Raw genomic sequence first — 72,089 nt, 5'->3', positions numbered from 1 at the left:
TATTTTAAAGCTAAGATTGCATTTTAATCAAACGGACAATGATTCAGCCCACATTGAAGGCAAGGCACACAGTCTTGATTAATACGCTTCCAGACAAAAGCAGTAAATTTCTTCTGTTAAGCTAACTTTGAAGAATAACACTCTGATAAGAAACTTAGTATCTCTTCAAAAATAAACATTTTGGGACCATCTGGCAGGTCTGAATCCCTAGCCCTGTCTCTCAACTGCCTATAAATCCCCTAGACAACACACCACCCCAGGCTGTCTTGTCCCCTCCTGACATGAGCCAGGAGCTCTGTCTTCTCACTTTATGTCTAAATAAAACCCTCTCCCTGGCTCTCCTACCTTGAGTGTTTGTTAAGTTCATTCTTCAACTTTGCAAACAAGAACCCCGGCATCAGTATGTTTATGTATATGTGTGTGTGCGTGTGTGTGTGTGTGTGTGTGTGTGTGTGTGTGTGTGTGTGTGTGTACAGTGTATTTGTATATACAGTGAAGGGGAAAAAAATGCTGGAATACAATCACTAAGTTAGAGCCCAAGCTTATTAATGTTCTACAGGACAATAAGATTGTTGCCTTTGTGATTAATTCTAGCTGAGAGAAATCATTTTCACCTCTATCATTTGTAGATTTTTGGAGACAAAAATCATTTGTAGTTTATCAATCTTCCATAATTAATACCTAACTTTACAGACTCTGGGCCCCACTCAATAATAAATAGTAAATCACATAAAATTACCTTTCCCCAGACTATCAAGGATTCTTAGGGGTTTGGTATATGATGCTCTAGACCAGGGATTGGCAAACTTTTTCTGTAAAGGGCCAGATAATAAATCTTTTAGGCTGTGATGGCCACACAGCCTGTATCACAACTACTCAATTCTGTTGTTATAGAGTGAAAGCAGCCATAATTGAAAAACAAATCGATGCCAAAATGCATTGTATTCCTGTAAAACTTGATAAAAACAGGCATGCGGCTAGATTTGGACTACAGGCCATAGTTTGCCACTCACTACTCTAGTTCAGTTGTTCCCAAACCTGAATGATCATCAGAAGTACCTGGGGGGCCGCTTCAACCACAGATTTCCGGCTCCAGCCTTCCCCTACCCCTTCCCCCGTTTTGACTTAGTAGGTCTTGAGTAGAAGTAGGGATTTGGCATTTCTAAGTCCCCAGGTGATGCTCATGCTGTTGGTCCAGGACCACATTTTGAGAACCAGCGCTCTAGTATGATGAGACAGGGCACTGAAAGAGCACTCAGAAATCCTCTTGCCTTATTTCCAGGTCTTGGATCGTTTTGTCTTAACAAAGGGAAGATGAAGAACTCTAATTAGGATACACTGAAATTTTGGGAAGTTAAGTGGAGTTCTTGGCAAATAGTTTCAAATATGAACCCGGAGCACTGGAGGAGATAAAGTGTTTGGGAGATACTCAAAGAACTGATAAAACCATAGACATGTTAAAAAGAGAACCTAGGATAGGTCTAAGAACCTATAGAAAGAAGAAGATTTAGGTTAGAATTTTGGGGGGAGTGAGAAGGTGGAGAGGAGCCAGAGGAATAAAGGAGTGTTTGGAGAACAGCAAGAAACACAGAAGTGGTGTCATAGAGGCAGAGGCAAAGTCTTAAGGTTTCCTCGCATTTCCAAACACCTCAGAGTGAACAAGAGTGCCAGAAAAGCAAAGTTTGAATCTGCTAAAGATGATAGTTTATCAGAGCTCCTCTTCCATCCAAACCATACCAGAGAAGCAAATAACATCGCCAACCTCCACATTTCATTTATACCAGCAGAGGGCTGCAATGGCAAAGGCTAATACTGCCTTTAGCTCTAGAGTTCCCGCCCTCTGGGCCGGCAGATAATTTCTAAGTGGTTATTTAGGGGAAAAAGACAATGAATCGCTTGGCCTCCTTGCTCCCATATTCAGTTGGGTGTTCTAGCACAGGGCACTTTGAGTACTTGGGTGAGAGATGCAATGAAGAAAGGTGGGAGCTTCTGCGTTCTTGTGGAAGAGGAAGCATGGCATCAGTTTGGGATTTAGATTACAAGGAGTCCAGGTCATCACGAGGTAACTATAACCCAAAGACTTGCCTCAGACTGAGTCTCATTAAAGATAATTTTTTTTAAATCTTAGTTTTTTTCCCTCACTGTTAATTATTTTTGGAAAGTGTGAAATGTTCTCTCGGCAGCTAACAATGTTTGTTTCTGGTGATCTTTCCTGTATTTCTTTAGTGGAAAGAGGCAGATATCTGGGAAGTTGCTTCAGAGAAATCAGCTTCATTAAAAAATAATAATAATTGCATAGTACTCCATTGTATGGCTGTACAGTTTATTCATCCAGTTACCCATGTACATGCATTTAGGTTGTTTCCATTATCTTGCAATTACAAATAATGCCACAATGAATAACTGTGAATATTTTTGTACTGTCAGATGTCAATCTTTGGGATAAGTTCCTAGGTATGTGATTATTGAGTTTGAGTATGTAGTTTTGTTAAATACTACAAATTTCCCTTGCTAGAGGATATATTGTTTTGCATTCCCAGGAGCAGTGAATGAATACACCTATTTTCCCATCACCTCTCCCAAAAAGTGGGTTGTCAAGATTTTTTAAGTTTTTCATTCAAAATATCTCAGGAGCAGCTTTAATTTGCATTTGTCTCTGAGAAAAATTGTACATATTTACATGTTTTCATGGGTTTTTATATTATTTTTTTACTTGCCTGTTCGTGTCTTTGACTATTTGTTTACATTCATTCTATAGGGGTTTTGGTTCCCCCACCTCTAGTTTGAGTTCTTCATACATTAGGAATAGAAGCGCTTTATCTGATGTTATATTTTCTCTCAACTTTTTGCCTTTTGTTTTTGCCTTTGGTGCTTTTTGCCATTAGGGTTTTTCCAATTATTTTTATGTTGTTGAATTAAAATTTTTTCTTTCATTGCATGTAGACTGAATTAACATTAGAAAGCCTTTTCCCACTCAGACACAAAATAATTTTGCTTTCTTTTAGTACTTGTTTTATATTTTACATTTAGGTCTGATACATTTGAGGTTGATTCCTGTGACTGATGACAAGTATGGATCTAATTTTATCATTACAAATACCTAGCAGTTGGTCTAGTAGTGGTATAGATATATAACTTTTCAGAAGTGGTCCAATTACAGAAATACATATAGATAGCTAATATATACTTGCTTGAATATTTCCTCATGGGACTAGTATTTAAGAAATTTATGTAAAGTTCTTTCCCTGGAGGCTATAAAAACTTTTGTGTGTAACACTTTAGAAAGCCCCACGTCCTCGATCTCATTTATTCTAACTCTACACCTGCGCAGATTCTCCTCACCACTATACAGATGAAAACCACGGCTACAGAACAATAAATAACTCTTCCACAGTCATGGGATGAGTAAATGGAGCAGCCCAGCTCTTCTGGTTCTTCCCACTGTCCTCTGCAGCATCTTGGCACTGCAAATCTTGCACATGAAGATTCTCATGGCGTTACAGAACCCAGGTAAGGGAGGAGGTGGTGGCTAAGACACCCAGACATCCTGCAGGGCAGGGCTGGGGTAGAACTATTTTACTGGAAGATTAACAAGTGACCCAAATATTGAGAATCTGCAGTGGTTGGGAAAGCAGCAAAAGATGTGGGCATCACCTACGATCTAATGGTATTTCTTATCTGAGCAGAAAGCAGGGAGACCAGAGTGCGTACACACACCCCAGAACAACAGGAGACCAACTCAATTAACTACAGCAATGTTGCAGCATTATAGACAGACAAAACATTTTAATAGTAAAGGCTCAGAAAGATTATCTTCTATAGTACATCAACCAACATTTCTGAATCAAAGCCTTGGTTTCAATTCTAAGGCAACGTGGGGCAAAGTCAAATGACTCATTTGGCTATTGGCTTGTAATAGCAATTCTGTGTGATCAAAGGATCCCAGGGGTCTTGAGATGGTTGCAGGGGTTCTGTGAAGCAAACTGTTCTCCTACTACTACCATGAAGTCATTTGCCTTTTTCTGGGTGTGGATGTTTGTTTGCACTGCTGGTGGAGCACACTGCTGGCACTCTGGCAGGATCAAGGGTATGGCACCCAATGGGATTTGGGGTCACTGTATTCTTCACCACCCAGTGGGAAAAAATAAAGCCAATTTCACCAAAGAATTTCCTTGATAAAGAAGTAAAAATTATTAATCTTGTTAAATGGCAACTCTCAGTCCTTTAAAAATTCTGTGAGGAAATGGGAAGTGCCCATATACCACTTCAAACCCCGAAGTTACAATGGTGTCTCGAGGAAGAGCGTTTGTGCTATTGTGTTATAAACTGAACTGGTCACTTTTTCCCACCATGTTCACTTGAAAAAACTAGTTATAGAGCAACTGGTTTTTCAGACTTCAGTATTTAGCAAACATTTTCTCAAAAATGAACAAAGTGAGCCTGTCAGTACAAGAAATACAACCGATAGTATTTGTATTGAACTTTCCAGAAAAATGAGATTTTTGGAAATCTTGTATCTGTCACTGAGCCTGACAGTTCCCCATCACTTAAATTTTTCAAATGGGATCAATAATGATATTAGAATTTTGATTTTGGGGGATATTTAATGATGGGAGACCCATCAATATTTTTAAGAGCCCTTAACTCAGTGAACTGATAGTTTTTTAAAAGACCAATGAATAATGTTACAAAACCCCACAGAGGTAAAATCCATTCAAAGTGCAAGACAGACCAATGGATTCCACACTGCAATTAGTTTTAAAAAAACTAACACTTGCCAAGTTTTAGTAACAAAAATGATAATCTACAATTATTTGGAAAAGTTATTCAAATACTACCTTTTCCACACATGTATTTGTGAGGCTGGGTTTTCTTTATAGTATGTTGTTCGATCAAACAACATCCACATCAGATGGACTACAACAGGTATGAAAATCCAGCTGTCTTCTATTAAGCCAGACATTAATTTTTGAAAATATAGAACAATGACATTCATCCCAAATACATTTGTTTTGTTAATTTCTATTTTAAAAATTGTATGTTAGCATGTAGTGGATTCACTAGTTATAAATGAATTACTACTTTAACATTTTCAGCTTTTATTTAGTATATGGCAAATATAAATAAGCATGACTCACTTAATAATTCTTTGGGGTCCTCAATACAGGTGTATAGGAGTCCTGTGACCAAAAAATTTCAGAATCACTGTATTCCAACTTTAGAAAAAATCTTAACCCAAGATGAGACAGAAACCAATTGTCACCAATTCTAAAAAGATTCTGGTGATCCAGTGGGATCAAGGTGCTACTCTGCCCCAAATGTGTGTGTGTGAATATGTGTATTCCTCTCTCCCGTTGAGAAATTGGACAACTGCTACTGTTATTTCTCAAAGTATGAGTATCTCTCCTAATCACCATTACCTGATTTGAGAAATCTTTAAAAATAACCTTGAATCCCATGTACCTCTTCACATTACTTCATGTATTTATTGTATGTATGAATTACAGTTTTCCTCTAATTCCCTAAAATGATCATGATCACAGGCTAAATCTTACACTTTCAGCAAGAATTCCAGCATCATCTACAATCCCATTTCAGCATGGGACCTATCTGGTAAGGACGTTAACAAGGGGTTTACACAAAGGAGGAACTCTCATTCTGGCATTTTGCCAGCTTAAAAAGCAAGTGAATTAAAAATGAAAGCCCAAATAAGAAACTTTGACTGATATTATCACTTGGGTCACCGTTAAGTTCCACACAGGGCATTATAAACTGATATCTGATAGCTTTAAAGAAACAAAATTGACAAGCAGTACACCGATCTTAGACAAACACTTTACAAAGAATACAAAGAGGGAATACTTCCCAACTTGACTTATGAAGTCAACATAATCTTGCTATCAAATACTGATAAAAACATTAGGAAATGAAAATTACAGGCAATCTTTTTCAGGAGTATAATGTGAAATCCTAGTGAAATGTTAGCAAACCAAATCCAGCAATATAATAAAACTAACACATCAAGATCAAGTTAGATTTATTTCAGGAATACAAAGTTGGCTTAATATTTTTACAGGTAATGTAACATACCATTAATAGGAAAAAAATGGTTATTTCAGAAGAAGAAGAAGCATTTTATAAAATTCAACACCCATTCATGATAAAACTCATGATATAAAGTAACTAGGAAAGAATAGAACTTTCTTTGATAGAGGGTTATCTACAAAAAGCATGCAGAAAATACTTAACAGTGGAATATTAAAACCTTTCTGAAATGGGGAACGAGATAAAGATGCTCCTCTCATTAGTTCTATAGTATTCTATACTGGCGTACCGGTGTCATAAAGCAAGACAACATTATAGTAGAAGAAATGAAATTCATTATTTGCAGATGACATAACTTTATGTAAAAAAAATCCAAAATAAACTACCAATGAACAATTACATTAATAAATGGATTTGAGTAAGTTTGCTGGATAAGATCAATAGGAAAAAGATATTTCTATATACAAACAACAAATAAATGGAAATATCAAAAGGACACCATTTACAACAGCACCAAAGAAAAAAATCTGCCAAAAGGAGATGCAAGACGATACATTGAAAAACCACAAATACTGCTACAAGAAATTGAAAACGACCTATATAAATGGAAGGATATTCCTGTTCATAGTTTGGAAGATGTTGTAAAGATGATAACTGTCCCCAAATTGATCTATGAATTCAATGTCATCTCAATTTAAATACCAGTTTTTTTGTGGCAACTGACCAGTTGATTCTGAAGTTTACGTGGAAATGCATGCAAAGGGTCAAGAATAGCAAAAACAATCTGAAGGAAAAATAATAATGAAGGGCTTAGGCTACCAGAGAAGAGGTATTTTTTAAAGCCAGAGACACTTTGGCAAAATAGAATAAACTGGCAAACTGGCAAAGAGAATAGGAAGCTCAGAAACAGGCACATGCATAAGCAGACAGTTGAATTATGACCACAGTGGCCCTACAGTGCAGTGAAAGACAACACCCTCTCCCAAATCATAGTACAGGATTAACTGAACACCCACATATAAAAAAAAATCTTGTCCCCCTACTTCTCACCACGCATTGTAGAAAAGTAAAATAAAGCTTCTAGAAAAAAGAAATCATAGAATATCTTTATGACCTTAAGGACAGGTAACAGCTTCTTTAGAACAGGTCATAAAAGCAATAACCACAAATAAAAGCTGGCAAATGGAATATTAAAATCAATAAATTCTGTTCATCAAAAGATACCAGTAAGAGAGTAAAAAGCTAAGCTACTCATTAGGAGAAGATTTTGCGATATATATCCGACAAGGGCTACTATCTTCAGTAGGTTGAGAATGAGTCAGTAAGAAAAAGATAGTTCCCCGGAAAGGGGGGCGGGGAAGACAACACTCTAAAACAGGTACTCTACAAAGAGGTTTCTAAATGGCAAAAAAACGTGAAAGTCTTAACTTCATCAGTTATCAAGGAAATACAATTAAAACCACAATGAAATCGTACTGTATGTCTAAAATTCAGACAGCAAGTATAAACAAAGATGTGGAGCAACTGAAACTATCATATATTATTGGTAGTAACAAGAATTCTTTGTAAAACATTGATATATAATTCACATATCATAATCCACTCTTTTTAGGTGTACAAGTCAGTTTTTGGTGTATTCATAAGATTGTAACCACCATTACTATATAATTCCAGAACATTCTTATCACTCTTAAAAGAAACCTTGTACTGATTAGCTATCACTCATTTTCCCTTCTCCTCTTCCTGGCAACTACTAATTTACTGCCTCAATGGATTTGCCTGTTTTAGACATTTCATATAATTAAATCATTCATTGTGACTTTTTGTGTCTGATTCACTTAACACAATGTTTTCAAGGTTCATCCATGTTGTAGCATGTATCCATATTCCATTCCTTTTATAACTGAAAAACATTCCATTGTACAGATAGCTGTTTTGATCATTCATCTGTTGGTGGGTTGTCGGGAGCCAGTCCGAACCGCCCGTCTGATGGCACCGCCCAGACGCCTGGAAAGAAGGAACTGCAAAGTGGACTTCTGAGAGGAACAACCCCGCTATCTCTTATTATTATTATGGTGTTTGGAAATGTTATTGGTCACTTATACACCTAAATTAGAAAACCAAATTTAAAATACTTAGGGAGAAATGTTAGAGGCAAGACCCCCCTAATTCTTCCAGGTGGTAAAGATAACTCAAGATGACTGCTGGGCATAGAAGCCACGGGGCATAAATCTGCAAAGAAGTAAAAAGCTAACCTTTTCAAAGAGCATTGCTTCTCTCTCACTTACCAATTTTACATCTCCCTGTATGGCCCCGGGAAGATGACTGGTTAGCCAGAGACTAATTCCTCAAGGGAGGAACAACCTAAGACAGGCACAGTCGCAGGGGGGCCATCAGGTGAACAACAGGGGGTCAACAGAGGTGAGGCTCAGAACCTCATCCCCCCAGTTTTGAGAGAAATCTTCTGCGCCCATGGCTGTTGTTGCCGTTGTCTCGCTCGGATCAATACCCAGTTTATAGGCATGGATCTGACAGTCTACACTTGCTTTCCTACTGCACTAAACTCTACTTTCCATCTTTATTTTACATCAAGATTTAAAAATCTTTTATGAAAAAGTAAACTATGTCAAACAGCTTTCTATGAGAAACTGTAATCTTTATTACTTTTATCTACTATTTCAACGTTTTATTAAAAACCAATAGGAGGGGGATGCGGAGAAGATATTGGAAACAAGCATCACGTTATAATAAATAAGAGTTGTTTGAGTAGGTTCCAGTTCCCTCTCCCCACCCAACTCGGCCCCGTGAGGAATTTCTAAATGACTCCTAGACCTGTTGGGTCTCGGGGAATAATAGAATAAAGGAAAGTCAGCATGAATGATGGCATGTCAAAGGGCCTGGCATGATTACAGAGACTCTCCCAATAGAAAAGATCACTACTACAGACATTATTGTAAATGGTTCAAGGAAACTCTAAGACAGACATGCCCCTGCTTCCCCCCACCTAGGAAGAGAAGTGGCCCGACTGGGTCCCTCTGCCTTCTGATTCAGTGGTCATTATCCCCTCAGATCATCCCCCCCAGATGCAACGCTTTCGTCTCTACAAAACTGGGCACCTACCCTAGAGTAGAGTTTTCAGTTCCCGCTATTATAATCAACTTAGTCTTGCTACACTGCTTTAATGATACACTGTTTGATGTTTTTCTTTAGCTTTAATGATACACTGTTTGATGTTTTTCTTTAAATCTGCACATAATGCTCTAGATCTAGAGAAATAGACTTAGCTATATTTGTTAATCAGATGAATAGTAACCATGGCTATTTTAGAATCAGTAATAAGGAAACTGCAAGTAGGGCCCAGGCCAGCCAGGCTGAGGGAACAAGTCATCTTTGTTCCAAGACCGCCAGGGAAGCCAAGCAAGCAGAAGTGCAAAAACTTAATGATTGCTAAGGCACCAGTAATCTAATTTCTAAAGATTGACCTTTATGTGAACATTTTTCCTGAAAGAATCAAATGATCTAATCTTTGTGAAACTGCATACTCAAAACATATATAACCTTGCTAAACTTCAATAAAACAGGCCAGGCTCAGCTTTTGCCAGTGTCTGTGTCCTCATTCGTTCCATCAGTCGCCGACACTGTCCATCCTTCAGGGACTCCTGGACTCCGGCAGTGGGTGTTTGGGTTGTTTCCATCTTTTGGTTATTATGAACGATGCTGCTGTAAACTTTTATATACAACTTTCTGTGAGGACATATGCTCTTATTCTGTGGTGTATCTATCCTGGAATGGAATTGCTGGGTCATATGGTAACTATTATGTTTAACCTTACAAGGAACCATCACACTGTTTTCCAAACTGATTGCACCATTTTAAATTCCCACCAAAAATCATGTATGGGGGCTCAATATTTTTGTTAAAGTATCATTGATATACAATGTTATGTTGGTTTCAAATATACAACACAGTGGTTCAACAGTTACCCATATTATTAAATCCTCACCCTTTCCAGTGAGGTCACTATCAATGTAGTAAGATGTTCCAGAATCATTAACTGTATTCTGTGCTGTACTACCATCCCTGTAACCACCGTATATTGTGATTGCCAATTATTGTAACTCTTTACCCCCTTGCCCCCCCAACCCCCCTCTCTTGGTAACCACTAGTCCCTTCTTGGTCTGAGTCTACTGCTATTTTGTTCCTTCTGGTTTGCTTTGTTTTCATACTCCACAAATAAGTGAGATCATGTGGTATTTGACTTTCTCTGCCTGGCTTATTTCACTGAGCATAATACCCTCTAGCTCCATCCATGTTGTTACCAATGGGAGGGTTTTTCTTTTTATGGCTGAATAGTATTCCATTGTGTGTATGTATGGGGGTTCCAATTTCTTCACATCCTCACCAATTATTTTTTATTTTGGCTGTAAAGTGGCATCTCATTATGGTTTTGACTTGCAGTTCCCTAATGGTAACAAGCATTTTTTCACATACTTGTCATTTGTATTATCTTTGGAGAAATGTCTACTCAAATCCTTTGCCCATTTTAACACTGGGTCATCTTATTTTAAGAGTTCTTTATATATTCTGGATACTAAGCCCTTATCTGACATATAATAAGCAAATATTTTCTTCCAGGAACAGTAACTCTTATAACTACTTTGGAAACACTGTTTGGCATTATCTACTAAAGCTGAATATACACACCTGGCCTATGAACCCAGCAATTCACATTACATATTTACCCAACAGAAATAAGAACATATTTTCCACAAGGCACATTCAAGTGTGTTCATAACAGCACCACTCATAATAGTAACTGAGAAACTAAAAACCACCCAAACATCCTGTGGTAGGCTTAACAACGGCCCTCCAAAAGATGCCCTCCACGTCCTACTACCTGGAACATGTGAATGTCACCTTAGTTAGCAAAGGGAGTTTGCAGATGTGATTAGGATTTTGTCAGGAGGAAATCACAGACTTCCAGTTTTCAGTCCATCAATCAAGTACAGAGATTGGAAGTCATCTCTTCATCTTAACAAGGAAAAAGCTGAGCAAACTGAGAAATCAACTCCTAGAGCTGTCAAAGGGCGGTCACAGGGTCACCCCTGTCTCAGAAACTGGAGAGACAGCCAGGCAGACACAGAGAACCACAACTTAACACTGAAGCAGAAACTACCACACAGAAATTTGGGTAGGGTAGTCTGAGCTGTACTGTAGGACAAACTGCTAGAGGCTCACAGTGGACAAGTCTGGGAGTTACACCCCCCTGGTCATAGCTGTGGATGTGGGGAGGTCCCCATACTTCTGTGAATTTTACCTTCAGGAGCTCTACCAGAATCTCAAAGGGAAAATCAGAGAAAAATCCCCAAGTGCTGCCACAGGAGGAGGAAGAAAGTAACCATTTTGAAATATGCCAGAATATTCTGTTCTTAATGAAGCCTGCCCTCAGGAGAAACCATTTACCAGAGACTAATCTATTGGGATTTTATCAGACAGCCTAAACAACCATCCTGCCCCACCTAAGGGGTGGGGAAGGGGAACTGACAAGCCCACGTGAAGCTCACAACCCAGCGGCACAGGCTGAGGCCTAACCACAGGATTACAGAAAGCTTCCCCTTCCCTCACACCTTACCACCACATAACTAAAGGCCTCTTCTGTGGAGTTACCTAGTACATGCCCAGCCATCAACAAGAAATTATAAGGCATAGTGAAGGCAACAAACACAGTTTGAAGAGAGAGCAAGCATCAGAATCAGATTCAGCTATGGCAGAGATGTTGAACAATCAAACCATGAATTTAAAACAGCTATGATTAATATGCTAAGACCTCTAATACAAAAAGCATATAACATGCAAGAATAGATGGGTAATAAAAGCAGAGATAGAAATTCTAAGAATCAAACAAAATGCTAGACATTAAAAACATAAGAAACCAAAACTGTAACAGAAAGGAAGAATGGTTTCCATGGGATAATTAGTGGAGGTGGCTAAGGAAAGATCTCTGAGCTGGAGGAAATGCCAATAGAAACTTCCAAAACTAAAAAGCAAAGAGAAAAAAGATTTGGGGCAGTGTGGAGTGTGGGGGAGAACAGGACATGTAAAAACTGTTGGACAACTACAGAAGATATAACATATACTTAATATAAAAACCAGAAGAGAGAAAGCAAAAGAAGAAATATTTGAAGCAATAATACTGAGAATTTCCTCCTAGTTAATGTCAGACACTAAATCACAGATCCAGGAAGTTCAGAAAACACTTATGGAGGATAACCCTCCTCCCCCTAAAACTGCACCTAGGCATATCATATTCAAACTGTGAGAAATTAAAGATAAAAATCTTGAAAGAAGCCAAATACCTATGGAGGAGCAAAATAAGAATTATATCCAATTCCTCTTCAGAAACTGCCAACAAGGAGGGAGGGAAGGTGCATACATTGGATCAGTGGGGTGGGTCCAATTTATTTATTTATTTTTTATTTTTTGGGGGGGTGGGTCCAATTTAATCACACAGAGGCAGCAGGGTCAGAGTGAGGTGATGTGTTGGAAGCAGAGAATCCAAGATGCTGCATTGTTGGCTTCCCTGATGGAGAGGGGTCACGAACCAAGGAATGCAGGCAGCAGCATCTAGACGCTGAAAAGGGAGGAACAGATGCTTCTTGGAGCCTCCAAAAGAAACCAGCCCTGCCAACACCTTAACTTTAGGTGAATTTGGGACTTCTGACTTCCAGTGTAAGGTAATAATTTTGTATTGTTTTAAGCCACTAAGTTTTGGTAATTTCTTACAGTAGCAATAGGAAACTAATATACATCCATCAATAGCATAATGGATAAATCATAGTATATTTCCACAATGGAATGTTAAGGTACAATAATAACAGATAACATGCTTCATGTACCAAAATGGATGAGCCATAGAACTAATACTGAAAGAAATCTGGGACAAACAGAATATGAACCCTAAGATTCTATATATATAAAGTTTAAAAATAAATAAAAATTCTTCTATGGCTTTGGAAGTTAGGATAGTGGTTACGTGATGAGGGGTCAGACAGGAAGCATCTTGGGTATGAGTAATTGTTCTGTCTTGATCTTGGTGTTGGTTATATGTGGTTACTTTGTGGTAATTTAAACCATACACCTGTAACTTGTACACTTTTCTATGTTGTATATGTCAATAAAAGTGCTTAAAAATTTTTAAGTAGTTTAAAAGCAAATTGCCTTGCAAAAATTGGACAAAAATAGGGTTAAGGTTTAAACACGGTAAAAGCAAGGTTTTAGATTAGTTAACATTGAATCCCATATAAAGTGAACAATTACAGTCACTTCAAGTAACAACTCAATTCCAAGCATTTTCTCCAATGTCACACACACAAAAATATGAGTTGGTCTAGACATGTAAACACAGCAGACATATCAAAGTATACCATGATGCACAGACTTCTTTCCTTTCATTAATTTCACTTACTTCAAGTAATGGAATATGATCATATGGCTGTAATTCAGATCCATAAATTTTGAGTTTTTCAAAATCCAAAATAACTTCCCTATGCAAAGTGACAATGCAAACAAAAAATTTCTTTACAACACGATTGAAGAAACTTTTCTGGATTAAAGATTTTATCAGTGGCATTTTTCATCTTGTATTTCTACAAGTAAAATTTTTACAAATTAACTTTCCCATGCCTATTTTCCATCTTAGTTTTTCCCACATTAAAACAAATTATTCCCCTCATATATTTTTAGCATTTACATTAAATCATTAGGAGCCAAATAAAACCATAAAATTAAACAGATTTTAAAGTTCTAATGAAAGGATCATGAGAGTAGAGAGCTATTGCCCTCAAACACTTTGTAGAAAAAAAATCTTTGGAATATACAGCATATTTTAAAGGAAAAACAAAGACCAGTTTAAAGGATAGTAACCATTTTTCCCCAATTATCTGAAATGACTCAATAGGGCAAATGTACATGTTTTCTTCAGTAGAACTTCAATAAGAAGACTGAATTGTTCTTATGAAGGTTCTAAAACAAGCATTGAAAACTTGAGTATTGAAAAGGTGGGACTACTTACAGGTGTGCATACCTCTAAGAGGAGCTGTGTCAGTGCATTTGCCAAGCCTTTAAAACAGCTTTTGACCATTAAGTAATGGAAAAGGCTATGTTATTATCTACTAGAAATGCTGACATAAGATTCTACAGTTCCAGACATGCTTGTGGGGAAAATGTGTTGATCAAGGTAAACTCCCAATTTAAGGACATTTACAGAATAGTGAATCTCATGTACTCACTTGTCTCTTAGAAAGATGAGAAAGCTCAATAATCCTTGAGTCAAACACTTCAAAATGCTAACAACTTAGTCATTATGTGATATATACGAATTTAAATATAAGAGAACACAACAAGTTATCTGAACCCGAATGCAGAGAATAAATACTTTATTAACTGATTACAGTTGAAAGTCACAAACAAAAAAGGGGTATATTACTAAGGCAGAGCCGTGTGTGTGTGTGTGTGTGTGTGTGTGTGTGTGTGTGTGTGTGTGTGTACAATTCCAAAGACTGTTACCTCTTTACATTTTAATTACCTCTGCATTTTCCTTTTACACATTTAGGCAGTGTGCTTTTTCTTCTCATTTAAAGAAACAAACCTTGGCCAACAAGATGACAACTTACAGGATCATGGATTGAGACAGTGACTAGTGTACCAAATACTTTCTGATAGTTTTCTCAGCATATTCTGTGTGTGGTGGTGTATTTATGTTTGTGTGGAAAATCTGACAATTGATCATTTTCTCTTTTGCAGCAAAACTAACACACAATTTTAAAAAATTATTTTAACAGTCTTAACTAAAATAAGCTTGGACTTCCAAGTCAGTCAAATGCTCAAAGCATATTATTTTCTGCCCTTCCCTGAACCTGCCAGTATGTTTTAAATAGCCTTTGGAATATGATCACATGGCTATAATTCAGATCCATAAATTTTGAGTTTTTCAAAAATCCAAAATAACTTCCTTATGCAAAGTGACAATGCAAACAGCAATCCTACCTAGTGTAGAATAATTCTTCTTCTGTATAGCTCCCTTTTGTAAAAATGAACAACCACAAAAAAAAAAAAAAAAAAAAGAAATTTAGTCCATCTGAAGCAGCACTCCAGCTCCATAATTCCACTTTTGAAGGAGAAGGCAGGGGCAAGTTTACATTATCCTGAAGACTGAATAAATGGCTTTATTTGGTATCTTCAAGAAGCTTCTCCTTCTGTAGGAGATGTAGGTGTTGTAGAAGAAACTGTAACTGGTTTTCGTGCAATTCTGTCTAGTTCTGCATGAACATCTGATAGGACAGGCTTCTGGCCTACATTGAAGGAAAAGAAACAAGATTAAGATATAAGTCAAAGTATCTTTTATACCAATGTCTCTTCATTTAAAAATTGCCAGCAGTTTCATTAACTTTACTTAGAATACTAAGTTATATAAATATCCTTCACTTAAAAATAAATTCTCTCATTTTAAATTGTGGGTCTGTTACCAAATGAAAGTCATAGTAGCATCCATCAGTTAATATCAGAAGGATTTATTTTTAGAAGGCACAGGACAGTAAGAACAGTAGAACACAAAATACTAACAAAATTTTGGAATCTGGAAAGATGATGAATGAGTGGTAACTAAATTAGCAGTCTTGAGCAAGTTTCTTCACCTTTCTACACTGGCAGTGGGAAAAACCAAGAAGCAATTCAATTTATAGCCAGAAACCTGTAAAAGCTTCAAAAAATAACAGTTGCAGATATTTGTGAGAAGGATGGCAAGATGGTGGGATTCAGAAAAGAGAATGGGTTAAAAAGTATTTAAAGAGTAGTTACACAAGCAACAAAAGAAAAAGCAAACTGTCAAAATTCAAAACTTTTGTGCTTCAAAGAAGCACAAGGACAAGCCAACCATCAAGAAAGTAAAGGACAAGCGACACAATGGGAGAAAACACTTGCAAATCCTACAACTGATAAAAGCCAAGTGAACAAAATATATAAAGAACACTAAAACTCACCAATAGAAAGACAAATAACCTAATTTAAAAATGGGCAAAGGATATGAATAGACATTTCTCTAAAGAAGATACATAAATGGTCAATGAACACATGAAAGATGCTCAACATCATTAGCCATCAGGGAAAGGCAAATCAAACCACACTGAGATATGACCTCTCAGCCACTAGGATGGCTTCAGTCACAAAGATGGACATTAACAAATGCTGGAGAGGACGTAGAGCAACTGGCATCTCATACCCCGCTGCTGGGAATGTAAATGGTACAGCATTTTAGGAAACACTTTGGCAGTTTCTCAAAAACTTAGTCACCACATGACCCACCAAATTCTACCCCTGGGCATATACCCAAGAGAAACGAAAACATATGTGCACAAAATAAATTTTCAAAGCAGTGTTACTAAAAGCCAAAAAAATAGAAACAATCTAAATGTCCATCAGCAGATGAATGGATAAATAAAATGTGGTAAATCCATACAATGGACTTTAGCAGTAAAAATAAATGAATCATTTATACATGCTACAATATGGATGTACCTTGAAAACATTGTTAAAGAAGGCATATACTGTTTGATTCCATTTATATGAAATCTCCAGAAAGGCAAATCCATGGAGAGAGAGAGAGAGAGACAGAGCAGAGCAGCAGTTACCTAGGAGTGTGGGATTTGGGGAGGGAAGGAATAACTGCTCAGAGCAGAGGTTTCTTTCTGGGGAGATGAAAGTATTCTAAAATTAGATTACGGTGATAGTTTGCATAACTCTGTAAGTCTATTAAAATTATTGAATTGCATGTGTTAAATGAGTGAACTTCATGGTATGTAAATTATATATCCGTAAAAGTTTTTTTTTTTTTTTAAAAGCTCCAGGTAACTGTACCTGACTTTTTGGCAGATGGTGGTAAACCACCGCTTCCACCTCCAGCCCCACCTCCAGGGCTACCACCACCAACACCCGGGCCTCCTGGAGAACCAGTCTTTTTACTCAGCAGACTATTGAAGAAATTTGCCAGGACACCTTCACTTGTAGCTCCAACTATTGAAAAACAAAACAAAAAACTTTTACTCAAAATATTAGTTATTATTTTATTAAAACATTATTATTATAGTAATCACACACAGAAAACAAATAATAGACTTAAAATCTAAGAGCTGTATGTCCCAACTTCAAGTCTACTTAGATCTTTTGAGGCTGGGTATAACTTCTCTAATCTACTTATGCATAAAATATAGCTAACCTTTAAGAGGGTAAGACAATTATTAAAAAATTAAGATGGTATTTTTAAAAGGCCAAAAGCATTTAAAACAGACCTTAGACACTAACATATCTCCCTTTTGAAAGGGGTTCTTCAAAAATATAATTGTTAAGAAATACTTGTCTCAAGTATTACAAATGCCACCTACCCTGTATGAAAACCAGTAGAAGTTTCAGGAGATAAATGGACAAAGGATAGCAATAAACAATTCACAGAAAAGAAATACCAACAGAAAGGAAATGGTAGGGAAAACTCTTACCAGTTAGTGTTTAAAGAACGCCAACTGGGTTACGTATGGCAAAAAGGCACCCTCAATGCTGATGACATGTCAACTGAATAAGTCATACGAAAAACACTATCAAAAGGCATAAAAATGTACCAACTCTGACCTATTAATCCCACTTGAGGCAATTATTCCTACCAAAATAACTATTATGTATATAGTTTTCCTTTATATTAATTGCCAATAACCTATTATAGTAAAAATACGAATTTCTTCAATAACCTAGCATAGGAGAATGATTAAATACAACACAGAGCTTTCATGAAGCTTACACATCATAGAAATATTAAAACTAGACTGGAAAACGATTCAGTCAGATTAGAAGCTATTGCACAAAAAATGAAAATAGCTATAGTAAAAGGTAGTAGATATCTTTCTATTGTATAACGTATTGTGTTTTTTCCTCCAAAAGAGAAATGCACCTTTCATATTTGGATCCATTTTTTTTGACCCAGCAGGGATGGGTGACACGCTGGCAACATTGGATGACACAGATCTATTTGGTGTTCGCGGAGAACCTCCTGGGACTCTTGGTGAGGCATCCTACGTTGCAATAGGAAAGCCGTAATTATAAAAACCCAAAACTTTCAATAACAAAAGTTATTATAAAAAGAAATTACTTTGCAACTGTCCCTCATCTATTCCACTGGTATTTTTACACTGGGAGCCGTTGGCACAAATGGTTAGCAATTTGTGTCATTATTAGAAAATACTTGAGACCCATCACATTTTAGAACACTGATTTTCCTTCCCTTCAATGGAAAAGAAGAACATGCTGAATTGAAGACTGCAGTGTGATTACTACTGTAAGCTCCAATCTAGACCTGCATCCTCCTAGCTGTTACAACGTCCTTCAGAGTCTCCATTTTCTCATCTGCTAAATGGAGCTACAAACAGTATCCATCTCATAGGGCTTTTGTGAGGATTTACAAAGAACACGTGTAAAAGGTTCAGCAAAGTAACTGACACACAACAAATACTAAAAAATAGATCTTTAAAGTTTAAATATTCTAAAAGGGAGTGAAGTTTCTCTCTTAAAATCTCACAAATCCCAGAAGAATTCTTGTCAAGTTTATATCAAAGCACATCCATAGGACATGTATATGATTAAGGAAAAGAACTAAAATAATATGCACTGCTTTTTAATAATTGTGTCAAAATCTGTAATACTGACCACAGGCCTTCCAGCGGCAGTTGGTGGCTGCTTTGCTAAAAGGGACTGAAAAACACAAGATAATTTCAGGTTAGACATTCACAGTATATATTACTGTGTTTTTAAAGAAAATATATACAAGTATACCCATTAACCATACTAAGTCTGCTTCTGATGTAATTTCATACCTGCAGCTTCATAAGAAACACTTGGTCATCTTCTGCCATAATTTCCTTCTCATGCACAAACTGAAATGAGCAATGCATAAATAAGCAAATATATTATGCTAAAACCATTAATAACTTACTCTCTAGATTAGGCTAATTAAAAAAAAAATTCCAAGAATAGGAACATTACTTAGGCTATATTTACATGCACTGACTGTTCTATGGGAAGTCCCTACAGCAGACTTACCCAACAACTATCTGCAATAATATAAATGTTCTGCAATACGGTAGCCATCAACCACCTGTCATTACTGAGCCCGTGAAATTCAGCTAGTGTGACTAAGCAATTGAAATTTTAATTTAACTTAGTTGTATTTAATTTATATTTAAAAGCTGTATGTGGATAGTAGTTACTGTATTGGACAGCACAACCTCTGAACTACAGGCATATTAATCATGCTTATAAAATCTGCTAACAACAGTGAGGTGTTTTGAATAGGCCAACATCCCACTGGAGGGAAAAGCAACCTGCCCCTGGTTTCCTGAAATAAAAATCTAATGGCCCTCCTACCTGCTAAAAGAGTTGGAAAAAGGAGCTGCAAATGTCTCCTGCTTCTACTATTTCTGTACAATGCTCACCATGGTCTATTTTCCACCCAGTAGCTAAAGGATCCTTTTCAAAGGTTAAATCAGATTACATCACTCCTCTTCTCAAAGTCCCCTTCCAATCAATCACCTTCCATCCCACTCAGAATGAAATCCAAAGTCCTGCCTGCAGCCTAATGATGAGGCCCCACCAGGTCTTAACTCTGCATTTCATCTCCTCCCACTCTGGCTGGCTGTCCTCATGGCTCTTTTCCAGCCTCTCACGTCCCCTCCATCACTCCTGCCCCAGAGCACGTGCACTTTCTTTTCTGCCCTCAACATTCTCTCCTCTTATCAGAGGCATTCCCGAACCTTTCCTAAAACAGCCTCCCTCCCCGCCCAGTCCTCTCACTCAGCTCCCCTCACTGGCTTTATTTCCACAGCACTTAGCACCACTTGAAGATGGCCTATGTAATGAAATACTATCGCATCACCTCCTATTTAGCACCTAGTGTCTTAACTGTGGATCAGTAAATCTTTGTGGAATGAATAAAAAACTTACAGAACAAAGAGAGAATGAGAAAAACTGCTACTTTTGGGGGAGATGTGTGCATTTCTTGTAACAGACATCCAAACCAAACACCACACCAACTGATTTTTCATTTGACATTACTTTTCTTATTTCTAATTACCCACAAACAGAAGACAGATGCTCAATGTAAATGTTTGGATTCTTAAGTAAGAATCTTCTTACATGTTCAGTCAAAATTATTTTTTCCTGAAAGATGTCCACTTAAAAGCCATTGAGAAGCACTTTACATAAACACTCACTTTTATACAACTTGTCAGAAACATGTATAATAACATCTAATCATAGAACCTCATATGCCACTTAACATGAAATCAAGACTTTGTAAGAGTATCTTCTGGAACCTGATTTTAGTAGTCATAAGAATGACATATAACTGTCAAGACAAGAGTTGTATATACGAAACAGGAAGTTCCCGGAGAGCTGTGGGCTAGCATGGGTAACTAATGACTGGGAGAAGAGCCAACAGATTGACTCAACAGATGGAGGCTGACAAAATTAGATTTTCTTGGCTTTTGGCTGAGCTCCAGGTTGGAAGTTCACAGCTTCTACCTATTCAAACTGTTCAAGTCCACATATTCATTCATGTTAATCCATGACTTCCACTAGAATACAGCATCTGCACTAGTATATTTCTTCACCAACATTTGCTAATATAAACATGCCAAAGGTTAAGTAAAGATTGAGTAACCGAATACCTGATTTATATTTTGATAAAACAGATTTTAAATTGAACATCAGAAATACATAAATTACAATTAGAATCACAGAACCCAAGAAGGGACTAACAGTTATCAAAGGGACTGGGGAGAATGGGAGGGTAGGGAAGGTATAAGGGCGGGGAAGAAGAAAGGGGTTATTATGATTAGCATGTATAAGGTGGGGGGTGGGGGAAAGGGGAGGGCTTTGCAACACAGAGAAGACAAGTAGTGATTCTACAACATCTTACTATGCTGATGGACAGTGACTGTAATGGGGTTTGTGGGGGGGACTTGGGGTAGGGGAGAGCCTAGTAAACATAATGTTCCTCATGTAATTGTAGATTAATGATAACAACAACAAAAAATTACAATTAGAAACCCCCTAAATACAAAAGGACCCCCTTACCTTGCTAACTACAATCTTAAAATTATGGACTTCCCTTTCAGTTTAAAAGCCTAAATATTTAAGACTATATACTGGAACTGTTACCTTTCGGACGGGCGGCTTAGTTATAGTGTCTTCAAAATTATCTTCCGCTTTTAATGTTTGAAAATTTTCATGCAATATTCCTATTTTCTTATCATTATCCCACCCTGCTGGACTGGAAAGAAACATATAGGATAAATTCTCAAGGATTTACATACTTGTTCTTTCATCCAATCCAAGACCATATTAAGAGATCCTTATGAAGTTAAATTTGACAATTAGGGAAAACCAATCAGCTTTTTTACTATAATGCTCAAGTTATGGTTTACTAACTTCTACATAAAATTATTATCAGTCATCCTGATCTTTAAAACATCATTAAAGTTTTTTTGGGGAGAGGATGGTTATCACTATTACCTCCCAGTTTAATCACATAACTTTTTCAAAGTATTTCTAGATTATACACTGAGTCCTTCATGTATCATAACCAATTAAGGAGTAAGCAGATACAATGACATATGTACCCAATAGTTTAGCTATAATAGTGAGGCCTTTCAAAAAGAGCTCAGGTCAGCAGTGAATCTAAAAGTCAGTGATAAATAAATCAAGGCAGGTTATAAATAAAACAATCCAGGAACACATTCTCACTTTCTCATCACAGAAAGGTCTATTATTGGTCTAACTTCAAAAACCAAAAATGATGACTCATCATCAAACCGTAGCAATAAAACACAATAAAATATTGTGGAGTATACTTACATAAATACTGCATCTTTTTCCACAACAACAGCAGGAATCTTATAGGGAAATCCATATAGTTTCTGGATGATGTATTTATACACTAAATCTATATTTTTGTTTTCTTTTACTGAAGTATAAATAAGAGCTGCACCATCTGAATGATACCATTAAAGAAATTTTTGGACAAATTCCATGAGCAGGTACCATAAAATTCTGTGCTCTCAGCTTAACATATACATGTATACTAGTTTCAAAAATAACTTCCCAAGATATATCGTAAGGTAATCAAGAATTTCAAAAATATAAAATAGTTTCACACAGGTTAAAATGCAAATAAAACAATCTTTACATAATTGATGTAACTTAGGAGGGCAAAAGATTCATTAAGCCAAAAAGTAAAGGTAAATTTAGTAATACTGATAACTGCTACTACCTCTGTGTTAAGGCGATGTGTTCTTAACCTTCTTGAACTTCATCAAAGAGGGGTACAATTAATCAACAACTGTTTTGTTTGCCTTTTCAATATAAATGGTTTCAACTAGTGTCTCTTGTAATTTTTATGAGTCCCAGGAATTAGGATTTCAGGGACAATGTTCAAGAGATCAACCAAGGAGAGATGAACCTACAGGAACCTTTTGGGAATGATCCAAGCAAGGCAAAGACAGATTCCACAGCCACCTGAGTAACAACTACACATGAAGATGTATTAAATAAAGCGGATCGTAACTTTGATTGTTTATCCAAACTATACCAAAAGATCAAGAAAGGCCTGAGGAAAAGGGTGCAGTGTGACTACTACAGAAGATGTGGCAGGGAGGCTGTCAGAAATTCCATGACCACTGCTAAGGACCACACTCTGGCACTGGCCATTGTGTCCCTACAAAGATGGTGACTTAAGCCAAGTGCAAATGCTGAGAGCGGTCTAACTTCTGAACTGGAACACTTATATTTTAGGATGTGAAGAGCACAATGGAAGATATTATAAACCGAAAAGTGGTACTGCTGATACAACCCAACTTGTTACACGACTTGGCAGTAACTATCATTGTAAACTTAATAAAAGTTTTATTGTGGACACTTTCCACTTATGATCATTCTCATTTATCAGAACCAATTTGTGATAATTTGGAAGAATTCTATAGCTGAAATATTTGCATCACAATTTTTTTTTTTAATTTAAAAATAAAGATGAGAGAAGGATTAAAGATGGCAGCATGAGAGGTGAGACAGAGGCTTCCTCCTAAAACCACACATAATACAAAAATATAATTAATACAACTAATCCTGGAAGAGCAACAGGAAAGAGGACTGTACCAGATTGCATACACCTGGAGAAAAGAGCAGACCTCACGGAACAGGGTAACATACCAAAGCTGTGGCCTGGTGGGACCCAAGCCCTTCTGCCACCCCAGCTCACCAGCAGGAGGAAGAGAAATGGAGTGGGGAAGGAGTGGAGGCCTGGGAACTGAATACCTAACTCCGGAGATTTGCTCTGGGAGCACAAACCTACATTTCATGGTGCTTGCATGGTACTCTCGTGATTAGGGGGTTAGAAAGCTAAGACAGGCAGAATTCCTGGAGAGACTGAGATTCCAGTCGCTTGTGGAAAGCAGGGATCCATATCTGGCTGCTCTGGGACAAAAGCCAGGTGGGCAGTCTGAGAGACTTCCTAAAAAGGAAGTCCTTAGCAAGAGGGTTGCTAAAGAGGCAAGGATTGCACAGACCTTACTGCTCAAGAGAAAGGACAGGCAGACAAAATTGTCCAGATGCACTCTGCCCAGCAGGTTGGGAGCTTTCATGATCTTCAGGTGCTCCAGTTACATGGCTGGCTACACAGCTCCAAGGACGCCTTCCATGATACACAGCCCACTGCGCCTTTCTCCCGGCCAGCCCCACCTGGCTCACAAACTGGCAAACCCTACCCTGGCGTTAGGCCAGTCAGAGGGAATATTGTCTACAGCAACTACAAATGGAAAGCATAGAGGCTTATACCTGTGTGCTCAGCCCACCAGTTCAGGCAGTGGAGACAGGCCTAGCAGCCGGGAAGCAGGAAACAGCTCTTTCCTCCCCCCAGGCACCAATACCACTCCCCTGTGACCCCCAACATTGATTCAGGGGCTGAGCAGCTCCAGAGTAGAGCTTCTGGACACTAGAGGGCGCCATATACAAATATAAAACACCAAAGGAACCTGGTACAGAGTAAAATTATTAATACAACTCCTGAGAAAGATTTAAATGACATCGATGTCATGAATCTTCCTGAAAGAGAGTTCAAAATAAAAATCATTAACATTCTCATGGAGGTACAGAAAGATATTCAAGAACTCAGGAATGAATTCCGGTCGGAGATCTAATCGTTGAACAGCACAATGGAGGGTATTAAAAGCAGATGAGATATGGTGGAGGAGACGATAAATGAAATGGAAACTAGAGAAGAGCAATACAAAGAAGCTGAGGCACAGAGAGAAAAAAGGATCTCTAAGAATGAAAGAATATTGAGAGAACTGTGTGACCAATCCAAATGGAACAATATTCGCATTATAGGGGTACCAGAAGAAGAAGAGAGAGAAAAAGGGATAAAAAGTGTCACTGAGGAGGTAACTGCTGAAAACTTCCCCAATCTGGGGAAGGACATAGTCTCTCAGGCCATGAAGATGCACAGATCTCCCAACACAAGCGACCCAAGGAAGACATATAGCAATTAAAATGGCAAAGATCAAGGATAAGGACAGACTATTAAAAGCAGCCAGAGAGAGAAATAAGATCACATACAAAGGAAAGCCCATCAGGCTACCATCAAACTTCTCAGCACAACCCTTACAGGCCAGAAGGGAGTGGCATGATATATTTAATGCAATGAAGCAGAAGGGCCTCAAACGAAGATTACTTTATCCAGCAAGATTATCATTTAAATTTGAAGGAGGGATTAAACAATTTCTAGATAAGCAAAAGCTGAGAGAATTTACCTCCCACAAACCATCTCTACAGTGTATTTTGGAGGGACTGCTATAGATGGAAGTGTTCCTAAGGTTTAATAGCTGTCACCAGAGGTAAGAAAACCACGTAAAGAAAGTAGAACAGCTAATTACTAAGCAAATGCAAAATTAACTATCCCCAAAGTCAATCAAGAAATAGAGTACAGAATATGATACCTAATATATAAAGAATGGAGGAGGAAGAAAAAAGAGGAGGAAAAAAACCCCTTTAGATTGTGTTTGTAATAGCATATTAAGTGAGTTAAGTTAGACTCTTAGATAGTAAGGAAGTTAACCTTGAACCTTTGGTAACCACGAATCTAAAGTCTGCAATGGCAATAAGTACATACCTATCGATAATCACCCTTAATGTAAATGGACTGAATGCACCAATCAAAAGACACAGAGTAATAGAATGGATAAAACTAGAACAAATAGTTTTAAAATTCTTATGGAACCACAAAAGACCCCTAATAGCCAAAGTAATCCTGAGAAGGAAGAATAAAGCGGGGAGGGATTACGCTCCCCGACTTCAAGCTCTACTATGAAGCCACAGTAATCAAGACAATTTGGTACTGGAACAAGAACAGACCCTTAGACCAAGGGAACAGGCTATCACCATTGTGGAAAGCAATATGGAGGTTCCTCAAAAACTAAAATAAAAATACCATTTGACCCGGGAATCCCACTCCTTGGAATTTACCCAAAGAATACAACTGCTCAGATTCAAAAAGATATATGCACCCCTATGTTTATCACAGCACTTTTTACAATAGCCAAGATATGGAAGCAACCTAAGTGTCCAGCAGTAGATGAATGGATAAAGAAGATGTGGTACATATTCACAATGGAATCCTATTCAGCCATAAGAAAGAAACAAATTATACCATTTGCAACAACATGGATGGAGCTGGAGGCTGTTATGCTCAGTGAAATAAGCCAGGTGGAGAAACACAAGTGCCGAATGATTTCCCTCATTTGTGGAGTATCACAATGAAGCAAAACTGAAGGAACAGCAGCAGACTCAGAGACTCTAAGAATGAACTAGTGGTTACCAAAGGGGAGGGATTGAGAGGGTGGGGAGGGAGGGAGAAGGGGACTGAGGGGTATTATGTTAAGTACACATGGTGTGGGGGATCACGGGGAAAACAGTGTAGCACAGAGAAGGCACATAGTGAATCTGTGCCATCTTACTATACTGATGGACAGTGACTGCACTGCGGTATGGGTGGGGACTTGATAATATGGGTAAATGTAGTAACCACATTGTTTTGTCATGTGAAACCTTCATAAGAGTGTATATCGATATTACCTTAATAAAAAATAAAAAAAAAATAAATAAATAAAGATGATTTTGAATTATTGCCCTCCCTCCGTGACACACACACCTCACTTGAGGTGACTTCTCACATTGTGCATTCTTTTAAAACTGATTGGCTCTACTCAAGGTCTATAATTATTGTGGACAGTCTCCTTTCTGATTACGTTTCTGTATGTGACACTTTCAAGTATAGCATTAAGTAAATGTTTAGAGAGACTGCTTGTTCTCAAATTTTCTAATCATCCAAGATAACAAAAGGCTTTACACATCTACTTCAATTACTTCCACCTTCTGTTTTCTTTTTCAAGACCCTTATGTAAACAAATGCCCTTTAATTTAACCCAATTCAACCATTATGTGACAGAGAAAAGAAACGGCCTTGGAGATGACAAAGGAGAAAGGGAAACTGCTGGTCAGCTGATCTTACTCATTACAAAAAGCCTTGTAGTGATCCTTAAAGTCCTATTAATGAAAATGAAAAACTACACACACTATAAAAGTGTATATATTACTTCTTATCCCTATGTACTCTTAATACCATTTCTTCACTTTTCAAACCAAAAAGCTTTGGGTAGGGAATACAACTGCAAAATATTTGACCCAAGAGGGGTGGGTGAGAACTGCACTTAAACTGTGATGAAGTGTTCTACAGAAAATTCTCTTAAAAGCATTCACTTACAACCCTTATTCTACCCTCTTAGTTGTAAATGTTATTTATTCATTGGCTCACCTAATCCTTGCAACTTAGACAAAATTCCTTATGATAGGTTTTCTAGCCTTGTGATCATCAAAATCACCCAGACAGCTTTTATAAGCATAGATTCTCCAGCTTCACTTTTGTATGTTCCAATTCAGTAAGTCTTACATGGCATAGCCAGATATCAAGACCACTGCATTAGACTATGTGTGGAGATGATAACAGACTAAACGTGTTAAAAGTGAGAGCTCACAAACTTAAATATTGATCTTGCTCCACTGCCCTCCCCCAATAAGTGAGTACCACTTTTTGATCAGAATGCTCACAATGCCAACTCATTAGAATTTCCCACGTTAAGACTGACAAATGATTTTTTTCTTAAGCATAGTACCTTAAAGACAGCAAATCAAAGTTACATACTTTAATACTTGCTTTTGTATTTCAAAATGCCCAAATATAAACGATTTGGAAATTAAAATGAAATTTCCAACCAGAGGGGAGAGCAGTTTATGTAATTTCTGAAATTCATCATAATTCCTTTATGTTAAAAAAAAAACAAACGACCAAAAAAACAGTAAAGCATGTTGCACCAATCAATGTATTAAAAGGATACACTGTAAACAAAACTTTCGGATATGTGACTGAATAAAATCAAAATGTTCATCTCTGTAGTCATGTTCTTTCTCCAATACACTAATGGCATCACACTGTTAAAATAATTTTAAAAACAGTAATAATACAACATTACCTTTAAATAATCAAAATTAAATATAATGAATTAAACAATTCCATTTTGGGTGAGGGAATATCACAAAACCACCTCCATGAACAGTAGGACCTAGAATGTCAGTTACTCTTATCTGTATACAGACTTTTAGTTGGTGTCTTAAGATTAACAAGTAATTTCATTTTTTAAAAAAGCACTGACTTCTACATTATAATGAATGAGGTGAGAACACAAAAGAGAAAGTTTTAGTACACGAAAGGAATGAAGAAGGTGAATCGATGAATAAATCCCATACCCTCCTTCAATTACACATACAAATTTCCTATGTTACAAAAAAATTAACAGTTTTATATCTCAAAGTGTTTGTATGATGTCACTTTCTTAACTCTTCCATGACTTACCAGCAGTAAAGACATACTACTTAGGACCAGATAGGAAGATGATAAACCTGAACTGTAGATTACTTTAAAGGCAATTTGATTTTATTATAATGCATATATAGTGACCAAACTAAATGAAGATAATCTTGATAAAAGCAACCCTATCAGAACCTTGTCAATAATACATAAAAGCCATTGATTGCATACCAGCTTTACATAATGAGTACCGATAGGTGTTGAAAAGTCTACTTTAAGCATATAATCTTCTAATACTAGGATATTAGTACATCAAAATTTAAAGTGGAAAAATACTTTTATAAAAATTAATAATTATTCTTACCTGTAATAATTTCTATTAAACTATCTAATGAAGTCTAATTGGAATTGGACTTTTCTATTAATGAAGTCTAATTGGAATAATTTCTCTTAAACTATTGAATGAGGTCTAATTGGAATTGGAAAAATGAAATTCAATCACAAATAGGGTATTTGGAGTAACATTTCTTTCCTGTAAAAAAGAGACTATGATTAAGATTACAAACCAACATGCAAATACCATTCAATATTATTTTGTTTGTTAAGCAAAATTATCTAGGAAACCTAATGTTTCAACTCCAAAAGAGCCTGGGAAATAAAACAGTTGTTCATCCTTAGTTAGTAGCAGAATCTCTAGGAAGCAAACTAACCTTTGTGCAAACTACTAGTACTGGAATGCCCAAGTTATGTGTAAGAGTATCCGCACCCAGAGGTAAAACCACACTGTCATCTTTGTCTTCTTGTGACACAGTATTTCTTCTCTGAGGAGAAGCTGGGAAATCCTCTCCTGGCTCTACATACTCTTGGAAGTCTCTAGTCACTGAAAATCAAAGTAAATAATTTAATACATAGTTTAGAAATTGCTTTATTTCAGTGGTAGCTTTTTCTGCCATAATCTAAATATGTACTTTACTAGAGTTTTTACTTAGGTCTTACATTAGAGATGAAAAAAAAAGGTTTAAGAACTCGATTTCAAAGACAAGAAGTACTGTAACACCAGACCTACATTAATTATTAGGAGACAGAAGACAACACTGAATGGATCTGAAGGGTGGGGTTCAATGCAGGCCTGGTTCAGTCTGTGCAAATTACTCCGGACAACTCACAAACTAGCTTTGTTTCTCCACCTTCACTAATTCACATAGGGCACTTAAAGGATAAAAGAAAAATGTGTGTGTGTGTGTGTGTGTGTGTGTGTGTGTGTGTGTGTGTGTGGTGAAGCAGGGGGCAATTCCACTATTTGAAAGACTGTCTTAGATGACTTTCTAATATTAATTTCCTTTCTCTAAACCCTTTACTCAGATTATTTTACTGAGTTGCAATCTTGGGGCATATTCATTCTGTAACCCCGTTAAGAATTAATTACCAATCCTGATAAATTTTTGAACTCATTTGCAAGACTATCAAAATCTCCACTTAAAAAACTTAATGTAAATGTATCAAGAGCCTTAACAATATATACTTTGACTCAGTAATTATTCTTTGTGGAATTCTCAAGGAAACAAGCAATAATATGTGTGTGCATGTGCACACACAGACACAGAGTCCTATATAAGATGGAGTTTCATGCTTAAGAACAAAATAACAAGTCTGGAAACAAATTAACCACAGCATAGCATTAAAGCAGCACATGAAGAAATATTATACAGAGCCCTGAAGAAAGAAAACTGTCTCAAATTTACATGGGGTCAGGGAAGAGGGAATCTTGACAGTAGAGCACAATTCCTCCAGGAACACAGGGGCATGCATTATACCTTTAACAGCTCTGGTAGCTACTACCCTTCAAATCAGTGGCTGAAATCTAACAGTGGTTCTCAAGTTTTAGCATCCACCAGTTTCTGATTCAGCGGTCTTGGGAGGGGCCTAAGAATGTGTTTCTGACAAGCTCCTAGCTGTACTGACATTGATGCCATTGGTCCTGGGATCACACATCAAGAACCACTGCTAAACTACAAATTTAGAGGGAAAAAACCCCACAGGCAATGACAAACAGGAAAGAAAGGTATAAATTAAAAGCAGTTAGACATCTTTTTCAATGACTTAGGCAAACATTCTCTTAAGCTTTTACTGTTTCCTTGCATATAAATTCCAGTGAACGTTCAATTTTCCCCTAAAAGATATAATTAGCTAACAATAACAAAGAAAAGCAGCATTTCATCTGTACATTTTCCTATGCAAAGTACAATACTGGCAGGGGTGTAGCCAAGATGGCGGCGTGAGTAGAGCAGCGGAAATCTCCTCCAAAAACCACATATATCAATGAAAATATAACAAAGACAACTCTTCCTAGAATAAAGACCAGAGGACACAGGACAACATCCAGACCACATCCACACCTGCGAGAACCCAGCGCCTCGGGAAGGGGGTAAGATACAAGCCCCGGCCCCGCGGGAGACGAGCGCCCCTCCCCCCAACTCCCGGCGGGAGAAGAGCAGGCAGAGCGGGAGGGAGACGGAGCCCAGGGCTGCCGAACACCCAGCCCCAGCCATCCGGACCAGAGCGCAGACACAGTGTATGCGTGGGTCCCTGGATACTAGGGAAACAGGGCAGCGAGAATGGTGAGCGGGTACCGGAGGCCAGCAACGGAGGACATAAGAAGAGCGAGTGGCCATTTTGTTGTTGTTGTTGTTGTTTTGTTGAGGTGAGTGCTTTTTGGAAGTCTTAAAGGGACAGGGACCCCAATACTAGGGAAACAGGGCAGCAAGACTGGCGAGCAGGTATCAGAGGCTGGCGCCGGAGAACAAAAGAAAAGCGAGCGGCCATTTTGTTGTTGTTGTTCTTGTTGTTTTGTTCTGGAGAGCGCTTTTTGGAAGTCTTAAAGGGATACAGACCCCAATACAAGGGAAACAGGGAAGCAAGACCAGTGAGCAGGTGCTTGAGGCTGGTGCCGGAGAATAAAGAAAAACGAGTGGCCATTTTTTATTTATTTTAATTTTTTAATTTTTTAAATTTATTTTATTTTATTATAATTTTTTTTTGTGTGGTCGTTGTTTTATTTTGGTAGGTGCTTTTTGGAAGTCTTAAAGGGGCAGGGTGGGACACTTAGTCCAGAGGTAGGGAATCAGGGGATCTCTGGGTACTCTAATTCCCTGGGCTGTAGTGAGCACGGAGGCCCCTTACGGATATAAATAGCCTGCCTGCCGCTCCCCCTCCAACAGACTCCACCACTTTGGAGCAGCTGCCCGAGCTACTCCATAGCAGCCGGGCAGGAAGCAGAAGCCCTGTCTGCGTGCAGTTACCCAGCACAAGCCACTAGAGGTCGCTGTTCTCCCAGGAGAGGAGGGCCACAAACCAACAAGAAGGGAAGTTCTTCCAGCCGTCACTCGTCCCAGCTCTGAAAACTATTTCTATCACCATGAAAAGACAAAATTACAGGCAAACCAAGATCACAGAGACACCAGAGAAGGAGACAGACCTAACCAGTCTTCCTGACAAAGAATTCAAAATAAAAATCATAAACATACTGACAGAGATGCAGAGAAATACGCAAGAGAAATGGGATGAAGTCCGGAGGGAGATCACAGATGCCAGAAAGGAGATTACAGAAATGAAACAAACTCTGGAAGGATTTATAAGCAGAATGGATAAGATGCAAGAGGCCACTGATGGAACTGAAACCAGAGAACAGGAACGCATAGAAGTTGACATAGAGAGAGATAAAAGGATTTCCAGGAATGAAACAATATTAAGAGAACTGTGTGACCAATCCGAAAGGAACAATATCCGTATTATAGGGGTACCAGAAGAAGAAGAGAGAGGAAAAGGGACGGAAAGTATCTTGTAAGAAATAATTGCTGAAAACTTCCGCAAACTGGGGGAGGAAATAATCAAACAGACCACGGAAATACACAGAACCCCCAACAGAAAGGATTCAAGGAGGACAACACCAAGACACATAATATTTAAAATGATAAAGATCAAGGACAAGGAAACAGTTTTAAAGGCAGCTAGAGAGAAAAAGGTCACCTATAAAGGAAAACCCATCAGGCTAACATCAGACTTCTCGACAGAAACCCTACAGACCAGAAGAGAATGGCATGATATATTTAATGCAATGAAACACAAGGGCCTTGAACCAAGGTTACTGTATCCAGCACGACTATCATTTAAATATGATGGCGGGATTAAACAATTCCCAGACAAGCAAAAGCTGAGGGAATTTGCTTCCGACAAACCACCTCTACAGAACATCTTACAGGGACTGCTCTAGATGGGAGCACTCCTAGAAAGAGCACAGAACAAAACACCCAACATATGAAGAATGGAGGAGGAGGAATAAGAAAGGAGAGAAGAAAAGAATCTCCAGACAGTGTATATAACAGCTCAATAAGCGAGCTAAAGCTGGCAGTAAGATACTAAAGAGGCTAACCTTGAACCTTTGGTAACCACGAATTTAAAGCCTGCAATGGCAATAAGTACATATCTTTCAATAGTCACCCTAAATGTAAATGGACTGAATGCACCAATCAAAGGACACAGAGTAATAGAATGGATAAAAAAGCAAGACCCATCTATATGCTGCTTACAAGAAACTCACCTCAAACCCAAAGACATGTACAGACTAAAAGTCAAGGGATGGAAAAACATATTTCAGGCAAACAACAGCGAGAAGAAAGCAGGGGTTGCAGTACTAATATCAGACAAAATAGACTTCAAAACAAAGAAAGTAACAAGAGATAAAGAAGGACACTACATAATGATAAAGGGCTCAGTCCAACAAGAGGATATAACCATTATAAATATATATGCACCCAACACAGGAGCACCAGCATATGTGAAACAAATACTAACAGAACTAAAGGGGGAAATAGACTGCAATGCATTCATTCTAGGAGACTTCAACACACCACTCACCCCAAAGGATAGATACACGGGGCAGAAAATAAGTAAGGACACGGAAGCACTGAACAACACAGTAGAGCAGATGGACCTAATAGACATCTATAGAACTCTACATTCAAAAGCAAAAGGATATACATTCTTCTCAAGTGCACATGGAACATTCTCCAGAATCGACCACATACTAGCCCACAAAAAGAGCCTCAGCAAAATCAAAAATACTGAAATTCTACCAACCAATTTTTCAGACCACAAAGGTATAAAACTACAAATAAATTCTACAAAGAAAACAAAAAGGCTCACTTAACAACATGCTCCTAAATAATCAATGGATCAACGAACAAATTAAAATAGAGATCAAGGAATATATAGAAACAAATGACAACAATAACACAAAGCCCCAACTTCTGTGGGACACGGCGAAAGCAGTCTTAAGAGGAAAGTATATAGCAATCCAGGCACACTTGAAGAAGCAAGAACAATCCCAAATGAATAGTCTAACATCACAATTATCGAAATTGGAAAAAGAAGAACAAATGAGGCCTAAAGTCAGCAGAAGGAGGGACATAATAAAGATCAGAGAAGAAATAAACAAAATTGAGAAGAATAAAACAATAGCAAAAATCAATGAAACCAAGAGCTGGTTCTTTGAGAAAATAAACAAAATAGATAAGCCTCTAGCCAAACTTATTAAGAGAAAAAAAGAATCAACACACATCAACAGAATCACAAATGAGAACGGAAAAATCACGACAGACTCCACAGAAATACAAAGAATTATTAAAGACTACTATGAAAACCTATATGCCAAAAAGCTGGAAAACCTAGAAGAAATGGACAACTTCCTAGAAAAATACAACCTTCCAAGACTGACCAAGGAAAAAACACAAAAGTTAAACAAACCAATTACGAGCAAAGAAATTGAAACGGTAATCAAAAAACCACCCAAGAACAAAACACCGGGGCTGGACGGATATACCTCAGAATTTTATCAGACGCACAGAGAAGACATAATACCCATTCTCCTTAAAGTTTTCCAAAAAAAGGAAGAGGAGGGAATACTCCCAAACTCATTCTATGAAGCCAACATCACCTTAATACCACAACCAGGCAAAGACCACGCCAAAAAAGAAAATTACAGACCAATATCCCTGATGAATGTAGATGCAAAAATACTTAATAAAATATTAGCAAACCGAATTCAAAAATACAACAAAAGGATCATACACCATGACCAAGTGGGATTCATCCCAGGGATGCAAAGATGGTACAACATTTGAAAATCCATCAACATCATCCACCACATCAACAAAAAGAAAGACAAAAACCATATGATCATCTCCATAGATGCTGAAAAAGCATTTGACAAAATTCAACATCCATTCATGATAAAAACTCTCAGCAAAATGGGAATAGAGGGCAAGTACCTCAACATAATAAAGGCCATATATGATAAACCCACAGCCAACATTATACTGAACAGCGAGAAGCTGAAAACTTTTCCTCTGAGATCGGGAACTAGACAGGGATGCCCACTCTCCCCACTGCTATTTAACATAGTACTGAAGGTCCTAGCCACGGCAATCAGACAAAACAAAGAAATACAAGGAATCCAGATTGGTAAAGAAGAAGTTAAACTGTCACTATTTGCAGATGACATGATATTGCACATAAAAAGCCCTAAAGACTCCACCCCAAAACTACTAGAACTGATATCGGAATACAGCAAAGTTGCAGGATACAAAATTAACACACAGAAATCTGTAGCTTTCCTATACACTAACAATGAACCAATAGAAAGAGAAATCAGGAAAACAATTCCATTCACAACTGCATCAAAAAGAATATAATACCTAGGAATAAATCTAACCAAAGAAGTGAATGACCTATACTCTGAAAACTACAAGTCACTCTTAAGAGAAATTAAAGGGGACACTAACAGATGGAAACTCATCCCATGCTCGTGGCTAGGAAGAATTAATATTATCAAAATGGTCATCCTGCCCAAAGCAATATACAGATTTGATGCAATCCCTAACAAATTACCAGCAACATTCTTCAATGAACAGGAACAAATAATTCAAAAATTCATATGGAAACACCAAAGACCCCGAATAGCCAAAGCAATCCTGAGAAAGAAGAATAAAGTAGGGGGGATCTCACTCCCCAACTTCAAGCTCTACTACAAAGCCATAGTAATCAAGACAATTTGGTACTGGCACAAGAACAGAGCCACAGACCAGTGGAACAGACTAGAGTCTCCAGACATTAACCCAAACATATATGGTCAATTAATATTTGATAAAGGAGCCATGGACACACAATGGGGAAATGACAGTCTCTTCAACAGATGGTGCTGGCAAAACTGGACAGCTACATGTAAGAGAATGAAACTGGACCATTGTCTAACCCCATATACAAAAGTAAATTCAAAATGGATCAAAGACCTGAATGTAAGCCATAAAACCATTAAACTCGTGGAAAAAAACATAGGCAAAAACCTCTTAGACATAAACATGAGTGACCTCTTCTTGAACATATCTCCCCAGGCAAGGAAAACAACAGCAAAAATGAACAAGTGGGACTATATTAAGCTGAAAAGCTTCTGTACAGCAAAAGACACCATCAATAGAACAAAAAGGAACCCTACAGTATGGGAGAATATATTTGAAAATGACAGATCTGATAAAGGGTTGACGTCCAAAATATATAAAGAGCTCACACGCCTCAACAAACAAAAATCAAATAATCCAATTAAAAAATGGGCAGAGGAACTGAACAGACAGTTCTCCATAAAAGAAATACAGATGGCCAATAGACACATGAAAAGATGCTCCACATCACTAATTATCAGAGAAATGCAAATTAAAACTACAATGAGGTATCACCTCACACCAGTAAGGATGGCTGCCATCCAAAAGACAAACAATGACAAATGTTGGCGAGGCTGTGGAGAAAGGGGAACCCTCCTACACTGCTGCTGGGAATGTAAACTAGTTCAACCATTGTGGAAAGCAGTATGGAGGTTCATCAAAATGCTCAAAACAGACTTACCATTTGACCCAGGAATTCCACTCCTAGGAATTTACCCTAAGAACGCAGCAATCAAGTTTGAGAAAGACAGATGCACCCCTATGTTTATCGCAGCACTATTTATAATAGCCAAGAAGTGGAAACAACCTAAATGTCCATCGGTAGATGAATTGATAAAGAAGATGTGGTACATATACACAATGGAATACTACTCAGCCATAAGAAGAGGGCAAATCCTACCATTTGCAGCAACATGGATGGAGCTGGAGGGTATTATGCTCAGTGAAATAAGCCATGTGGAGAAAGACAAATACCAAATGATTTCCACTCATCTGTGGAGTATAAGAACAAAGGAAAAATTGAAGGAACAAAACAGCAGCAGAATCACAGAACCCAAGAATGGACTAACAGGTACCAAAGGGAAAGGGACTGGGGAGGATGGGTGGGTAGGGAGGGATAAGGGGGCGGGGGTTGGAAGAAGGGGGGTATTAAGATCAGCATGCATGGAGGGGTGGGAGAAAGGGGAGAGCTGTACAACACAGAGAAGACAAGTAGTGATTCTACAACATTTAGCTATGCTGATGGACAGTGAGTGTAAAGGGGTTTATAGCGGGGACCTGGTATAGGGGAGAGCCTAGTAAACATAATATTCTTCATGTAAGTGTAGATTAAAGATAACAAAAAAAAAAAGAAAGAAAAGGGGGATTACTCCATGATAGGATAAAACTAACTGTAAATCAACGATTAATGCATGCTTTAAATATCCTTAATTTTGATCACTTAAAGGGTGTCAGATGATTGGCTATGGAGGTACACTTTTCTGATAATATTCCTTTCTCTTAAAAAAAAAAGCAATTCCTGTGTGGTGACCTCCAATGAGTTCTACACAATCGTATAAAGGGCAGATCAAAGTGTGGGCAAAGGGTCTGTTTGTGTTTATACAGAGGATCAAAGCCTAATTTGGCTACCCAGAAAATGAACTAAGATACGATATGAAGAAGAACTTCCAACATCAGCACTCTCTGGAAGAGTCATACCAGAAGATGATCATCAAAAAACCTCAACAAAGATCCAGGTGATGGATGCTGCAGTTGTAGCTGCATTCATCCCACCAGTTCCTGGACTTGCCATTGGAATGAAGAAGGAGATATCTAAGCTGGCCTGTGCATACAGTAAAACAACAAATTTGACTGGATCTACACTGTTGGAACTCAACCAAGAATTAGGAGAAGCGCAAGTTGTAGCGCTCCAAAATCTTGAGACTACAGACTATCTACTGTTAAAAGAACATATGGGATGTGAACAGTTCCCAGGAATGGGCTGTTTTAATTTGTCTGATTTCTCTCAGACTGTTCAAGTTCAGTTGGACAATATCCATCATATCATAGACAAATTTTCACAAATGCCTAGGGTGCCTAACTGGTTTTCTTGGCTTCACTGGAGATGGCTGATAATTATAGATCTGTTTTGGTTATGTAACTGTATTCCTATTATGTTAATGTGTGTGCGCAATTTAATTAGTAGTTTACAACCTATACATGCTTAAGTTACTCTACAAGAAGATATGTCAAAGAAATAATCAATCTTCCCATGTTTTCTTCCGTCTGCTACCTCTATAGCCTTTCTTCTTCCTTCCTAATTACAACCCTTAAATAGAATTCGTGCCTCATATCGAATTTACCGAGTATCATAATTCCTCCAAGTGGTAAAGATACCTCAAGACAAATGCTGGGCATAGAAGCCACAGGGCATAAATCTGCAAAGAAGTAAAAAGCTAATCTTTTCAAACAATATGGCTTCTCTCTCACTTACCAATTTTACATTTCCCTGTATGGCCCCAGGAGATGACTGGTTAGCCAGAGATGGGTAAGATTCCTCAAGGGAGGAACAACCTAAGACAGGCACAGTTGCAGGGGGGCCATCAGGTGAGAAATTGGGGATCAACAGAGGTGAGGCTTAGAACCTCACCCCCCCTGTTTTGAGAGAAATCTTCTGCATCCGTGGATGTTTTATTGCCCTTGTCTAGCTTGGATTAACACATAGTCTACAGGCACACACCTGATCATCTACATTTGCTCTCTTACAACACTAAACTAAGTTTTCTACCTTTATCTTACATCTACCTACCACTTCAGCATTTTATTAAAAATAATAATAATAATAATAATAAAGGGAAAAATGTGGGATCCACATATAAATGAAGTATAAAAATCAAATGAATATTCATATTTGACCTGATTGTTTATAGTTCATAATGCGTGATCAAAACTGAAAGTTTCTTTGATGACTGCCCTTGTACTGTTCACCATGTAAGAACTTATTCACTATGTAAGAATTTGTTCACCATGTAAGAACTTGTTCGTTATGCTTCAGAAGATTGGAGGCTGATGAGAATTAGGCTTGGGGTGGATTAATGATTGTGCATTGAGCACTGACTCCCCTATACAGAATTCTATTGTTGTTAACAACCATTTGATCAATAAATATGAGAGATACCCTCTCAAAAAAAAAAAAAAAAAGTATAATACTAGCAAATGAACTGCTCTCAGTGACATTAAGAACTGTGACAACTGGCTTAGAACCTGTTAGAAATGACCCATATCGTTTCTGTAATTTCCATGAAAATTTCCAATTTATAGGGCACAAAATATATCAAGTACTTTGTAAAATAAAAAAAACAGCTTAACATATTTATATTTGTGTGGTTAACATCTTTTTGGACATATTTCATTTTGACAAGGTTGATACGATTGCTCTACTTACCAAGAAATGAAAACTGCTAAAAATGAGCAGCTGAAGAAAGATTAAAGGTTTTTCATTCTGAAAAACTATTTTCTAAACTGAACATATACAGCCTTTTGGCAAAGGAGAAAAAGCATCTGTACTACAGAATCTGCCATTATACAGATGTACACATATGTGTGTATTTCCAATTTAAAACAGTATTAAAACCTAGCATATCACTCAAACTGAATTTCAGAAACTTTTGTTTCCTTCATTAAACCTTATTCAAAGCCAAAAATTCCTAATAATTAAGATAGTCAAACTAGGACATTTTGTATTTGAAATCTTTTATATTTCCAGGCTACTCACACTTCTGTTCCATTTCTTTCATTTCTTCAGGCAGAATTTTCAATTTGTCAATATGTTCTCTCACAACACTTGCCCATTTCTGTAAAGAATCCAGTGCAGTCCAAGGCTTGGACATATCAACAACCAGCATAACCAGAGTGTCTTTCAGAGAAATGGCATCCAGTGAAAATTTCAGGAGGCCTTTGTGATACAGGTCCCCGTCTAAGATCCATACATTACATCTTGTTTGATCTACAACAGACAAAAGGAAGTTACCAAGGCAACAGGATAAGTTATTTCTTCATCCAACCTCCAATACTACTTGGGATTTTAGGACATCTCCACAGGATGTATCTCCTTTGACAAGGTTCAACTATTTAGGTTACATCTACCAGTTTACTAAATGTTTAATGAATACTCAGGAAAATTATTTAACTGCCCACATGAAACACCAGCATGCTCTATTTCTCAATCCACAAATCACAGACTAAATAACATATTTCTATTTTTCCTGTATAAAAATGGGAAGGTAAGTGATTTACAGAAGAAAAAAATAGCTTATCAGATGAGAAAAGCTGAGGAATAAACACATTTTTATGTCAAAAAATCAGAGGGTGAAAAAGGAGTCAGCAAAAACAGTAAAGCATAGTTATTATTTCACTATCTGAGGGAAAATGAACTGAAAACTTGAGACTCTTCTAGGATAGCAAAAAAAGCCAGTCTGCACACCTTAAGATGTTTAAAAATAACAGTATGGGGGGAGGAGCCAAGATGGCGACATGAGTAGAGCAGTGGAAATCTCCTCCCAAAACCATATATATTTTTGAAAATACAACAAATACAACTATCCCTAAATGAGAGACCAGAAGATCCAGGACAACAGCCAGGCTACATCTAACACCTGCGAGAACCCAGCGCCTCACAAAGGGGGTAAGATACAAGCCATGGCCCAGCGGGACCCGAGCGCCTCTCACCCCAGCTCCCAGTGGGAGCAGAGGAGTCGGAGTGGGGAAGGAATGGGAGCCCAGGACTGCTAAATATCCAGCCCTAGCCATCCGCACCAGGAGCACAGATACACAGTGCGTGGTGTGCTGGATACTAGGGAAATGGGACAGTAAAATTTGTGAGCGGGTCCCCGCAGCTGGGGCCCCTGGGACAAAGAAAAGCGAGTGCTTTTTGAAAGTCTTAGAGGGGACAGGGGCACCACAGCTGGACAGAAGCATCCTGGGAAACTCAGCCCAGCAGCTGGGAATCCTGGGGAACTCCGGGTGCCCTAACCCCTGGGCGGCAGTGCAGCTCTGAGGCCCTTCACAGGGATAAACAGCCTCCTGCCCATTCCCCCTCCGACGTGGCTCCGCCATAGCAGAGCGGCAGCCTGAGAGTGGCCACGCCCACAGCAACCGCGGAGCTTAACTCCACAACAGCTGGGCAAGAATCAGACCCTGTCTGCACGTAGCTGCCCAGTAAAAGCCACTAGAGGTCACCGTTCTCACAGAAGAGGAAGGCCACAAACTAGCAAGAAGGGACGTTCTCCCAGCCGACACACTTGCCAGCTCCCCACAACTACCTCTATCGCCATGAAAAGGCAGAAGATTTTGATCCAGACCAAAATCACAGAGACAACCCCTGAGATAAACAGCGGAGAGATAGACATAACCAATCTCCCTAAAAAAGAATTCAAAATAAAGGTCATAACCATGCTGATGGAGCTGCAGAGAAAAATGCAAGAGCTAACAGACAAAGTAGGGAGGGAGACTACAGAAATAAAACAATCTGGAAGGATTCAAAAGCAGAATGGATGAGATGCAAGAGGCCATTAATGGAATAGAAACCAGAGAACAGGAATGCATAGAAGCTGACGCACAGAGATAAAAGGATCTACAGGAATGAAACAAAATTAAGGGAACTGTGTGACCAATTCAAAAGGAACAATATCCGTATTATAGGGGTACCAGAAGAAGAAGAGAGAGAAAAAGGGATAGAAAGTGTATTTGAAGAAATAATTGCTGAAAACTTCCCCAAACTGGGGAAAGAAATAGTCACTCAGATCACAGAAGTACACAGAACTCCCAACAGAAGGGACCCAAGGAGGACAACACCAAGACACATAATAATTAAAATGGCAAAGATCAAGGACAAGGACAGTTTGAAAGGCAGCTAGAGAGAGGAAAAAAGTCACCTACAAAGGAAAACCCATCAGGCTATCATCAGACTTCTCAACAGAAACCTTACAGGCCAGAAGAGAATGGTATGAAATATTTAATGCAATGAAACAGAAGGGCCTTGAACCAAGAATACTGTATCCAGCACAATTATCATTTAAATATGAAGGAAGGATTAAACAATTCCCAGACAAGCAAAAGTTGAGGGAATTTGCCTCCCACAAACCACCTCTACAGGGTATTTTAGAGGGACTGCTCTAGATGGGAGCACTCCTAAGGCTAAATAGATGTCACCACAGAAAATAAAATCACAGCAAAGAAAGCAGACCAACCAAATACTAACTAAAGGTAAAAAATAAAATCAATTACCCACAAAAGCAGTTAAAGGAAACACAAAAGAGTACAGAATAAAACAAACAACATATGAAGAATGGAGGAGGAGGAATAAGAAGGGAGAGAAATAAAGAATCATCAGAGAGTGTTTATACTTGCTCAATAAGCAAGTTAAGTTAGACAGTAAGATCGTAAAGAAGCTAATCTTGAACCTTTGGTAACCATGAATTTAAAGCCTGCAATGGCAATAAGTACATATCTTTCAATAAGCACCCTAAATGTAAATGGACTGAATGCGCCAATCAAAAGACACAGAGTAATAGAATGGATAAAGAAGCAAGACCCTTCTATATGCTGCTTACAAGAGGCTCACTTCAAACCCAAAGACATGCACAGACTAAAAGTCAAGGGATGGAAAAAGATATTTCATGCAAACAACAAGAAGAAAAAAGCAGGTGTTGCAGTACTAGTATCAGACAAAATAGACTTCAAAACAAAGAAAGTAACAAGAGATAAAGAAGGACATTACATAATGATAAAGGGCTCAGTCCAACAAGAGGATATAACCATTATAAATATATATCCATCCAACACAGGAGCACCAGCATATGTGAAACAAATACTAACAGAATTAAAGGAGGAAATAGAATGCAATGCACTCATTCTAAGAGGCTTAAACATACCACTCACTCCAAAGGACAGATCCACCAGAAAGAAAATCAGGAAGGACACAGAGGCACTGAACAACACACTAGAACAGATGGACCTAATAGACATCTATAGAACTCTACATCCAAAAGCAACAGGATACACATTCTTCTCAAGTGCACATGGAACATTCTCCAGAATAGATCACATACTAGGCTACAAAAAGAGCCTCAGTAAATTCAAAAATATTGAAATTCTACCAACCAACTTTTCAGACCACAAAGGTATAAACTAGAAATAAATTGTACAAAGAAAGTAAAAAGGCTCACAAACACATGGAGGCTTAACAACATGTTCCTAAATAATCAATGGATCAATGACCAAATTAAAATAGAGATCAAGCAATATATGGAAACAAATGACAACAACACAAAGCCCCAATGCAATGAAACAGAAGGGCCTTGAACCAAGAATACTGTATCCAGCACAATTATCATTTAAATATGAAGGAAGGATTAAACAATTCCCAGACAAGCAAAAGTTGAGGGAATTTGCCTCCCACAAACCACCTCTACAGGGTATTTTAGAGGGACTGCTCTAGATGGGAGCACTCCTAAGGCTAAATAGATGTTCCTAAATAATCAATGGATCAACGACCAAATTAAAATAGAGACAAATGACAACAACACAAAGCCCCAACTTCTGTGGGATGCAGTGAAAGCAGTCTTAAGAGGAAAGTATATAGCAATCCAGGCATATTTAAAGAAGGAAGAATAATCCTAAATGAATAGTCTAACGCCACAATTATCAAAATTGGAAAAAGAAGAACAAATGAGGCCTGAAGTCAGCAGAAGGAGGGACATAATACAGATCAGAAAATAAATAAATAAAATTGAGAAGAATAAAACAATAAAAAAAAAATCAGTGAAACCAAGAGTTGGTTCTTTGAGAAAATAAACAAAATAGATAAGCCTCTAGCCAGACTTATTAAGAGAAAAAGAGAATTAACACACGTCAACAGAATCAGAAACGAGAAAGGAAAATCACGATGGATCCCACAGAAATACAAAGAATTATTAGAGAATACTATGAAAACCTATATGCTAACAAGCTGGAAAACCTAGAAGAAATGGACAACTTCCTAGAAAAATACAACCTTCCAAGACTGACCAAGAAAGAAACAGAAAATCTAAACAAACCAATTACCAGCAACGAAATTGATGCGGTAATCAAAAAACTACCCAAGAAAAAAATCCCCGGGGCCAGATGGATTTACCTCGGAATTTTGTCAGACATACAGAGAAGACATAATACTCATTCTCCTTAACGTTTTCCAAAAAATAGAAGAGGAGGGAATACTCCCAAACTCATTCTATAAAGCCAGCATCACCCTAATACCAAAACCAGGCAAAGACTCCACCAAAAAAGAAAATTACAGACCAATATCCCTGATGAACATAGATGCAATACTCAACAAAATATTGGTAAACAGAATTCAAAAATACATCAAAAGGATCATACACCATGACCAAGTGGGATTCATCCCAGGGATGCAAGGATGGTACAACAATTCGAAAATCCATCAACATCATCCACCACATAAATAAAATGAAGGACAAAAACCACATGATCATCTCCATAGATGCTGAAAAAGCATTTGACAAAATTCAACATCCATTCATGAAAAAAACTCTCAGCAAAATGGGTATAGAGGGCAAGTACCTCAACATAATAAAGGCTATATATGATAAACCCACAGCCAACATCATACTGAACAGCAAGAAGCTGAAAGCTTTTCCTCTGCAATTGGGAACAAGACAGGGATGCCCACTATCCCCACTGTTATTCAAAATAGTACTGGAAGTCCTAGCCACGGCAATTAGACAAAACAAAGAAATACAAGGAATCCAGATTGGTAAAGAAGAAGCTAAACTGTCACTATTTGCAGATGACATGATATTGTACATTAAAAACCCTAAAGACTCCACACCAAAACTACTAGAACTTATATCGGAATCCAGCAAAGTTGCAGGATACAAAATTAACACACAGAAATCTGTGGTTTTCCTATACACTAACAATGAACTAATAGAAAGAGAAATCAGGAAAATAATTCCATTCACAATGGCATCAAAAAGAATAAAATACCTAAGAATAAACCTAACCAAGGAAGTGAAAGACCTATACCCTGAAAACTATAAAACACTCTTAAGAGAAATTAAAGAGGTCACAAACAAATGGAAACTCATCCCATGCTCCTGGCTAGGAGGAATTAATATTGTCAAAATGGCCATCCTGCCCAAAACAATATACAGATTCGATGCAATCCCTATCAAATTACCAACAGCATTCTTCAACGACCTGGAACAAATAGTTCAAAAATTCATATGGAAACACCAAAGATCCTGAATAGCCAAAAGAATCCTGAGAAGGAAGAATAAAGTGGGGGGGGATCTTGCTCCCCAACTTCAAGCTCTACTACAAAGCCACAGTAATCAAAACAATTTGGTACTAGCAGAAGAACAGAGCCACAGACCGGTGGAACAGAATAGAGACTGCAGACATTAACCCAAACATATATGGTCAATTAATATACGATGAAGGAGCCACAGACATACAATGGGGAAATGACAGTCTCTTCAACAGATGGTGCTGGCAAAACTGGACAGCTAAATGTTAAGAGAGTGAAACTGGGTCACTGTCTAACCCCACATGCAAAAGTAAATTCGAAATGGATCAAAGACCTGAATGTAAGTCATGAAACCATAAAACTCTTAGAAAAACATAGGCAAAAATCTCTTAGACATAAACATGAGTGACCTCTTCCTGAACATACCTCCCCAGGCAAGGGAAACAAAAGCAAAAATGAACAAGTGGGACTATATCAAGCTGGAAAGCTTCTGTACAGCAAAGGACATCATGAAGAGAACAAAAAGGCATCCTACAGTATGGGAGAATATATTCATAAATGACAGATCCAATAAAGGGTTGACATCCAAAATATATAAAGAGCTCACCACCTCAGCAAACAAAAAGCAAATAATCCAATTAAAAAATGGGCAGAGGAGCTGAACAGACAGTTCTCCAAAGAAGAAATTCAGATGGCCAACAGACACATGGAAAGATGCTCCACATCGCTCATCATCAGAAAAATGCAAATTAAAATCACAATGAGATATCAGCTCACACCAGTAAAGATCGCCACCATCCAAAAGACAAACAACAACAAATGTTGGCAAGGTTGTGGAGAAAGGGGAACCCTCCTACACAGCTGGTGGGAATGTAAATTAGTTCAACCATTGTGGAAAGCAGTATGGAGGTTCCTCAAAAAGCTCAAAATAGATATACCATTTGACCCAGGAATTCCACTTCTAGGAATTTATCTTAAGAATGCAGCAGCCCAGTTTGAAAAAGACAGATGCACCCCTATGTTTATTGCAGCACTATTTACAATAGCCAAGAAATGGAAGCAACCTAAGTGTCCATCAGTAGATGAATGGATAAAGAAGATGTGGTACATATACACAATGGAATATTATTCAGCCATAAGAAGAAGACAAATCCTACCATTTGCAACAACATGGATGGAGCTAGAGGGTATTATGCTCAGTGAAATAAGCTAGGTGGAGAAAGACAAGTACCAAATGATTTCACTCATCTGTGGAGTATAAGAACAAAGAAAAACTGAAGGAACAAAACAGCAGCAGAATCATAGAACCCAAGAATGGACTAACAGTTACCAAAGGGAAAGGAACTGGGGAGGATGGGTAGGAAGGCAGGGATAAGGGCAGGGAAAAAGAAAGGGGGCATTACGATTAGCATGTATGTGGGGGGCGAGGGCATGGGGAGGGCAGTACAACACAGAGAAGAAAAAAGGGGGCATTACGATTAGCATGTATAATGTGGGCGGGGGCATGGGGAGGGCAGTACAACACAGAGAAGAAAAAAGGGGGCATTACGATTAGCATGTATAATGTGGGCGGGGGCATGGGGAGGGCAGTACAACACAGAGAAGACAAGTAGTGATTCTACAGCATCTTACTATGCTGATGGACAGTGACTGTAACGGGGTTTGTGGGGGGAACTTGGTGAAGGGGGGAGCCTAGTAAACATAATGTTCTTCATGTAATTGTACATTAATGATAACAAAATTAAAAAAATTAATAAATAAAAATAAAATAAAATAAAAAATAACACTGAATTCCAACAGCAAACCAATAAAAGTAAGCCTAAACATAACTGACTGGCAGAACATAGGATTCCTTGTAAAAAGTGACACCTAACAAAGTCAAAGACTACTATGAGCAGCAGTGCACCTCGGAATAACTTTCAGAAATTTATGTTACAAATAAATGACACTCACCATCCCTGTCTTCATCATGAACATTTAAGTACAAATATTCCAATCCTCTTCCTTTCTTGTACTCCTCTATTCCTTGAAGTTTTCTTATTAAGCTTGTTTTTCCAGCTCCATCTTCACCTGTAAAAAAGGAAATACCTTTTATATTATAGTATGAATTATTTAAAGATGTCTTCTAATGCCAAGTGAAAACCTGAAATGGAACTAGCTGTCACCAAAAGGGTAATTTGACAGAAGCTAAGCAGTTAACTATAGAGATGAAGATGCAGACTGCACTTCCAGGGCTCTCTCCTGGTGTCTGGGCTGCTCTTGCCAAGTCCATTCTATACTGTTAGAAATGGCTTCTCTCTCTGGGTATTTTTCAGGAAGTTCAACTCTTACGTGATCCCAGTTTAATCTACAAGGAACAAAAGATTCTCTCTACTGGATTTCAATCCTAAGAATCTTAGGTAAAGACTCATAACTGGCCCAGTTTGGGTCATGTGGCCACTCCAGGCCACCCACAGAAGATGGATGGTCCATCAAAGTTGACTAGGACAGGGAACTGAGACTGTGTAGCCTCATGAATACCATGAAGCCATAAGAAATATGTAGCAAGGGAGAGGGATAGAAGTTGGGGGTAGTAAACTGGGCAAGAACAAGAATAGAGGGAATACAGAACAACAAAAATAAAACAACAGACTTCAAAAATATTAATAGCAACAAATCATGTGATTTAAACTTGGCATAAGTTTAAAAAGTTTAAAACTAGGCTAGCTATTCAATGTTTTGGTGAGGATTTTTTTTTATATTATTAGTTTATTTAAATACTACATATTACTGATTCATGGACTTATTTCATTATTAGCAATATCACATTAATAGTACTTCTAAAGGTGAGTTTTGGATCTAAGGACTTGTTCCTGGAGTTCTCTGAGAATTTGAAAATTGTCTTCATTTTCACGTTGAAATTTTTTAAAAAATTATATATGTCTCAGATCTTCTGAATGACCATTTTTATATCTAAATGCTACAGTAGGATTGCAGAATCCATTTCTGCACTGGTGTTTACAATCCTACTGGTGTCAAGCTGAGGCCAAATGATGCAGACAGAAGAGAAGAGAGGGGACACACAGGCATGCCACACTCAAAAGAAAATATCCCAGAGTGGTCAGTACTATATTCAATTATACTGGCCAGACGGGTTCTTTTTATGCGCTATTTTCCAACACTTCATAGCAGTTAAGTATAGCTTTAAATAGGCAATAAAGGATTTGTCATTAAATGAGTACTGCTTTTCTAGTACTATTTTTTGCAGCATGCTATTAAAATGTTCCATTAAACTAACAGATTGGGTTGAAAACAGTAACATCTATGACAATGCAATGACTCCCATGATGATCTATCATGCTTAAAATGGAAATGATCACATTAATCAGTGAAAAATAAAAAATATAAATACTTCTGTCTACTATGAAACCCAAAATTAGAACTTAATTTCAGCAAAACACCCTTTGTTATACTGATTGCTAATTTGAATTTTATCAGTACTATAGTTTATGGCATTTAATTTATAATTTATTTTGGTTCTATAGCTCAAGAACTATAAACAAAAAGAACTTAAAGAATTTATATCTAGTCATCTCAGTAGGCTTAACCATTACACATAATAAAAATAATTTAAACCACCATATGAGAAGATCTATAAAATCTTCCTTTTAAACAGTCTATTTATAGGCAGAACAGAGATTTTTTGGGTAAGTGAAACTACTCTGTATGATACCATAATGATAAATACATGCCAGCATACATTTGTCAAATCCATATAATGTGTAGCACCAAGAGTGAATGCTCATTTAACTATGATGGATCATTGATTACATAAGTGTACCACTGTGTGAGGAGGTCGATAGTGGGGAAAGCTGTACATGTGTGAGGACTGGGGATATTTGAAAACTCCTGGCACTTCCTGCTCAATTTTGCTGTGAACCTAAAACTGCTCTAAAAAACAAAGTTCATTAACTTAAAAAAAAAAAGGGAGTCTGAGTCTGTTCTAAACCTATAAAAAAGGAATCACAATTTGTCTTATGATAGGTTGCTTTCCTCAAAGGAGTCCTCTAAGCTAAGAGGACACCACTGTTTTTGATTATCCCACAGAAACAATGTTACCTTCTACAAGCAAAAACTTAGTGCCGAGACTTACAATAGATGCTTAAGTCAATACAATATTCAAAAAGAATTTTCTAAAGTATGTATAGATCCATAAAAATGGGTAGCAATCGGATAAAACCTCATTTAATATGACCCAGGATTTATCTGCTCTTTAATCCCCACTCTAAATGTTAGAAAGTGAAGATACTTATAAAAAGGGGAAAAATATTTGATTATTTGATTTTAACTTGTTTTAATATTTCAAATGACTTAAATATAAAGGTTTCTGAATTAAAAATATAGATAATCTTAAGTAAAAGAATAAAAACCATAATAATATTAGCTAGAAATAATCACTGATAATTTTTCTCTGATGGTGATACTACAAGTAGATTCTCTAACAAGTTTGTGTCTTCCTTTTAGATTATCTAATTCTCATTTTAAAGGCTTAGTAGGCTCAGAAGAGATTTTGAGCCTAAATTCATGAAAAGTAAAAAATATTACAAATCTTAACTACATATGCTCACTGTTTCAAGTTCTTGCAGCTATCAGTAGAACAATGGTGTTTCCTTTTTCTAAGGACTGAATACAACTGGGTTTTCTCCCACTTACCATGAGACCAGAGTTTATTCCTCTGAGCGAATGTTGTCCATCAACCTTTAGGGGTCTCAAAAATGTATCAGATTCACCTGAGAGTCTTGGTAGACCACACATTGCTGGGCCTCACCACCTGAGTTTCTGATTCTGTATGTCTGGGGTGGGGCCCAAGATCTGCATTTTTAACAAGTTCCAAGTGCTGCTGGTCTAGGAACCACACTTTGAGAATCACTACATTAGACATTTTACTACACTAAGCCAAGCACTAGGAATACAAAGATCCATATATTGAAGCTGCTGTAAACTGGAAAGGGAAAACAGGAGATAATTTCCAGATACTGTACTTAGGACTACACTAGCAATATGTAACAAACCAGGAAGCTAGCCCTAAGGGAAGATTCTGGTTTGGCCTGGAAGTCAGAAAGGGCTTTACAGAGAAAGTAGGTAACACTTTAACCAAATCTTATAGTTAATGAACCATGGAGATTTAGGCATTCCTGGAAGTAAGGAAAGCATATACCGAGCCCTGGAGGCAAAGAACGTCCTTCTAGAAAGGACAAATAATATGAATGCATGAAATTTAGGACATGAGGGGAAAAGGAGCCAGAAGGTGAGAACAAATAGGGGACTCAGATCATGAAGGACATTTTACGCCAGGCAGAGATGGTTAGACTTTATCCTGAAGATAATGGGGAGCCACTGGCAGTGCTGGGATATTTTACAAAGATTGTGTGACGTTATAGAAGACTGAAAGGGTAAGTTTAGGAGTAAGAAGACTAGATAATAGACTATTATTGGAGGAGGCCTATTGAGAAATGAGGTAAGCCTGGGCTAAGGTATTAGCAAGGAGGGTGGAGATAACTGTACTCAGATCTGATTTGGCAGGGAGCCGGCAGAGGGATGAGGAAGATGGAAGTCAAAGACTCTTCCTTGGCATAGCCTCAGGAACATCGCCCTCTCCTATTCTAGCACTACCTCTAAGGTGCTTGGTTCTAAGTCTTCCTTGCAGGCTACAGTTTCCTCCCTACCCAACGTTTGTGTCCTCAGGGTCCCTTCCTCGGTCCTCTACTCTCCTCACTCTACGTAATTCCAGGAGAATCAACATGCACGACTTCAATACCACCTATCATCTGGTGACCCACAGATTTCCTTCCAGCCTCAGCCTCTCCTGAATGGCTTTGTGGTCTCACTATTTGGATATCCCATAAATACTTCAAATTTTAATATGCACAGAAGCAATATCGTTATCTTGCCAACTTTCTCCAAAACACTCGTGTAATTACTAACATGAGATTCCAACCTCAAGGTCTTTTTTCCTCTATCTAGAACATACTCTCTTCAGAAATGTCTGTGTTCCTGGCCTTCTTCCAACCTTCCCTCAAAATCACTTCCAGGCAGGCCACACCTGACTACCCCATTTAAAATCCCAACCTCCAAACATTCCCATTCCTTCTTGTTTTACTTTTCTCCATTGAATTTACTAATCTGATACATACTTTACTTGTCACTCTGTATACCCAAAAGCTCCAGAGGAGCAGGCATTTCTGTGTCTTGTTCACTGCTGCATCCCCAGCACCTAGAAAGTGCCTGTGACTTAAGTGCCTATTAACTCTGCTCCTTTCATGGAAAATTACACCTCCTACTGAGCAGCCACCAATAGATCTTGTCCCCAACAACAAAAAAAGTGCTGAAATATGAATACGAGTTTCACAAATCTCTGAATGAAGGATACTCCATATTTTGTCCTCTTAACCAACTTAGAGAGTATTTTGTATTCATGGGTTTGAAATGCAAAAACAAACTAAGAAGTTAGGACAGAAAAACGAATGAAATTTCAAGTCTGTCAACATGTGTCCATATAACAAAATTTAAAGGACACCAATTCAACATCCTGTGCCCATGTCCTAGTCCAAGAGAACCAGCAGTGGCTGCCACTTCCATCTCTCTAGTAGCAGCAGGAGCCGACATTCACGAAGTGCCTAATGTGTTCACTTAACCAACAGTAATCTAACACAACCACACCGGCAAGGAGGTGATGATTATCTCCCATGTGGCAGATGAGGATATTGGGGCTCAGAATTGCTAAAGTATCTTATCCAAAGGCTCACAGGTAGGAAATGGCAGAGCCAGGACCTGAATTCACATGAATTTAACTCCAAAGCGTACTCATCCCAATATACAACAGTGCTGCAATTCTAAGAGGTCATTAAAACAACACTGGGGGGTTGGACTTTTTTTTTTTGCATTGTTTTGTAGTTTGAAATTCTGTATTATGACTCAGAAAAGAAAAAGGGTTCCAGGAGCGACTGCTATTTTCAGAAGAAAAAGAAAAATGATTTAATGGATTCTTCTCTGTAGGCTGCCTTTGGATCACTCATAAGTGGTTATGTTCCTATCCTGATTCTACCTGTAAAGATTGGGAATGAAGTTTGTCTTACTATACTGGTAATTTCTGCTCTCCTATAATTTTAAATGATGATAGTCTCTCCTCTAATATTCAGCACCTTGAGGATTCATTGTAAGGTAAACTTAACAACGTTATTTTGAAAAAGAGTAGACTCAAATATAATAGGATAAATATGGTTGTTTGAGATTTTTTTTCTACCCTGTGATTTAAAATTTTCTAACTTCTGGTAACAAAAGCATTGAGAATAAAGAACATTTCATAAACACACACAGGCTATAAGGAACTCTAATGAAATCCTTTCTACTTACAGATGATGAAACTGAGGTCAGGCCAGTCACAAAGACTGTGGGAGCATGGCCATAATCCAAGCTTCCCAAGAGAGCCCAAGCCAACCTCTTCAAGAACCACTCCCCTTTCTTCTCAGGAGAAAACGGAATGAGGGGGGAAAAGAAAAGAGTACCTTATTCCCAAGAATACCCCAACACCTATCAGGGCTTGGCACAGAGAAGATCCTCAAGATGTCTATAGAAGTACTTTGCTTACTGAAACAAGAGCATTTAGGGAACAGAATTTCTGTCAACTACTCTTCCTTCCCCTCTTCAACTTTAGTGACATCTGGAACTCACAGCTAGTTGAAAATTGATCATATTTTACACATATTTTAAGTCTATTTCTTCTTTTCATAAGTCTTGGGCTCAATTATAATAATCATTTTCTGTAGTTGTCACTTTTTTTGCACCTGGAAGAACTCTGACATGACTGTCTTGAGGGCAAATGTAGACACCTGAAAAATGTTAGAGTAGGTGGATAGCCAGACATGAGCAGGGAGGAGGTTGGGGCCTTTGGCCAGTGTTTACATTCAGTTTGATGCTTGTTTATGTTCTAAACATGCTGCATAAACTGTTCCTTTGGGATGTGGGGAGTGAGGGTATAGATATTTGACCTGCTAAAACTGACTGGTTCCAACATGGAGGAGAGGTTGACCCTGACTTCATCTCAAAATCAGTACAGTAATGAGCATATACAATAAATGCTCATTAGCATACTAACAATAACACCCCTTGGCACCATGACAGCTCTGAGGCAGACAATCTAAGGACAAAAAGAGAGTGTCACCCTATTTCCCAGAAATTCCCTCCCCATTCCCAGAAAGCCTCACCTATCCTGATGAATATTCCACCCCCTGCTTAAATTCCAGCTATAAGACCACCCAACCCAAGACCCATCGTGCTGCACCTCTCTGGAGCACACCCACACTCCCTCCTCGAGTGTGTACTTTGCTTTACTAAACTACTCTGCTTGAACCTGATTGACCTGCTCATTAATTCTTTCTTGATCAGAGTCACAAACTCTCTCCCTGATTGAACTCTCACGTAGCACACAGTAAGATCTCCACCAACTGGATTTCCTTACAACAAATAAATCTAGTTCATAAACGGCCTAAAAAGGCAAATGAAGATATATTCTACTTTAAAAAATCTCATTTACACCATGTAAGAACTTATTCACTATGTAAGAATTTGTTCTCCATGTAAGAACTTGTTTGTTATGCCTCAGAAGATTGGAGACTGACGAAAATTAGGCTTGGGGTGGATTAATGATTGTGCATTGAGCATTGACTCCCCTATACAGAATTTTATTGTTGTTAACAACCATTTGATCAATAAATATGAGAGATGCCCTCACAAAAAAAAAAAAAAGTACACACTTCCAATGGTAAAATAATAAGTAACCGGGATGTAATGAATATAGTCAAGATATTGTAACAGCTTGGTATGGTGATAGCTGGTACCTAGAAGTGTCATGTATATAAATGTTGAATCACTATGTTGTACACCTGAAACTAACGTAATGTAATACTGTGTGTCAACTACCCTTCAATAAAAAATAATTATCTACAAAAAAAAAAAAAATCTCATTTATTACCTACTATTTTCAGGAATCTTACCTGAGGAATTTGTAAAGATGTAGTCTGCTCTAGAGTTATACACATCTTCCAATCACACTATTTGTTAGACTGTTTTTTCTCTCTTTATGTCTTCAGGAGTTTGGTCCATGGCCTCCTCCCAGCTCTCTTCTCCTCACTATATAAACATACCACTCAAAAGTGAACATTCATAATTCATACCACACTCCAATCCATTCCCCATCCTGCAGTGAAGCAATCTTCCTAAAACATCTGAACATGCTACTCTCCCTTCCTGAAACTCTTCAGGGGATTCTGGTTAATGATATGCATGCTGAAGTTTTTCAGGGAAGTATACCAATATCTGCAACTAACTTTGAAATGCATAAATACAAAGGGTCATAATGGGACACTTACATGAAAAAGCAAATACATACAGTTAAATGTTAATGATAAAACCTATGTTTGCATATGTGAATATTAATTGTAAAATTCCTTCACTTTTCTATATGTTTGTTTACTTTCATAAGATGTCAGAAAAACCCCTTCAGGATCTTCCTGCTGCTCTTGGGTAAAAGCCAAAAGGTAAAGGCTACTGTTTCGTACACAGGCCCCCTGACCTTTCCTGCCTATCTCTCTTCATGTCCCGCCATCCACATGCTAGGCTCCACCATTCACAACTTCCTCAGTGTAGCACAGCAGCACCCCAACAACAAATCATCACACATACCACCACTTTCTTTCTGGAATATTCTCTGTTCCCCTCACCACACCTGGGAGAACCCTAGCTTATCCTTCATGCCTCAAATTAGTATCCTCTACAAAGCTTCTTTGACTCGACAAATGTAGTTAAGTGCCATCCTTTGTACTCCCCACAACATATCATACTCTCAAGATACTTCACTGCAGTGTCAGCTTCAGTAGACTGTGTGTTTCCTTCAACAAACTGTGTCAAGCCTGTCCCCTTCACTCAGCAAGTATTCTTTGGGCAAGTTCTCTTAACAGTATAAGTAAGATACAAAGTCCTGGCTTTTAAGGTGCTTACAGATGAGAAATTATCCTATTCTTAACAGGCACTGTCCCTGCTTGCTCACCAAAACTAGAAACCACATTTTCTTAGTCGCTTCAGGCTGCTATAACAAAAACACCACAGGCTGGGTGGCTTTTGAACAACAGACATTTATTTCTCACAGTTCTGGAGGCTGGGAAGTCCAAGACCAAGACACTGGCATACTGGAGTCTACAAGGGCTCACTTCCTGGTTTGTGGACATCTGTTTAACATGGAAGAAGGGCAAAGGAGCTCGGAGGGCTCTCTTCTAAAGGCTCTAGCCCCCTTCATGAGGGCTCCACCCTCAGGACCTAATCATCTACCAAAGACCCCCCCCAACTCTTAATGCCATCACATTGGGGGTCAGCTTTCAACATATGAAATTGGGGGGGTACAGATTCACTAATTAACACTCATCCTATACATAGAAGATCCTTTAGCAACACTCAAATCTCTTAATCACAACTGCAGTCTCTAGTTTCATAACTATACCTCTCCTGTAATTGCTTATCGTGGGCCTTTATCACAGTCTATTAAAATAATTCATCATTCATATCTACATACTCAAGTGGCTACCTCTCATCAACAACAGGCTAATTAATAGTGTAAGCTCATAATACATACCTCATTCACTAAATTCAGAAAAACTTTCTAGTCATTGGACTGAGTTATTGGTACTCAGCTGACTTGCCATAGCCAGTCGAACAATGTTTGAGGTTGCTAACAAAATCCATTATGAACCCTCTCTCTTTGTACAATTACACAATTAGAAAGATTAAAATGTTAAAACTCAGGGTACCTGTATTTGGCATTGGTAGCCATTTAAAAATCATCCTTAATGGCCGTATGTGAGAATCAAAAGTCACTAAATTCCAAGTTAATTTTGGAAAAGAAAACAGAGCCCAATAATTTGAGGAGAAAAATGAAATAACTACATATGTACTTCATTAAAGGCAATTAACATACTGTTAAAGTGGCAAGTAGGATAATGGGGCCTGTGTGGCTTCAAATCCTATGCAATCTACAGATTCAATGCAATTCCTATCAAAATTCCAATGGCATTTTCACGGACACAGAACACTCCTAAAATTAGCATGGATCCACAAAAGACCCCCAATAGCCAAATCAATCTTGAGAAAGAATAAAATCTAGAGGCATCACACTCCCTGATTTCAAACCCTATTACAAAGCTATAGTAACCAAAACAGTATGGTACTGGCATAAAAACACACACATAGATCCCAGAAATAAACCCACACTTATGCGGTCAATTGATTTATGACAAAGGAGCCATGAACACATACTAGGGAAAAGACAGTCTCTTCAATCAACTGTATTGGGAAGGATAGCCACATGCCAAAGATTGAAACTGGACTACTATCTTATACAACACACAAAATTAATTCAAAATGGATTAAAGACATGAAAGTAAGACCTGAAATCCATAAACTTCTAGAAGAAAACATAGGTGGTAAGTTCCTTGACACAGGTGCTTATTAAATCTGACAACAAAAGTAAAAGTAACAACAATAAAAATAAATAAGAGGGACTAAACAAACAACTTTTGTTAAGTAAAGGAAATCATCAACAAAATAAAAAGGAAACCTACTAAATGGGATAAAATAATTGCAAATCATATATTTGATAAGGAGTTAAAAGGGGTTAATGACTAAAATATATAAAGAATTCATACAACTCAATGGCAAAAAGCCAAACAATCCAATTAAAAAATGGACAGAAAATCTGAACATTTTTTTCACAGACAACATATGGAGGACCAACAGGCACATGAAAAGATGCTGAACATCACGATCATCAGGGAAATGAAACTCAAAATCCCAATGAGATACCACCTCACACCTGTTAGAATGCCTATTATCAAAAAGTCAGGAAATAACAAGTTATTGTCAAGGATATGGAGAAAAGGGAACCCCTGTGCACGGTTGCTAGGAATGTAAGCTGCTACAGCCACTGTGGAAAACAGTATGGAGATTCCTCAAAAAATTAAAAATAAAAATAATACATGGCCCAGCAATTCCACCCGTGGGTATTTATATGAAGAAAATGAAAACATTAATTCAAAAAAGATATTTGCACCCCCATGTTCACTTAAGCATTATTTACAATAGCCAAGATATGGAAGCAACCTAAGTGTCCACTGATGGGTAAAAGCATACAGATGTGAAATATAATGTATATCTACACCCAGTGGTATATTATTCAGCCACAAAAAAGAATGAAATCTTGCCATTTGTGACAAAATGGATGGACCTCGAAGGCATTATACTAAGAGAAATCAAAGACAAATAGTATATGATCTTTTTTTTTATTCTGGTATCACTAATATAAAATCACATGGGCAACACTGTAGTTACTAGATTCCCCCCATTATCAAGTCCCCACCACATACCCCATTACAGTCATTGTCCATCAGCATAGTAAGATGGTACAGAGTCACTACTTGTCATTTTTGTGCTATACTGCCTTCCCCTTGGCCTCCCCACCTCCACGTTATGTGTGCTAATCGTAAAGCCCCTTATTCCCCTTCTCCCTCCCTTCACACCCACCCTCCTCAGTTCCTTTCCCTTTGGTAACTGTTAGTCCATTCTTGGATTCTCTGAGTCTACTGCTGTTTTGTTCCTTCAGTTTTTGCTTTGTTCTTATACTCCACAGATGAGTGAAATCATTTGGTACTTGTCTTTCTCCACCTGGCTTATTTCACTGAGCATAATACCCTCTAGCTCCATCCATGTTGTTGCAAATGGTAGGATTTGTTTTCTTCTTACGGCTGAATAATATTCCATTGTGTATATGTACCACATCTTCTTTATCCATTCATCTACTGATGGACACTTAGGTTGCTTCCATTTCTTGGTTATTGTAAATAGTGCTGTGATAAACATAGGGGTGCACATGTCTTTTTCAAATTGGGCTCCTGCATTCTTAGGATAAATTTCTAGGAGTGGAATTCCTGGGTCAAATGGTATTTCTATTTTGAGTTTTTTGAGGAACCTCCATACTGCTTTCCACAATGGTTGAACTAATTTACATTCCCACCAACAGTGTAGGAGGGCTCCCCTTTCTCTGCATCCTCACCAGCATTTGTTGTTCCTAGCCTTTTTGATGTTGTCCATCCTAACTGATGTGACATGATATTTCATTGTGATGTTAATGTGCATTCCCCTGATGATTAGCGATGTGAAGCATCTTTTCATGTGCCTGCTGGACATCTGAATTTCTTCTTTGGAGAAGTGTCTGTTCATATCTTCCACCCATTTTTTTAATAGGGTTATTTGCTTTTTGGGTGTTGAGGCATGTTAGGTCTTTATATATTTTGGATGTTAACCCCTTGTCAGATATGTCATTTACAAATATATTCTCCCAAACTGTAGGATGCCTTTTTATTCAGCTGATAGTGTCCTTTGTTGTACAGAAGCTTATTAGCAATGATATAGTCCCATTTGTTCATTTTTTATTTTGTTTCTCTTGCCCGAGGAGATGCATTCAGGAAAAAGTTGCTCATGATTATATTTAAGAGATTTTTGCCTATGTTTTCGTCTAAGAGTTTTATGGTTTCATGACTTACATTCAGGTCTTTGATCCACTTTGAGTTTATTTTTGTGTATGGGGTTAGACAATAATCCAGTTTCATTCTCTTGCATGTAGCTGTCCAATTTTGCCAACACCAGTTGTTGAAGAGGCTGTGATTTCCCCATGTTATATCCATGGCTACTGTATCGTATATTAATTGACCATATATGCTTGGGTTTGTATCTGGGCTCTCTATTCTGTTCCACTGGTCTATAGGTCTGTTCTTGTGCCAGTACCAAATTGTCTTGATTACTGTGGCTTTGTAGTAGAGCTTAAAGTTGGGGAGCATAATCCCCCCTGCTTTATTCTTCCTTCTAGGGATTGCTTTGGCTATTCGGGGTCTTTTGTGGTTCCATGTGAATTTTAGAACTATTTGCTCTAGTTCATTGAAGAATGCTGTTAATATTTTGATAGGGATTGCACTGAATCTGTAGATTGTTTTAGGCAGGATGGCTGTTTTGACAATATTAATTATTCCTAGTATATGATCTCTTATGTGGAATCTAAAAAAGCAAAAATTAAAAAACCCCACCAAGCTTATACACAGAACAGATTGGTGGCTGCCAGAGAGGAAGATTGTGGGGTAGGAGAATGGGTAGAGGGTGTCATTACTAATTAACGTATTCAATGTCATAAGTAAATAAAAGAGGAGTATTTGGGTGACTTGGAAGAAGCTCCAGGGCATCACAGTACTTGAACCAATGACACAGACTATTGAAATCACACAAACACTTCTTAGAATCACTTAGAAGCAGATCTTAAAATTCTTCTTTCATCACTAATGTAATACTGTGTGTCAACTACCCTTCAATAAATAAATTAATTAATTAAAAAAAAATTCTTCTTTCATCAAAACCAAAAAGCACCACACAGAGCATAGAGAAAATAAAATAAAAATTATCTTTAATGGTCAAACTACTCAAGAATAAAGTCACTATATTCCACGTTATTTTTGGAAAATAAAACACAGAGCCTAACAGTTTAAGGAATAGAATAAAATAAAAATAACTACATACATATTTTATACTATGCAACTAATACACCTTAAAGTGACAAGCAGGACAATAGGGCTTGTGTGGCTTCAAAAAAAGCTGAAAGAATTCATCTACCTATCGTTTGTAAAAATGTAAGAAAGTTTTATCTTCAGTTCCTTAGCCTTCAGCTGGCAGTAGAACAGATACACCAGCTGTAAGTGTGCCAGCCAAATAGTTAATGATCTGTAAACATACATTTATCTAAGTAGAGAGTTCCTGTTTAAACAGACTAAGATGAAAGTCCTTCTATAAAGAACCCATTAGGGATGATGTTAAAATTATTCTCCAAATATTTTATCTAAATTTGCATTTTATATTAGATTTTCTTAAAGAGGGCATATTTTAAAGGTGTTTTTAAAGCAAACCAAAACATTTCATTAGATCAAGTTCCATTATAATGAAGCTATTTCAAGTTCTCATCCAGGTACTGGGAACCTTTTTATGTAGATGACTCAATAGTAAATATTGTAAGCTTTGCTGGTCTCTATCACATACACTTCTTTTTCTTTTCTCCCCAACTTTCTAAAATTAATGTGAAACAAACAAACACACACCATTCTTAGCCTGCTGGCCATACAAAACTAGTCTGTAGGACAAATCCTGTCCTAGAGGATGGACCGTAAGAGGAGGGAAGACTCATTAATCAGATTACAGTGAAATTTTCCACAGCAAATAAACCTGTAATCCAGATTATCTGAACCGTCTCCAAATAAGTCACTCTCTGGAAAACCAAGCATAAGATCCAAACACCTAGAACTTCAGTTTTACTATAAAGCAATAATGGCCATCACAACTCAAATCTCCAGTCAAACTGATTACAATAGAAAATCTCAAACTCTACACAGAGTCACCAACAGTGTAGGGGTAAAGGTGTGCTCACGATACTGTTTTATTTCCCCAACAGACCTCTAATTCAACAGCAGGACATACTGCCCATAAACTCTACAAAGACAACTTAATTAACAGATTATAAATGTGAAGACCCAGAAGATGTAATTTCTAACTACAACACTATCACCCTTAGTTGTGTGGACCTGGACGTCAAGTATTTCTGTTTGCTCCCCAATCTTCTGAATGGGGGTAAAAATCAAACAATTTCCATGGTGATGGATTTAAAGGTCTATGACTATAATTTCATGACTTCTTGACCAGTGATACACTAGAAAAAAAGTGAGACATCTACAGTGTTTTAAAGTGGTACCATAAAAATACAAATCATGTGAAAATAAGCAGAACATTTAACACACATAACACATCGATAATAGCTATCTTGAACACTTCCAATGTATGTCACTGTTTGAAGAGTTTTACAAACATTATCTCATATAATTCTCATGATAATCTTAAAAGGGAAACTGTATAATTTAAACAGGATATAAAATAAAAATTAAGCCAGTTGCTAAAGAAGGGTGAGGATTTGAAACCAGCAAAGCTCCTGGACACTATAGACACTGCCACCATTTCTGGAGCAACTAGTCTTCTCCACCCAGCTCAAGGTAAAACGGATGACAAAAGGTGAAATTAAGCTGTTCTCTATCCCCCTTCTCTCCCAGTTTCCTCTCTGCTTTCGTGGAAGGCTGAAGCACTGAACTCTTCTTGCTTTGTACAGGTTTGGGTGCCTCACACCTGTTTCCAAGGCAGAGCTTTGATTAACATTTCCACACCTCTGCGGGATACATTACAGCCCACAGCATCATGATCATCAAAACAGAGAAAATCCTAGCCTGCCATATTCCTTCTTTATCCAATACTGTAAAGTTGGTATTTTTTATCTGGCCTTACATGACATAAAATAAATCATCCTCTTTTATCTGAAAGCTCAGGTGACAAGAGCCATGATGGGTCTTCATTCAAACTACTTTTGGGCCCAGACCTTCTTCAGAAGTGGCATTCCCAAGTTTATCTGGATGACCCAGGTGGAGTGATCGGTCATCTCCCCATCTTTTGGTCTGCTCCCCAACTCACAAAGAGCATGTCCTTCCCTGCCTCTGCCTGCAAGAGCAGGGAGAAGCTGTTACCAAGCGGCAGCATCTGCACCCAGTTGTTGTAAGTAAACATTCATGCATGGCTCTTCAACATGACATCCCTTCAATATGTCAAGGAATGCCTATATAGTGGAAAGTCAGACAAACCCAATTTTGAATCCTAGCTCAGCTGTGTGACTTGGGGCTCAATATACTGTTCTGTAAAACAGTGAACATAATTCATAATAAAATGCCTAGCAGAACACCCAAGTAATAAAAACATAACACATGATGTTCCCATCTCATCAGCTGGCCAAAGCCCTACCTTTGAATACCATCATTCAGCAATTAACAGTACACTTAAAAATAGAACTTATCACTTCCCTTACTCTCAAAGACTGACTAGACATAAACTGAAAACTACTGAGTTTAATTCAATCAACAGTTACCAAGGATAAGAAATGTTAATTCCAATGGTTTTTAACAGTTCTTGCTCTGTAAGGTCAAAGTCACACTAAAGCAATAGTTTTTTTTTTTTTTTTAGGATACAGAACACCACTTTTTAGATCAATTTTACACAATTGTAAGAATTCTAAATACTTTCTAATCATAAAAGTCACAAAGGCAGTTCAGCTGGGTAATCTACTCAGATAATGAAGGCAAAAAAAAATCCAAATAGGTCTAGAGACCCAGCCACATGACAATCTGATGCCACCTTTGTCACTTCAGGATCTGTTGATAAAGCTACAATTGCCAGGCCTACCTGGCATCCATTCTCAGATATTTCATGTTGTTAAAAGCAGCTGTTCTTAATCAACAAATCTGGGATACACTCTACAACTAAACTGCCTTTAAATTAGATGTCATTTTTTGACCTACTAACCAGACAGGCAAGGATTAAAATGAATTATCCTTACAGCTGGCAATGGGACTAGATGAACAAGTACTTCCACATATTGGTAGTAGGAATGTAAAAATAGTACAACTTTCCTAGAAGACTGGTAACATGTAGAAAGACTTAAAAGATACATACTTTTGATACAGCAATTCAATTTATAGGATTTTATCACATAGATAATACTAGGCAAGTGGAAAATAAGGTATAACAATAATAATCTACCAACCAATTATAATTTTGGTGCAGCCATATAGAATATATTATTCAGCCACTGAAAAGAAGAAATCTGCATCTATTGCCATGAAAAAGAACTGATACAGTAAAAATATAAAAATCTGATTTCAAAATAGTGTATCAAGTATGAGTCTATTTTGTTTAAAAAATATACACAGAGAAAAAATGAACACTGATTATCTCTAGGTGGTGGGATCATGTGTTATTTTCATTTTCTTATCTTTGAAAAACTTTTTTCTCTCTCTTTGGCAAGAAATGTATATTAATTTTATAATTTAAAATTGTGTTTTCCAATTTTGAGAGGAAGATGTTTTAGATGTAACTTCTTTTAGTTCTTAATCCCATGATGTATGAAACAATCTCAGTTAACAGGTCAGGAGGCTGTAATGTGCCCACAAGCCCACAGCTTCAAAAGGTAGGAAGGGCTGACTCCCAGACCTGGTACCTCTGATAAGACTCTAATCTAAATCAGACATTTTTTCCAATGAAATAAATACATCAGGAGAATCAGATAAAATTCCTAAATAACTGCTAAACATCTTACTTTTCGTACCAAGAAAGCTCTCTTTTCCTTTAGGGAGGCAGTCCAGCCTGTATACGTTAAGAACACTGGCGCTGGAGCCAGGCTGCATGATCAAGAATCCTGACCCTGCCTCCTGCCAGCTGTATAACCTTATGACAACTTCTTCAACAGCTCTGCATCTGTTTCCTGATCTTTAAGAGGATACTCAGAGTATGTAAAAAATCTTTACAAGCCTGTACATATAACTGCTCCATAAATATTAGGTATTATTGTGATTTTCTATAAATATTAGGTATTATTGTTGTGATCTTCCTTAGGGAGTTTTCTTATCAGAACACAGGAGAGTAACCAAGATATGGAAAAAGTGCCCTTAAAAGCAGCTACTAAAATATAATTACAATCACTGTTAATGAAAACTGATCGAATAAAAATAGTTAAGAGGACAATTTATAAATAAAATCCTACTTAAAATACATGCACAAGATTTGCATTTAATGTTAAAAACAAACTTTACTGAAGCTCATTCTCAAAACCTTTTAAGAAAGACAATGGTTAAACAATCAGGTCATAGAGTACCTGGGTTTCACTAGGGGACAGGCCTACGTAATTTAAAGGACTGCTTAAACAAAAGTGCCATGACCACAGTGATGTCCTTCAATAAGCTGCATACAAGAATCCAACGAATTTGGATTTATTTTAAGATAATTACTAGTACTTTCACCCTAAGACAGACTTTTTAAAAAGTTATGCAATAGGAAGAGTATGTGGCACCCTCTCCCTTGCAAAGACTTCTATCAAGTTGGAAAGCCATGCAAGTCTCAGAACACTTTGTATCTGAGTGACCTTGGAAAACTCACTTAATGTCTCTAAATTCATTTCCTCATCTAAAAATTAGTGCTAACATCTACCTCTCAAGATGAGGTAAACTAAGATGTATGTGAAAATGCTTTGAGAATGGCTCATATAAATGCATACATTGCTAGTCCTGACCCTTTTCTCCCATAGCCAGTTGGAGGGGAGGCTATTAGCAAGCTAAGGTTAAACTACAATTTCTGTGGGGGTCAGGGGTACGTTAAGTCTTGATCATCGCTCCTATTCTAAGTTGCTTCTGGAAATGTAAAACTCAGATTTGGTTTTTTACATAGGGGACTCCAGAGATCACTGTTATTCATCACAGACATAATAGGGCCAAGCATCCTGCTGCTTAGTACCCTCAGACTCCTAACAAAGAAAACCACAATCCCTGTTTATGTATTTTTTCCCTCCACCAGCATAGACTGTATGCGGACATAATATGTGATTATAAAATGTCTTTTCAAAATCTTTAGAGTTCTTTTAGAAAATTAATCCTACTCAAACAGTGAGTATAAAAATCTGTTATCTTCTTCCAAAGCTGAAAAGGACTTTAATGAAAATCCTAATAATACTCAAAGAAAAAAATTTAATTTCAAGCTCTTGATACTAGGTGGAGCTTTATGAGCTGCTAAGCTCATAAAAAAGGGTATTTAATTTATTCTAAGTATGAAAGGATAAAAGAGTCTGGGGCCTCTAAGTATACTCAGACACATACACTGACCCAGTGTCAAAGGCAGGTTTAAAAAAGAGCTAGATAAAAGGATGGTGCAAACTTAGTGCACATTAGGAACATCAAGAAATAAACAAAACTTGTCACTTTTATTTCACTACAAACACAACCATTTCCTAATGCACAGGAATAATTGGGAGGAACTTATAAAATGAAAACAAAGTCCAGGAATCTTATCTTTACAATGGCAGTGTTTGAAAAGTCTTTTAAATTAAAATATAATCCAGTTCGATGAGGTCACACTGTGTTAAGTCTATTTTAGTTTAGTTATTAATATTAATTTGTTTAAATTAGTAAATTTAAAACATTTTCTGGAGTTTCTTTGCTTCTGGATCCTAATCTATCTCTGACCTATAAATATCACCTATGTAGGCACAAATTCAATTTTTAAAAAGAGAATTCTGATAAAATATTTTCTAAGCCATCACAAAAAGTCACTGTGCTGTTACCATTTTACAAAAATCTCATTCAGTCCTCTCTATAAAAACCCCAGTAGGTAGGCATTATTGTTTCTATAAAACCCATTTTAAAGATGAAGAAACTGAGGTTTATAGATGTCCAGGAACTTAAGATCTCACAGGGTTATTATGTGATAGGGCAGTGACTGAACCTAGGTTAATCTGCAGTAGGTATTTTCAATCACATTAAACACAAAGACAAAAAACTCCTTTTTCAGCTCACTCCGTATAACTTCAAAGAACGTCTAGAATCATATTCATGTATTCTAGATTTGGAGCAGTTCTCACCCTAAACATTTCTATTAAAAGCAGGCCCTATCAAGTAGCATTAGGACTTTGTTTCCTTTCCTGTTTTTAGATAGTCATAATAAGAATAGTTTTCAGACAGTAATAAAGTTTTAAATTTTAACTATCATCTTATAAGCCAAACTTCAATAGCTCACATTTAAAGAATACGGAAGAAATATCTCCTGTAAGTGACTCAGAAGCTAAAAGTGCCAAACAGGAACCTAAGAATTGTTCTCCCGCGCTCCCCCCCCCCCCCCCCCCCCCGCCGTCCTCAACGCCCACTCCGAAAATCATTCAAGCAACAAAATACACTCTTCCAGAGAGCAGAGGGAATATAGAACCATCAGGAGAATTGAGACATTAGCCCAGTGGCCTTATTACATTCATTCGGCTGAAGGGACTTAACTAGAAAGGTGTTCCACTGCCCTTTACAAATTTCAGGTTCATGAATGACAGTTAAAAAGGCAGCTGCAAAACGAGCCCATTGTACCCGAAAAAGCCGAATCAAATAAGAACATTCAGCACGACTACCAGGTCTCATTTCCAGCGTCTCTGTCAATTATACAGAGTCAGCTATTAAATATTAATGTAATGCCATTCGCACTGGAGGTCTTGGGAAGAGTCTCCTGCTACCGATTTTGTGATGAAAGAAAAACCGCCCTTATTTTCTAGGGAAACCCTAAGCCACCAGAATCCCCTCAGATGGGCTGTCGCATTTTGTCCTTCCCAGGAGGGGCCGTCGGGGTCGCCCCAGACTCCAGGAGAGGAGTAAGGGGTGGGACGGCGGGTCCCGCAGGTCCAGGGCGAGGGTCCGCGCCCCTCTCCCCAGCTGTCAGCGCCAAGCCGGGCGGCGGGGCGGGGCCTGGACCGGCGGTCCGCACAAAGCCAGAGGGCGCGCGGGCAGGCGGCCGGCCGCGTGGGGGCCAGGCGGGGCGGGGCACTTACCCAGCAGCAGTACGTTTTTCCCCGCGGGGAGCTTGGAGCGCGAGCGGGTGGAGACCTCGCTGAGGATGCAGGACCTGACAGGGAACAAGACGCACGCTGAGACCGGGGCCGGGGCCCGGCGCGGGAGGGAGGGATGCGGCCTCGGCGCGCCTGGGCGGGCGCTGCCGAGAACCGGCGGCCAGCCCGGCGCCGTACTCCGGCGGGCACGGGTCCCGAGGCGTCCCTGGGCCGGGCGCGCCAGCAGGGACCCGGGGCGGGGTGGGGTCGTTACCAAAGGTTCTGCCCGTCCTCGTCGTCGCCTGCAACGGCTCCGCCATTGCCCGACGTTAGTTCGTTGGCCAAGGGTCCGCTCGCGTAAACCGAGGCTAATCCCGGCGGGGAGGAACCGAAGGAGCCGACTCGCGCCACGGCCGCCATCTTTGTCGGGAATCCCACGGATCTGGGCAAAGCTGAATGAGCGCAGCGACGGCTGCGGAGCTGGGAACCCGGATATGGGGCGCCCAGCCCTCGGGAGTGGGGCGGGACCTGTGGGGGCCGACCGAGCTCGCGAGCGAGGACGGAGTGCGCGTGCGCTGCAGGCTGGCCGGCGCGGAGGAGTGCGCCTGCGCGAGCGGCCCGGTCAGTCCCGGAGATGTAGCGGTGCACCTAAGCTCGGCCGTGGAAGAGCTGTTAGCTGCCCTACCGGCAGCTCTGGGCTTCAGCGGGGCTGGCGGGTGTGTGCCGGGTGGACCGTGCTCCCTCCCGCTCTTCAGTGGGGTCCGCGAACCCCGCAACCCGCGTGGAATTCATGACGCGTCATTGCTGTCTCGCCCTCATTCGGGTTCCGCGCCTGCACCTGCGCTTCCCCTGCGTCGTGAAGGAAGTGGGCCTCCGGGGTCCGAATGTTGCTGTGGTCCCGCTTTTCTGGGCTTTCTTTGCGTTCTCAGGTGGTGACGTGTTTCTCAAACTTTGGTCCCATGTCGGGAACAGCTTCCCCCATCATCTAAGCAGCTTGGTGACAAAAACAGTGTTGGCGGGCGGGGCTTGCTTTCACGGTCTCGCTGTTTTGTAGGGCATGCTCCGCCTGACATTTGAAAAGACCCACTAGGTGAGTCATTCGTCTCTCCAGTCAACAAACGTTTACTCAACGCTTAACGGCGGGTGAGGTCGGCACTGGGAACGCACAGATGGAAGAGAAATAATCTAAAACAGGCTTAAAAGAACTCCCTTTCTTGAATGTCTGAGTCCCATGTACAAAGAATTGATGGTCTGGCCTTAAGATGGATTCACCGCTGAATTTTATGAGACATTTAGCGAAGACATAATAGCCATTCTCCTTAACGTTTTCCAAAAAACAGAAGAGGAGGGAATAGTTCCAAACTCATTCTATGAAGCCAGCATCACTCTAATACCAAAACCAGGCAAAGGCACCACAAAAAAAGAAAACTACAGACCAATATCCCTCATGAACATAGATGCAAAAATACTCAACAAAATATTAGCAAACCATATTCAAAAATAAATCAAGATGATCATACACCATGATCAAGTGGGATTCATCCCAGGGATGCAAGGATGGTAAAACATTCTAAAATCCATCAACATCATCCACCCCATCAAGAAAAATGACAAAAACCACATGATCATCTCCGTAGATACCGAAAAAGCATTCAACAAAATTCAACATAATAGGTATAGAGGGCAAGTACCTCAACATAATAAAGGCCATATATGACAAACCCACAGCCAATGTCATACTTAACAGCAAGAAACTGAAAACTTCTCCTCTAAATTGGGAAGATGACAAGGATGCCCACTCTCCCCACTTTTATTCAGCACGATACTGGAGGTCCTAGCCATGGCAATGAAACAACACAAAGAAATAAAAGGCATCCAGATTGGTAGGGTAGAAGTCAAACTGTCACTGTTTGCAGATGAGATGATATTGTACATAAAAAACCTTAAAGAATCCACTTCAAAACTACTAGAACTAATACATAAATTCAGCAAAATTGCAGGATACAAAATTAATATACAGAAATCTGTTGCATTCCTATACAGTAACAACTAGCAGAAAGAGAAATCAGGAAAACAATTCCATTCACAATTGCATGAAAAAGAATAAAATACCTAGGAATAAACCTAACCAAGGACGTGAAAGACCTATACCCTGAAAACTACAAGACACTCTTAAGAGAAATTAAAGAGAACACTAATAAATGGAAATTCATCCCATGTTCTTGGCTAGGAAGAATTAATATTGTCAAAATGGCCATCCTGCCTAAAGCAATCTACAGATTTAATGCAATCCCTATCAAAATACAACAGCATTCTTCAACGAATTGTAACAAACCTTCTAAAATTGATATGGAACCACAAAAGTCCCCGAATAGCCAAAACAATCCTGAGAAGGAAGAATAAAGCAGGGGGGTATCTCGCTTCCCAACTTCAAGCTCTACTACAAAGCCACAGTAATCAAGACAATTTGGTACTGGCACAAGAACAGACCCATAGACAAGTGAAACAGAATAGAGAGTCCAGATATTAACCCAAGCATATATGGTCAATTAATATATGATAAAGGAGTCATGGATATACAATGGGGAAATGACAGCCTCTTCAACAGCTAGTGTTGGCAAAAGTGGACAGCTATATGTAAGAGAATGAAACTGGATCATTGTCTAACCCCATACACAAAAGTAAACTCGAAATGGATCAAAGACCTGAATGTAAGTCATGAAACCATAAAACTCTTAGAAGAAAACATAGAGAAAACTCGCTTGAATATAAACATGAGCAACTTCTTCATGAACGTATCTCCCCGGGCAAGGGAAACAAAAGCAAAAATGAACAAGTGGGACTATATCAAACTAAAAACCTTCTGTACGGCAAAGGACACCATCAGCAGAACAAAAAGGCATCCTACAGAATGGGAGAATATATTCATAAATGACATATCCAATAAGGGGTTGACATCCAAGAACAGAAAGAGCTCATGCAACTCAACAAACAAAAAGCAAATAATCCAATTAAAAAATGGGTAGAGGATCAGAACAGACACTTCTCCAAAGAAGAAATTCAGATGGCTGGGACATCACTAATCATCAGAGGAATGCAAATGAAAACCAAAATGAGATATCACCTCACACCAGTTAGGATGGCCACCATCTGAAAGACAAGGAGCAACAAATGTTGGCGAGGATGTGGAGAAAGGGGAACCCTCCTACACTGCTGGTGGGAATATAAATTAGTTCAACCATTGTGGAAAGCAGTATGAAGATTCCTCATAAAACTCAAAATAGAAATACCATTTGACCCAGGAATTCCACTCCTAGGAATTTACCCTAAGAATGCAGGAGTCCAGTTTGAAAAAGACATATGCACCCCTATGTTTATCACAGCACTATTTACAATAGCCAAGAAATGGAAGCAACCTAAGTGCCCATCAGTAGATGAATGGATAAAGAAGAGGTGGTACATACACACAATGGAATATTATTCAGCCATAAGACGAAAACAAATCCTACCATTTGCAACAACATGGATGGAGCTAGAGGGTATTATGCTCAGTGAAATAAACCAGGCAGAGAAAGACAAGTACCAAATGATTTCACTCATATGTGGAGTATGAGAACAAAGAAAAACTGAAGGAACAAAGCAGCAGCAGAATCACAGAACCCAAGAATGGACTAACAGTCACCAAAAGGAAAGGGACTGGGGAGGATGGGTGGGAAGGGAGGGTAGGGGAATAAAGGGCATTATGATTAGCACATATAATGTAGGGGGGAGCACAGGGAAGGCAGTATAGCACAGAGAAGACAAGTAGTGATTCTACAGCATCTTACTACGCTGATGGACAGTGACTGTAATGGGGTGTGTGGTAGGGACTTGATAATGGGGGGAATCTGGTAACCACAATGTTGCTCATGTAATTGTATACTAATAATACCAAAAAAAAAAGTCTGGCCTTAGTACGTTATTCCTGCCATTTCATATTTGAAGATCACTTGCTCATGCATAACCTGATCAATGAAGTTAGGCTAGTGAGAAAATCCACACATAAAGACTATTTGCTGTATGCACTAACATTACAGTTAGAAGCCTTGAAGGCTTTGGAGGTAGGCAAGTCTGAGTTCTGAACCAGCTCTATCAACTTACTGCCTGTGTAAACTTCGACAATTTCCTTGACTACTCTGAGTCTCAGTTTCCTTATCTATAGAATGGGGATAAAAGATCCTAGAATTGTTATGAAGAATAAATGGGATGATTCATGTAAAACAGCTTAGAACAGTAACTGACAAATTTAAGTGATCCATGCATGATTATTAATGACTATAATTGATGATGCATTAATATCTCGCCAACCCCTGGAATTGATGTGCTTAATAAACTCCAGCAGCTAAATCTCTTCATTTTTTGGTTTGTATTGGTTAGGAAAGAAACCAAAACCCTGTCTTGGGATCCCAGGCTTTCTTTGGTGACAAGCAGGTTGGGGACTCCCCGAGAACACTGAATCTTTAAGTTAGTGCTGTAGAGGAGAGCTAGCTGTGTACTACACGTGAGCCCTCCAAGAGTCCATTCACTCTGTACTTTATTCCATCTCTTATCTTTTTTTCCTCAGAGCATTTTATCCTCAATTTTGTTTATATACAGAGTTGTCAGTTCCATATCATATTTACTTACTATGGAAAGTATTAGCTTTATAATAGTGTCTCCTAGGCTTCTTCTATGTAGGCTTCTAATGCCCACAACTTCTAGATTCCCAACTACCCATTTCTGTTCAGGTCAAAGTTGTATTCATGATTTTACAGTATTCCTATCCACCAGTGTTCCATTAAGATGGCTGATGAGAGTGGTCATTTATGAGTCCCTGCTGTATGCTGGGCCCTCTATGTGCTTTGATTTGCAATTCTCATACTCTGCAAGGGATCAATAAAATTAAGTAACTTATCCCAGGTCACATAGGTAAGAGGTAGATAAACTGAGATTATTACTCTATTCTCTGTCAAATGGCCTAGGTCAAATATGTTGGTATAAATTTCCTGGCAACTTTAATGCTCCACGTTGCTAATTGTCAGGGAAATGCAAATTAAAACCACAATGAGATATCACCTCACACCATTGGATGGCCAATGTCGAAAAAACTAGGAACAACAACTGCTGGTGAGGATGTGGAAGAAGGGGAACCCTCCTGCACTGATGGTAGGTATATAAATTAGTTCAACCATTTTGGAAAACAAAAAGAGAACTTGAAAAACTAAAAATAGAAATGCCGTTTGACCCAGGAATTCCACTCCAAGAATTTAAAGAAAGCAAGATCTCACATTTAAAGAGACATATGCACCCCTATGTTTATCTCAGCACTATTTACAATAGCCAAGATATGGAAGCAACCTAAGTGTCCATCAGTAGATGAATGGATAAAGAAGAGGTGATTATATATATATACACACACACACATATATATATATATACACAATGGAATACTATTCAGCCATGAGAAGAAAACAAATCCTACCATTTGCAATAACATGGATGGAGCTAGAGTGTATTATGCTCAGGAAATAAGCCAGGCAGAGAAAGCCAAGTAGTAAATGATTTCCCTAATTTGTGGAGTATAACAATGAAGCAAAACTGAAGGAATGAAACAGCAGCAGACTCACCTAGTCTAAGAAGGGACTAGTGGTTACCAAAGGGGAGGGTTGGGGGAGGGTGAGTGGGAAGGGAGGGAGAAGATGATTGAGAGGTATTATAATTGATACACATGGTGTGTGTGGGGTCATAGGGAAGACAGTGTAGCATAGAGAGGACAAGTACTGACTCTGTGGCATCTTAGTACACTGATGGACAGTGACTTCAATGGTGTATGGTGGGACTTGATAATATGGGTGAATGTAGTAACCATAATGTTCATGTGAAACCTTCGTAAGAGCATATATC

The 72,089-nt window shown here is 38.4% G+C and overlaps 1 protein-coding gene across 1 annotated transcript; it reads right to left on the bottom strand.

The window, feature by feature from the left end:
- Positions 1-13,466: 13,466 nt before the first annotated feature.
- DYNC1LI1 (dynein cytoplasmic 1 light intermediate chain 1) lies at positions 13,467-66,709 on the bottom strand. Its single transcript, XM_036892045.2, has 13 exons — positions 66,442-66,709; positions 66,171-66,244; positions 46,565-46,681; positions 39,080-39,310; positions 28,765-28,934; positions 27,585-27,678; positions 21,997-22,132; positions 21,301-21,412; positions 18,957-19,016; positions 18,790-18,834; positions 18,038-18,158; positions 16,957-17,112; positions 13,467-15,395 (listed from the first exon to the last, which is right to left on the bottom strand). Exons 1-13 carry the CDS (start codon positions 66,585-66,587, stop codon positions 15,283-15,285), a joined length of 1,575 nt encoding a protein of 524 aa, XP_036747940.1. The 5' UTR covers positions 66,588-66,709; the 3' UTR covers positions 13,467-15,282.
- Between the last annotated feature and the right edge of the window lie 5,380 nt (positions 66,710-72,089).

The sequence above is a fragment of the Manis pentadactyla genome, chromosome 14, assembly GCF_030020395.1.
Source record: "Manis pentadactyla isolate mManPen7 chromosome 14, mManPen7.hap1, whole genome shotgun sequence".
Lineage (NCBI taxonomy): Eukaryota > Metazoa > Chordata > Mammalia > Pholidota > Manidae > Manis > Manis pentadactyla.
This window is presented reverse-complemented; position numbering and strand designations above follow the sequence as displayed.

Coding starts and splice junctions, on each gene's coding strand:
- DYNC1LI1 (XM_036892045.2), bottom strand. CDS start 66,587: ATGGCGGCCGTGGCGCGAGTCGGCTCCTTCGGTTCCTCCCCGCCGGGA. Junction 39,311..46,564: donor TCATGATGAAGACAGGGATG/GTGAGTGTCATT, acceptor TGTCTGTTGTAG/ATCAAACAAGATGTAATGTA. Junction 18,835..18,956: donor TGTTTCTTATGAAGCTGCAG/GTATGAAATTAC, acceptor TGTGTTTTTCAG/TCCCTTTTAGCAAAGCAGCC.